Source organism: Pseudophryne corroboree, unplaced genomic scaffold (genome assembly GCF_028390025.1).
Source record: "Pseudophryne corroboree isolate aPseCor3 unplaced genomic scaffold, aPseCor3.hap2 scaffold_316, whole genome shotgun sequence".
NCBI classification, from domain to species: domain Eukaryota; kingdom Metazoa; phylum Chordata; class Amphibia; order Anura; family Myobatrachidae; genus Pseudophryne; species Pseudophryne corroboree.
The window spans coordinates 1-68,233 of record NW_026969839.1 but is presented as its reverse complement, the minus strand read 5'-3'; the positions used below and the strand labels follow the sequence as shown (position 1 = coordinate 68,233).

Genomic DNA, 68,233 nt, shown 5'->3' with positions numbered 1-68,233 from the left:
GCCATCATCTACACGACATAGCCCTGAATTTTCCAATGCGCAGCTCTTTGCAAAAGAGAGATATTGGCAAGGAAAAGCTGTCTTGTACCTTTGCATTTTTCTCCCAAACGAAGGTCACTAGAAAGAAAATTTTAAAGCCTCCTGTTAGGCCATCATCTACACGACATAGCCCTGAATTTTCCAATGCGCAGCTCTTGGCAAGGAAAAGCTGTCTTGTACCATTGCATTTTTCTCCCAAACGAAGGAAACTAGAAAGAAAATTTTAAAGCCTCCTGTTAGGCCATCATCTACACGACATAGCCCTGAATTTTCCAATCCGTAGCTCTTTGCAAAAGAGAGATATTGGCAAGGAAAAGCTGTCTTGTTCCTTTGCATTTTTCTCCCAAACGAAGGACACTAGAAAGAAAATTTTAAAGCCTCCTGTTAGGCCATCATCTACACGACATAGCCCTGAATTTTCCAATGCGCAGCTCTTTGCAAAAGAGAGATATTGGCAAAGAAAAGCTGTCTTGTACCATTGCATTTTTCTCCCAAACGAAGGACACTAGAAAGAAAATTTTAAAGCCTCCTGTTAGGCCATCATCTACACGACATAGCCCTGAATTTTCCAATGCGTAGCTCTTTGCAAAATAGAGATATTGGCAAGGAAAAGCTGTCTTGTACCTTTGCATTTTTCTCCCAAACGAAGGACACTAGAAAGAAAATTTTAAAGCCTCCTGTTAGGCCATCATCTACACGACATAGCCCTGAATTTTCCAATGCGCAGCTCTTTGCAAAAGAGAGATATTGGCAAGGAAAAGCTGTCTTGTACCATTGCATTTTTCTCCCAAACGAAGGACACTAGAAAGAACATTTTAAAGCCTCCTGTTAGGCCATCATCTACACGACATAGCCCTGAATTTTCCAATGCGCAGCTCTTTGCAAAAGAGAGATATTGGCAAGGAAAAGCTGTCTTGTACCTTTGCATTTTTCTCCCAAACGAAGGTCACTAGAAAGAAAATTTTAAAGCCTCCTGTTAGGCCATCATCTACACGACATAGCCCTGAATTTTCCAATGCGTAGCTCTTTGCATAAGAGAGATATTGGCAAGGAAAAGCTGTCTTGTACCTTTGCATTTTTCTCCCAAACGAAGGACACTAGAAAGAAAATTTTAAAGCCTCCTGTTAGGCCATCATCTACACGACATAGCCCTGAATTTTCCAATGCGCAGCTCTTTGCAAAAGAGAGATATTGGCAAGGAAAAGCTGTCTTGTACCTTTGCATTTTTCTCCCAAACGAAGGACACTAGAAAGAAAATTTTAAAGCCTCCTGTTAGGCCATCATCTACACGACATAGCCCTGAATTTTCCAATGCGCAGCTCTTTGCAAAAGAGAGATATTGGCAAGGAAAAGCTGTCTTGTACCATTGCATTTTTCTCCCAAACGAAGGACACTAGAAAGAAAATTTTAAAGCCTCCTGTTAGGCCATCATCTACACGACATAGCCCTGAATTTTCCAATGCGTAGCTCTTTGCAAAAGAGAGATATTGGCAAGGAAAAGCTGTCTTGTACCTTTGCATTTTTCTCCCAAACGAAGGACACTAGAAAGAAAATTTTAAAGCCTCCTGTTAGGCCATCATCTACACGACATAGCCCTGAATTTTCCAATCCGTAGCTCTTTGCAAAAGAGAGATATTGGCAAGGAAAAGCTGTCTTGTACCTTTGCATTTTTCTCCCAAACGAAGGACACTAGAAAGAAAATTTTAAAGCCTCCTGTTAGGCCATCATCTACACGACATAGCCCTGAATTTTCCAATGCGCAGCTCTTTGCAAAAGAGAGATATTGGCAAAGAAAAGCTGTCTTGTACCATTGCATTTTTCTCCCAAACGAAGGACACTAGAAAGAAAATTTTAAAGCCTCCTGTTAGGCCATCATCTACACGACATAGCCCTGAATTTTCCAATGCGTAGCTCTTTGCAAAAGAGAGATATTGGCAAGGAAAAGCTGTCTTGTACCTTTGCATTTTTCTCCCAAACGAAGGACACTAGAAAGAAAATTTTAAAGCCTCCTGTTAGGCCATCATCTACACGACATAGCCCTGAATTTTCCAATGCGCAGCTCTTTGCAAAAGAGAGATATTGGCAAGGAAAAGCTGTCTTGTACCTTTGCATTTTTCTCCCAAACGAAGGTCACTAGAAAGAAAATTTTAAAGCCTCCTGTTAGGCCATCATCTACACGACATAGCCCTGAATTTTCCAATGCGTAGCTCTTTGCAAAATAGAGATATTGGCAAGGAAAAGCTGTCTTGTACCTTTGCATTTTTCTCCCAAACGAAGGACACTAGAAAGAAAATTTTAAAGCCTCCTGTTAGGCCATCATCTACACGACATAGCCCTGAATTTTCCAATGCGCAGCTCTTTGCAAAAGAGAGATATTGGCAAGGAAAAGCTGTCTTGTACCATTGCATTTTTCTCCCAAACGAAGGACACTAGAAAGAAAATTTGAAAGCCTCCTTTTAGGCCATCATCTACACGACATAGCCCTGAATTTTCCAATGCGCAGCTCTTTGCAAAAGAGAGATATTGGCAAGGAAAAGCTGTCTTGTACCATTGCATTTTTCTCCCAAACGAAGGACACTAGAAAGAAAATTTTAAAGCCTCCTGTTAGGCCATCATCTACACGACATAGCCCTGAATTTTCCAATGCGCAGCTCTTTGCAAAAGAGAGATATTAGCAAGGAAAAGCTGTCTTGTACCATTGCATTTTTCTCCCAAACGAAGGACACTAGAAAGAACATTTTAAAGCCTCCTGTTAGGCCATCATCTACACGACATAGCCCTGAATTTTCCAATGCGCAGCTCTTTGCAAAAGAGAGATATTGGCAAGGAAAAGCTGTCTTGTACCTTTGCATTTTTCTCCCAAACGAAGGACACTAGAATGAAAATTTTAAAGCCTCCTGTTAGTGCTTCATCTACACGTTATAGTCCTGAATTTTCCAATGCCTATCTCTTTGCAAAAGAGAGATATCGGCAAGGAAAAGCTGTATTGTAACTTTGCATTTTTCTCCCAAACGAAAGACACTAGAATGAAAATTTTAAAGCCTCCTGTTAGTGCTTCATCTACACGTTATAGCCCTGAATTTTCCAATGCCTATCTCTTTGCAAAAGAGAGATATCGGCAAGGAAAAGCTGTATTGTACCTTTGCATTTTTCTCCCAAACGAAGGACACTAGAATGAAAATTTTAAAGCCTCCTGTTAGTGCTTCATCTACACGTTATAGCCCTGAATTTTCCAATGCCTATCTCTTTGCAAAAGAGAGATATCGGCAAGGAAAAGCTGTATTGTACCTTTGCATTTTTCTCCCAAACGAAAGACACTAGAATTAAAATTTTAAAGCCTCCTGTTAGTGCTTCATCTACACGTTATAGCCCTGAATTTTCCAATGCCTATCTCTTTGCAAAAGAGAGATATCGGCAAGGAAAAACTGTATTGTACCTTTGCATTTTTCTCCCAAACGAAAGACACTAGAATGAAAATTATAAAGCCTCCTGTTAGTGCTTCATCTACACGTTATAGCCCTGAATTTTCCAATGCCTAGCTCTTTGCAAAAGAGAGATATTGGCAAGGAAAAGCTGTATTGTACCTTTGCATTTTTCTCCCAAACGAAGGACACTAGAATGAAAATTTTAAAGCCTACTGTTAGTGCTTCATCTACACGTTATAGCCCTGAATTTTCCAATGCCTAGCTCTTTGCAAAAGAGAGATATCGGCAAGGAAAAGCTGTATTGTACCTTTGCATTTTTCTCCCAAACGAAAGACACTAGAATGAAAATTTTAAAGCCTCCTGTTAGTGCTTCATCTACACGTTATAGCCCTGAATTTTCCAATGCCTATCTCTTTGCAAAAGAGAGATATCGGCAAGGAAAAGCTGTATTGAACCTTTGCATTTTTCTCCCAAACGAAGGACACTAGAATGAAAATTTTAAAGCCTCCTGTTAGTGCTTCATCTACACGTTATAGCCCTGAATTTTCCAATGCCTATCTCTTTGCAAAAGAGAGATATCGGCAAGGAAAAGCTGTATTGTACCTTTGCATTTTTCTCCCAAACGAAAGACACTAGAATGAACATTTTAAAGCCTCCTGTTAGTGCTTCATCTACACGTTATAGCCCTGAATTTTCCAATGCCTAGCTCTTTGCAAAAGAGAGATATCGGCAAGGAAAAGCTGTATTGTACCTTTGCATTTTTCTCCCAAACGAAAGACACTAGAATGAAAATTTTAAAGCCTCCTGTTAGTGCTTCATCTACACGGTATAGCCCTGAATTTTCCAATACCTAGCTCTTTGCAAAAGAGAGATATCGGCAAGGAAAAGCAGCATTGTACCTTTGCATTTTTCTCCCAAACGAAAGACACTAGAATGAAAATTGTAAAGCCTCCTGTTAGTGCTTCATCTACACGTTATAGCCCTGCATTTTCCAATGCCTAGCTCTTTGCAAAAGAGAGATATTGGCAAGGAAAAGCTGTATTGTACCTTTGCATTTTTCTCCCAAACGAAAGACACTAGAATGAAAATTTTAAAGCCTCCTGTTAGTGCTTCATCTACACATTATATCCCTGAATTTTCCAATGCCTAGCTCTTTGCAAAAGAGAGATATTGGCAAGGAAAAGCTGTATTGTACCTTTGCATTTTTCTCCCAAACGAAGGACACTAGAATGAAAATTTTAAAGCCTACTGTTAGTGCTTCATCTACACGTTATAGCCCTGAATTTTCCAATGCCTAGCTCTTTGCAAAAGAGAGATATCGGCAAGGAAAAGCTGTATTGTACCTTTGCATTTTTCTCCAAAACGAAAGACACTAGAATGAAAATTTTAAAGCCTCCTGTTAGTGCTTCATCTACACGTTATAGCCCTGAATTTTCCAATGCCTATCTCTTTGCAAAAGAGAGATATCGGCAAGGAAAAGCTGTATTGAACCTTTGCATTTTTCTCCCAAACGAAGGACACTAGAATGAAAATTTTAAAGCCTCCTATTAGTGCTTCATCTACACGTTATAGCCCTGAATTTTCCAATGCCTATCTCTTTGCAAAAGAGAGATATCGGCAAGGAAAAGCTGTATTGTACCTTTGCATTTTTCTCCCAAACGAAGGACACTAGAATGAAAATTTTAAAGCCTCCTGTTAGTGCTTCATCTACACGTTATAGCCCTGAATTTTCCAATGCCTATCTCTTTGCAAAAGAGAGATATCGGCAAGGAAAAGCTGTATTGTACCTTTGCATTTTTCTCCCAAACGAAAGACACTAGAATGAACATTTTAAAGCCTCCTGTTAGTGCTTCATCTACACGTTATAGCCCTGAATTTTCCAATGCCTATCTCTTTGCAAAAGAGAGATATCGGCAAGGAAAAGCTGTATTGTACCTTTGCATTTTTCTCCCAAACGAAAGACACTAGAATTAAAATTTTAAAGCCTCCTGTTAGTGCTTCATCTACACGTTATAGCCCTGAATTTTCCAATGCCTATCTCTTTGCAAAAGAGAGATATCGGCAAGGAAAAACTGTATTGTACCTTTGCATTTTTCTCCCAAACGAAAGACACTAGAATGAAAATTATAAAGCCTCCTGTTAGTGCTTCATCTACACGTTATAGCCCTGAATTTTCCAATGCCTAGCTCTTTGCAAAAGAGAGATATTGGCAAGGAAAAGCTGTATTGTACCTTTGCATTTTTCTCCCAAACGAAGGACACTAGAATGAAAATTTTAAAGCCTACTGTTAGTGCTTCATCTACACGTTATAGCCCTGAATTTTCCAATGCCTAGCTCTTTGCAAAAGAGAGATATCGGCAAGGAAAAGCTGTATTGTACCTTTGCATTTTTCTCCCAAACGAAAGACACTAGAATGAAAATTTTAAAGCCTCCTGTTAGTGCTTCATCTACACGTTATAGCCCTGAATTTTCCAATGCCTATCTCTTTGCAAAAGAGAGATATCGGCAAGGAAAAGCTGTATTGAACCTTTGCATTTTTCTCCCAAACGAAGGACACTAGAATGAAAATTTTAAAGCCTCCTGTTAGTGCTTCATCTACACGTTATAGCCCTGAATTTTCCAATGCCTATCTCTTTGCAAAAGAGAGATATCGGCAAGGAAAAGCTGTATTGTACCTTTGCATTTTTCTCCCAAACGAAAGACACTAGAATGAACATTTTAAAGCCTCCTGTTAGTGCTTCATCTACACGTTATAGCCCTGAATTTTCCAATGCCTAGCTCTTTGCAAAAGAGAGATATCGGCAAGGAAAAGCTGTATTGTACCTTTGCATTTTTCTCCCAAACGAAAGACACTAGAATGAAAATTTTAAAGCCTCCTGTTAGTGCTTCATCTACACGGTATAGCCCTGAATTTTCCAATACCTAGCTCTTTGCAAAAGAGAGATATCGGCAAGGAAAAGCAGCATTGTACCTTTGCATTTTTCTCCCAAACGAAAGACACTAGAATGAAAATTGTAAAGCCTCCTGTTAGTGCTTCATCTACACGTTATAGCCCTGCATTTTCCAATGCCTAGCTCTTTGCAAAAGAGAGATATTGGCAAGGAAAAGCTGTATTGTACCTTTGCATTTTTCTCCCAAACGAAAGACACTAGAATGAAAATTTTAAAGCCTCCTGTTAGTGCTTCATCTACACATTATATCCCTGAATTTTCCAATGCCTAGCTCTTTGCAAAAGAGAGATATTGGCAAGGAAAAGCTGTATTGTACCTTTGCATTTTTCTCCCAAACGAAGGACACTAGAATGAAAATTTTAAAGCCTACTGTTAGTGCTTCATCTACACGTTATAGCCCTGAATTTTCCAATGCCTAGCTCTTTGCAAAAGAGAGATATCGGCAAGGAAAAGCTGTATTGTACCTTTGCATTTTTCTCCAAAACGAAAGACACTAGAATGAAAATTTTAAAGCCTCCTGTTAGTGCTTCATCTACACGTTATAGCCCTGAATTTTCCAATGCCTATCTCTTTGCAAAAGAGAGATATCGGCAAGGAAAAGCTGTATTGAACCTTTGCATTTTTCTCCCAAACGAAGGACACTAGAATGAAAATTTTAAAGCCTCCTATTAGTGCTTCATCTACACGTTATAGCCCTGAATTTTCCAATGCCTATCTCTTTGCAAAAGAGAGATATCGGCAAGGAAAAGCTGTATTGTACCTTTGCATTTTTCTCCCAAACGAAGGACACTAGAATGAAAATTTTAAAGCCTCCTGTTAGTGCTTCATCTACACGTTATAGCCCTGAATTTTCCAATGCCTATCTCTTTGCAAAAGAGAGATATCGGCAAGGAAAAGCTGTATTGTACCTTTGCATTTTTCTCCCAAACGAAAGACACTAGAATGAACATTTTAAAGCCTCCTGTTAGTGCTTCATCTACACGTTATAGCCCTGAATTTTCCAATGCCTATCTCTTTGCAAAAGAGAGATATCGGCAAGGAAATGCTGTATTGTACCTTTGCATTTTTCTCCCAAACGAAAGACACTAGAATGAAAATTTTAAAGCCTCCTGTTAGTGCTTCATCTACACGGTATAGCCCTGAATTTTCCAATGCCTAGCTCTTTGCAAAAGAGAGATATTGGCAAGGAAAAGCTGTATTGTACCTTTGCATTTTTCTCCCAAACGAAGGACACTAGATTGAAAATTTTAAAGCCTCCTATTAGTGCTTCATCTACACGTTATAGCCCTGAATTTTCCAATGCTTATCTCTTTGCAAAAGAGAGATATCGGCAAGGAAAAGCTGTATTGTACCTTTGCATTTTTCTCCCAAACGAAGGACACTAGAATTAAAATTTTAAAGCCTCCTGTTAGTGCTTCATCTACACGTTATAGCCCTGAATTTTCCAATGCCTATCTCTTTGCAAAAGAGAGATATCGGCAAGGAAAAGCTGTATTGTACCTTTGCATTTTTCTCCCAAACGAAGGACACTAGAATGAAAATTTAAAAGCCTCCTGTTAGTGCTTCATCTACACGTTATAGCCCTGAATTTTCCAATGCCTATCTCTTTGCAAAAGAGAGATATCGGCAAGGAAAAGCTGTATTGTACCTTTGCATTTTTCTCCCAAACGAAGGACACTAGAATGAAAATTTAAAAGCCTCCTGTTAGTGCTTCATCTACACGTTATAGCCCTGAATTTTCCAATGCCTATCTCTTTGCAAAAGAGAGATATCGGCAAGGAAAAACTGTATTGTACCTTTGCATTTTTCTCCCAAACGAAAGACACTAGAATGAAAATTTTAAAGCCTCCTGTTAGTGCTTCATCTACACGTTATAGCCCTGAATTTTCCAATGCCTAGCTCTTTGCAAAAGAGAGATATTGGCAAGGAAATGCTGTATTGTACCTTTGCATTTTTCTCTCAAACGAAGGACACTAGAATGAAAATTTTAAAGCCTACTGTTAGTGCTTCATCTACACGTTATAGCCCTGAATTTTCCAATGCCTAGCTCTTTGCAAAAGAGAGATATCGGCAAGGAAAAGCTGTATTGTACCTTTGCATTTTTCTCCCAAACGAAAGACGCTAGAATGAAAATTTTAAAGCCTCCTGTTAGTGCTTCATCTACAATTTATAGCCCTGAATTTTCCAATGCCTATCTCTTTGCAAAAGAGAGATATCGGCAAGGAAAAGCTGTATTGAACCTTTGCATTTTTCTCCCAAACGAAGGACACTAGAATGAAAATTTTAAAGCCTCCTGTTAGTGCTTCATCTACACGTTATAGCCCTGAATTTTCCAATGCCTATCTCTTTGCAAAAGAGAGATATCGGCAAGGAAAAGCTGTATTGTACCTTTGCATTTTTCTCCCAAACGAAAGACACTAGAATGAACATTTTAAAGCCTCCTGTTAGTGCTTCATCTACACGTTATAGCCCTGAATTTTCCAATGCCTATCTCTTTGCAAAAGAGAGATATCGGCAAGGAAATGCTGTATTGTACCTTTGCATTTTTCTCCCAAACGAAAGACACTAGAATGAAAATTTTAAAGCCTCCTGTTAGTGCTTCATCTACACGGTATAGCCCTGAATTTTCCAATGCCTAGCTCTTTGCAAAAGAGAGATATCGGCAAGGAAAAGCAGCATTGTACCTTTGCATTTTTCTCCCAAACGAAAGACACTAGAATGAAAATTGTAAAGCCTCCTGTTAGTGCTTCATCTACACGTTATAGCCCTGCATTTTCCAATGCCTAGCTCTTTGCAAAAGAGAGATATTGGCAAGGAAAAGCTGTATTGTACCTTTGCATTTTTCTCCCAAACGAAAGACACTAGAATGAAAATTTTAAAGCCTCCTGTTAGTGCTTCATCTACACGTTATAGCCCTGAATTTTCCAATGCCTAGCTCTTTGCAAAAGAGAGATATTGGCAAGGAAAAGCTGTATTGTACCTTTGCATTTTTCTCCCAAACGAAGGACACTAGAATGAAAATTTTAAAGCCTACTGTTAGTGCTTCATCTACACGTTATAGCCCTGAATTTTCCAATGCCTAGCTCTTTGCAAAAGAGAGATATCGGCAAGGAAAAGCTGTATTGTACCTTTGCATTTTTCTCCCAAACGAAAGACACTAGAATGAAAATTTTAAAGCCTCCTGTTAGTGCTTCATCTACACGTTATAGCCCTGCATTTTCCAATGCCTAGCTCTTTGCAAAAGAGAGATATTGGCAAGGAAAAGCTGTATTGTACCTTTGCATTTTTCTCCCAAACGAAAGACACTAGAATGAAAATTTTAAAGCCTCCTGTTAGTGCTTCATCTACGCGTTATAGCCCTGAATTTTCCAATGCCTATCTCTTTGCCAAAGAGAGATATCGGCAAGGAAAAACTGTATTGTACCTTTGCATTTTTCTCCCAAACGAAAGACACTAGAATGAAAATTTTAAAGCCTCCTGTTAGTGCTTCATCTACACGTTATAGCCCTGAATTTTCCAATGCCTATCTCTTTGCCAAAGAGAGATATCGGCAAGGAAAAACTGTATTGTACCTTTGCATTTTTCTCCCAAACGAAGGACACTAGAATGAAAATTTAAAAGCCTCCTGTTAGTGCTTCATCTACACGGTATAGCCCTGAATTTTCCAATGCCTAGCTCTTTGCAAAAGAGAGATATTGGCAAGGAAAAGCTGTATTGTACCTTTGCATTTTTTCTCTCAAACGAAAGACACTAGAATGAAAATTTTAAAGCCTCCTGTTAGTGCTTCATCTTCACGTTATAGCCCTGCATTTTCAAATGCCTATCTCTTTGCAAAAGAGAGATATCGGCAAGGAAAAGCAGCATTGTACTTTTGCATTTTTCTCCCAAACGAAGGACACTAGAATGAAAATTTAAAAGCCTCCTGTTAGTGCTTCATCTACACGGTATAGCCCTGAATTTTCCAATGCCTAGCTCTTTGCAAAAGAGAGATATTGGCAAGGAAAAGCTGTATTGTACCTTTGCATTTTTCTCCCAAACGAAGGACACTAGAATGAAAATTTTAAAGCCTCCTGTTAGTGCTTCATCTGCACGTTATAGCCCTGAATTTTCCAATGCCTATCTCTTTGCAAAAGAGATATATTGGCAAGGAAAAGCTGTATTGTACCTTTGCATTTTTTCTCTCAAACGAAAGACACTAGAATGAAAATTTTAAAGCCTCCTGTTAGTGCTTCATCTACACGTTATAGCCCTGAATTTTCCAATGCCTATCTCTTTGCAAAAGAGAGATATCGGCAAGGAAAAGCTGTATTGTACCTTTGCATTTTTCTCCCAAACGAAGGACACTAGAATGAAAATTTAAAAGCCTCCTGTTAGTGCTTCATCTATACGGTATAGCCCTGAATTTTCCAATGCCTAGCCCTTTGCAAAAGAGAGATATTGGCAAGGAAAAGCTGTATTGTACCTTTGCATTTTTCTCCCAAACGAAGGACACTAGAATGAAAATTTTAAAGCCTCCTGTTAGTGCTTCATCTGCACGTTATAGCCCTGAATTTTCCAATTCCTATCTCTTTGCAAAAGAGAGATATCGGCAAGGAAAAGCTGTATTGTACCTTTGCATTTTTCTCCCAAACGAAGGACACTAGAATAAAAATTTTAAAGCCTCCTGTTAGTGCTTCATCTACACGTTATAGCCCTGAATTTTCCAATGCCTATCTCTTTGCAAAAGAGAGATATCGGCAAGGAAAAGCTGTATTGTACCTTTGCATTTTTCTCCCAAACGAAAGACACTAGAATGAAAATGTTAAAGCCTCCTGTTAGTGCTTCATCTACACGTTATAGCCCTGAATTTTCCAATGCCTATCTCTTTGCAAAAGAGAGATATCGGCAAGGAAATGCTGTATTGTACCTTTGCATTTTTCTCCCAAACGAAAGACACTAGAATGAAAATTTTAAAGCCTCCTGTTAGTGCTTCATCTACACGTTATAGCCCTGCATTTTCCAATGCCTATCTCTTTGCAAAAGAGAGATATCGGCAAGGAAAAGCTGCATTGTACTTTTGCATTTTTCTCCCAAACGAAAGACACTAGAATGAAAATTTTAAAGCCTCCTGTTAGTGCTTCATCTACACGTTATAGCCCTGCATTTTCCAATGCCTAGCTCTTTGCAAAAGAGAGATATTGGCAAGGAAAAGCTGTATTGTACCTTTGCATTTTTCTCCCAAACGAAAGACACTAGAATGAAAATTTTAAAGCCTCCTGTTAGTGCTTCATCTACGCGTTATAGCCCTGAATTTTCCAATGCCTATCTCTTTGCCAAATAGAGATATCGGCAAGGAAAAACTGTATTGTACCTTTGCATTTTTCTCCCAAACGAAAGACACTAGAATGAAAATTTTAAAGCCTCCTGTTAGTGCTTCATCTACACGTTATAGCCCTGAATTTTCCAATGCCTATCTCTTTGCCAAAGAGAGATATCGGCAAGGAAAAACTGTATTGTACCTTTGCATTTTTCTCCCAAACGAAAGACACTAGAATTAAAATTTTAAAGCCTCCTGTTAGTGCTTCATCTACACGTTATAGCCCTGAATTTTCCAATGCCTATCTCTTTGCAAAAGAAAGATATCGGCAAGGAAAAGCTGTATTGTACCTTTGCATTTTTCTCCCAAACGAAGGACACTAGAATGAAAATTTAAAAGCCTCCTGTTAGTGCTTCATCTACACGGTATAGCCCTGAATTTTCCAATGCCTAGCTCTTTGCAAAAGAGAGATATTGGCAAGGAAAAGCTGTATTGTACCTTTGCATTTTTCTCCCAAACGAAAGACACTAGAATTAAAATTTTAAAGCCTACTGTTAGTGCTTCATCTACACGTTATAGCCCTGAATTTTCCAATGCCTAGCTCTTTGCAAAAGAGAGATATCGGCAAGGAAAAGCTGTATTGTACCTTTGCATTTTTCTCCCAAACGAAAGACACTAGAATGAAAATTTTAAAGCCTCCTGTTAGTGCTTCATCTACACGTTATAGCCCTGAATTTTCCAATGCCTATCTCTTTGCAAAAGAGAGATATCGGCAAGGAAAAGCTGTATTGTACCTTTGCATTTTTCTCCCAAACGAAGGACACTAGAATGAAAATTTAAAAGCCTCCTATTAGTGCTTCATCTACACGGTATAGCCCTGAATTTTCCAATGCCTAGCTCTTTGCAAAAGAGAGATATTGGCAAGGAAAAGCTGTATTGTACCTTTGCATTTTTCTCCCAAACGAAGGACACTAGAATGAAAATTTTAAAGCCTCCTGTTAGTGCTTCATCTACACGTTATAGCCCTGAATTTTCCAATGCCTAGCTCTTTGCAAAAGAGAGATATCGGCAAGGAAAATCTGTATTGTACCTTTGCATTTTTCTCCCAAACGAAAGACACTAGAATGAAAATTTTAAAGCCTCCTGTTAGTGCTTCATCTACACGTTATAGCCCTGCATTTTCCAATTGCTATCTCTTTGCAAAAGAGAGATATCGGCAAGGAAAAGCTGCATTGTACTTTTGCATTTTTCTCCCAAACGAAAGACACTAGAATGAAAATTTTAAAGCCTCCTGTTAGTGCTTCATCTACGCGTTATAGCCCTGAATTTTCCAATGCCTATCTCTTTGCCAAAGAGAGATATCGGCAAGGAAAAATTGTATTGTACCTTTGCATTTTTCTCCCAAAAGAAAGACACTAGAATGAAAATTTTAAAGCCTCCTGTTAGTGCTTCATCTACACGTTATAGCCCTACATTTTCCAATGCCTAGCTCTTTGCAAAAGAGAGATATTGGCAAGGAAAAGCTGTATTGTACCTTTGCATTTTTCTCCCAAACGAAAGACACTAGAATGAAAATTTTAAAGCCTCCTGTTAGTGCTTCATCTACGCGTTATAGCCCTGAATTTTCCAATGCCTATCTCTTTGCCAAAGAGAGATATCGGCAAGGAAAAACTGTATTGTACCTTTGCATTTTTCTCCCAAACGAAAGACACTAGTTTGAAAATTTTAAAGCCTCCTGTTAGTGCTTCATCTACACGTTATAGCCCTTAATTTTCCAATGCCTATCTCTTTGCCAAAGAGAGATATCGGCAAGGAAAAACTGTATTGTACCTTTGCATTTTTCTCCCAAACGAAGGACACTAGAATGAAAATTTAAAAGCCTCCTGTTAGTGCTTCATCTACACGGTATAGCCCTGAATTTTCCAATGCCTAGCTCTTTGCAAAAGAGAGATATTGGCAAGGAAAAGCTGTATTGTACCTTTGCATTTTTTCTCTCAAACGAAAGACACTAGAATGAAAATTTTAAAGCCTCCTGTTAGTGCTTCATCTACACGTTATAGCCCTGCATTTTCAAATGCCTATCTCTTTGCAAAAGAGAGATATCGGCAAGGAAAAGCAGCATTGTACTTTTGCATTTTTCTCCCAAACGAAAGACACTAGAATGAAAATTTTAAAGCCTCCTGTTAGTGCTTCATCTACACGTTATAGCCCTGAATTTTCCAATGCCTATCTCTTTGCAAAAGAGAGATATCGGCAAGGAAAAGCTGTATTGTACCTTTGCATTTTTCTCCCAAACGAAAGACACTAGAATGAAAATTTTAAAGCCTCCTGTTAGTGCTTCATCTACACGTTATAGCCCTGAATTTTCCAATGCCTATCTCTTTGCAAAAGAGAGATATCGGCAAGGAAAAGCTGTATTGTACCTTTGCATTTTTCTCCCAAACGAAAGACACTAGAATGAAAATTTTAAAGCCTCCTGTTAGGGCTTCATCTACACGTTATAGCCCTGAATTTTCCAATGCCTATCTCTTTGCAAAAGAGAGATATCGGCAAGGAAAAGCTGTATTGTACCTTTGCATTTTTCTCCCAAACGAAGGACACTAGAATGAAAATTTAAAAGCCTCCTGTTAGTGCTTCATCTACACGGTATAGCCCTGAATTTTCCAATGCCTAGCTCTTTGCAAAAGAGAGATATTGGCAAGGAAAAGCTGTATTGTACCTTTGCATTTTTCTCCCAAACGAAGGACACTAGAATGAAAATTTTAAAGCCTCCTGTTAGTGCTTCATCTGCACGTTATAGCCCTGAATTTTCCAATGCCTATCTCTTTGCAAAAGAGATATATTGGCAAGGAAAAACTGTATTGTACCTTTGCATTTTTCTCCTAAACGAAAGACACTAGAATGAAAATTTTAAAGCCTCCTGTTAGTGCTTCATCTACACGTTATAGCCCTGAATTTTCCAATGCCTAGCTCTTTGCAAAAGAGAGATATTGGCAAGGAAAAGCTGTATTGTACCTTTGCATTTTTCTCCCAAACGAAAGACACTAGAATGAAAATGTTAAAGCCTACTGTTAATGCTTCATCTACACGTTATAGCCCTGAATTTTCCAATGCCTATCTCTTTGCAAAAGAGAGATATCGGCAAGGAAAAGCTGTATTGTACCTTTGCATTTTTCTCCCAAACGAAGGACACTAGAATGAAAATTTTAAAGCCTCCTGTTAGTGCTTCATCTACACGTTATAGCCCTGAATTTTCCAATTCCTATCTCTTTGCAAAAGAGAGATATCGGCAAGGAAAAGCTGTATTGTACCTTTGCATTTTTCTCCCAAACGAAAGACACTAGAATGAAAATTTTAAAGCCTCCTGTTAGTGCTTCATCTACACGTTATAGCCCTGAATTTTCCAATGCCTATCTCTTTGCAAAAGAGAGATATCGGCAAGGAAATGCTGTATTATACCTTTGCATTTTTCTCCCAAACGAAAGACACTAGAATGAAAATTTTAAAGCCTCCTGTTAGTGCTTCATCTACACGTTATAGCCCTGCATTTTCCAATGCCTATCTCTTTGCAAAAGAGAGATATCGGCAAGGAAAAGCTGCATTGTACTTTTGCATTTTTCTCCCAAACGAAAGACACTAGAATGAAAATTTTAAAGCCTCCTGTTAGTGCTTCATCTACACGTAATAGCCCTGAATTTTCCAATGCCTATCTCTTTACAAAAGAGAGATATCGGCAAGGAAATGCTGTATTGTACCTTTGCATTTTTCTCCCAAACGAAAGACACTAGAATGAAAATTTTAAAGCCTCCTGTTAGTGCTTCATCTACACGTTATAGCCCTGAATTTTCCAATGCCTATCTCTTTGCAAAAGAGAGATATCGGCAAGGAAAAGCTGTACTGTACCTTTGCATTTTTCTCCCAAACGAAAGACACTAGAATGAAAATTTTAAAGCCTCCTGTTAGTGCTTCATCTACACGTTATAGCCCTGAATTTTCCAATGCCTATCTCTTTGCCAAAGAGAGATATCGGCAAGGAAAAACTGTATTGTACCTTTGCATTTTTCTCCCAAACGAAAGACACTAGAATTAAAATTTTAAAGCCTCCTGTTAGTGCTTCATCTACACGTAATAGCCCTGAATTTTCCAATGCCTATCTCTTTACAAAAGAGAGATATCGGCAAGGAAATGCTGTATTGTACCTTTGCATTTTTCTCCCAAACGAAAGACACTAGAATGAAAATTATAAAGCCTCCTGTTAGTGCTTCATCTACACGTTATAGCCCTGCATTTTCCAATGCCTATCTCTTTGCAAAAGAGAGATATCGGCAAGGAAAAGCTGCATTGTACTTTTGCATTTTTCTCCCAAACGAAAGACACTAGAATGAAAATTTTAAAGCCTCCTGTTAGTGCTTCATCTACACGTTATAGCCCTGAATTTTCCAATGCCTATCTCTTTGCCAAAGAGAGATATCGGCAAGGAAAAACTGTATTGTACCTTTGCATTTTTCTCCCAAACGAAAGACACTAGAATTAAAATTTTAAAGCCTCCTGTTAGTGCTTCATCTACACGTTATAGCCCTGAATTTTCCAATGCCTATCTCTTTGCAAAAGAGAGATATCGGCAAGGAAAAGCTGTATTGTACCTTTGCATTTTTCTCCCAAACGAAGGACACTAGAATGAAAATTTAAAAGCCTCCTGTTAGTGCTTCATCTACACGGTATAGCCCTGAATTTTCCAATGCCTAGCTCTTTGCAAAAGAGAGATATTGGCAAGGAAAAGCTGTATTGTACCTTTGCATTTTTCTCCCAAACGAAAGACACTAGAATGAAAATTTTAAAGCCTACTGTTAGTGCTTCATCTACACGTTATAGCCCTGAATTTTCCAATGCCTAGCTCTTTGCAAAAGAGAGATATCGGCAAGGAAAAGCTGTATTGTACCTTTGCCATTTTTCTCCCAAACGAAAGACACTAGAATGAAAATTTTAAAGCCTCCTGTCAGTGCTTCATCTACACGTTATAGCCCTGAATTTTCCAATGCCTATCTCTTTGCAAAAGAGAGATATCGGCAAGGAAAAGCTTTATTGTACCTTTGCATTTTTCTCCCAAACGAAGGACACTAGAATGAAAATTTAAAAGCCTCCTGTTAGTGCTTCAACTACACGGTATAGCCCTGAATTTTCCATGCCTAGCTCTTTGCAAAAGAGAGATATTGGCAAGGAAAAGCTGTATTGTACCTTTGCATTTTTCTCCCAAACGAAGGACACTAGAATGAAAATTTTAAAGCCTCCTGTTAGTGCTTCATCTACACGTTATAGCCCTGAATTTTCCAATGCCTAGCTCTTTGCAAAAGAGAGATATCGGCAAGGAAAATCTGTATTGTACCTTTGCATTTTTCTCCCAAACGAAAGACACTAGAATGAAAATTTTAAAGCCTCCTGTTAGTGCTTCATCTACACGTTATAGCCCTGCATTTTCCAATGCCTATCTCTTTGCAAAAGAGAGATATTGGCAAGGAAAAGCTGTATTGTACCTTTGCATTTTTCTCCCAAACGAAAGACACTAGAATGAAAATTTTAAAGCCTACTGTTAGTGCTTCATCTACACGTTATAGCTCTGAATTTTCCAATGCCTAGCTCTTTGCAAAAGAGAGATATCGGCAAGGAAAAGCTGTATTGTACCTTTGCATTTTTCTCCCAAACGAAAGACACTAGAATGAAAATTTTAAAGCCTCCTGTTAGTGCTTCGTCTACACGTTATAGCCCTGAATTTTCCAATGCCTATCTCTTTGCAAAAGAGAGATATCGGCAAGGAAAAGCTGTATTGTACCTTTGCATTTTTCTCCCAAACGAAAGACACTAGAATGAAAATTTTAAAGCCTCCTGTTAGTGCTTCATCTACACGTTATAGCGCTGCATTTTCCAATGCCTATCTCTTTGCAAAAGAGAGATATCGGCAAGGAAAAGCTGCATTGTACTTTTGCATTTTTCTCCCAAACGAAAGACACTAGAATGAAAAATTTAAAGCCTCCTGTTAGTGCTTCATGTACACGTAATAGCCCTGAATTTTCCAATGCCTATCTCTTTGCAAAAGAGAGATATCGGCAAGGAAATGCTGTATTGTACCTTTGCATTTTTCTCCCAAACGAAAGACACTAGAATGAAAATTTTAAAGCCTCCTGTTAGTGCTTCATCTACGCGTTATAGCCCTGAATTTTCCAATGCCTATCTCTTTGCCAAAGAGAGATATCGGCAAGGAAAAACTGTATTGTACCTTTGCATTTTTCTCCCAAACGAAAGACACTAGAATGAAAATTTTAAAGCCTCCTGTTAGTGCTTCATCTACACGTTATAGCCCTGAATTTTCCAATGCCTATCTCTTTGCCAAAGAGAGATATCGGCAAGGAAAAACTGTATTGTACCTTTGCATTTTTCTCCCAAACGAAGGACACTAGAATGAAAATTTAAAAGCCTCCTGTTAGTGCTTCATCTACACGGTATAGCCCTGAATTTTCCAATGCCTAGCTCTTTGCAAAAGAGAGATATTGGCAAGGAAAAGCTGTATTGTACCTTTGCATTTTTTCTCTCAAACGAAAGACACTAGAATGAAAATTTTAAAGCCTCCTGTTAGTGCTTCATCTTCACGTTATAGCCCTGCATTTTCAAATGCCTATCTCTTTGCAAAAGAGAGATATCGGCAAGGAAAAGCAGCATTGTACTTTTGCATTTTTCTCCCAAACGAAGGACACTAGAATGAAAATTTAAAAGCCTCCTGTTAGTGCTTCATCTACACGGTATAGCCCTGAATTTTCCAATGCCTAGCTCTTTGCAAAAGAGAGATATTGGCAAGGAAAAGCTGTATTGTACCTTTGCATTTTTCTCCCAAACGAAGGACACTAGAATGAAAATTTTAAAGCCTCCTGTTAGTGCTTCATCTGCACGTTATAGCCCTGAATTTTCCAATGCCTATCTCTTTGCAAAAGAGATATATTGGCAAGGAAAAGCTGTATTGTACCTTTGCATTTTTTCTCTCAAACGAAAGACACTAGAATGAAAATTTTAAAGCCTCCTGTTAGTGCTTCATCTACACGTTATAGCCCTGAATTTTCCAATGCCTATCTCTTTGCAAAAGAGAGATATCGGCAAGGAAAAGCTGTATTGTACCTTTGCATTTTTCTCCCAAACGAAGGACACTAGAATGAAAATTTAAAAGCCTCCTGTTAGTGCTTCATCTATACGGTATAGCCCTGAATTTTCCAATGCCTAGCCCTTTGCAAAAGAGAGATATTGGCAAGGAAAAGCTGTATTGTACCTTTGCATTTTTCTCCCAAACGAAGGACACTAGAATGAAAATTTTAAAGCCTCCTGTTAGTGCTTCATCTGCACGTTATAGCCCTGAATTTTCCAATGCCTATCTCTTTGCAAAAGAGATATATTGGCAAGGAAAAACTGTATTGTACCTTTGCATTTTTCTCCTAAACGAAAGACACTAGAATGAAAATTTTAAAGCCTCCTGTTAGTGCTTCATCTACACGTTATAGCCCTGAATTTTCCAATGCCTAGCTCTTTGCAAAAGAGAGATATTGGCAAGGAAAAGCTGTATTGTACCTTTGCATTTTTCTCCCAAACGAAAGACACTAGAATGAAAATTTTAAAGCCTACTGTTAATGCTTCATCTACACGTTATAGCCCTGAATTTTCCAATGCCTAGCTCTTTGCAAAAGAGAGATATCGGCAAGGAAAAGCTGTATTGTACCTTTGCATTTTTCTCCCAAACGAAAGACACTAGAATGAAAATTTTAAAGCCTCCTGTTAGTGCTTCATCTACACGTTATAGCCCTGAATTTTCCAATGCCTATCTCTTTGCAAAAGAGAGATATCGGCAAGGAAAAGCTGTATTGTACCTTTGCATTTTTCTCCCAAACGAAGGACACTAGAATGAAAATTTTAAAGCCTCCTATTAGTGCTTCATCTACACGTTATAGCCCTGAATTTTCCAATTCCTATCTCTTTGCAAAAGAGAGATATCGGCAAGGAAAAGCTGTATTGTACCTTTGCATTTTTCTCCCAAACGAAGGACACTAGAATAAAAATTTTAAAGCCTCCTGTTAGTGCTTCATCTACACGTTATAGCCCTGAATTTTCCAATGCCTATCTCTTTGCAAAAGAGAGATATCGGCAAGGAAAAGCTGTATTGTACCTTTGCATTTTTCTCCCAAACGAAAGACACTAGAATGAAAATGTTAAAGCCTCCTGTTAGTGCTTCATCTACACGTTATAGCCCTGAATTTTCCAATGCCTATCTCTTTGCAAAAGAGAGATATCGGCAAGGAAATGCTGTATTGTACCTTTGCATTTTTCTCCCAAACGAAAGACACTAGAATGAAAATTTTAAAGCCTCCTGTTAGTGCTTCATCTACACGTTATAGCCCTGCATTTTCCAATGCCTATCTCTTTGCAAAAGAGAGATATCGGCAAGGAAAAGCTGCATTGTACTTTTGCATTTTTCTCCCAAACGAAAGACACTAGAATGAAAATTTTAAAGCCTCCTGTTAGTGCTTCATCTACACGTTATAGCCCTGCATTTTCCAATGCCTAGCTCTTTGCAAAAGAGAGATATTGGCAAGGAAAAGCTGTATTGTACCTTTGCATTTTTCTCCCAAACGAAAGACACTAGAATGAAAATTTTAAAGCCTCCTGTTAGTGCTTCATCTACGCGTTATAGCCCTGAATTTTCCAATGCCTATCTCTTTGCCAAATAGAGATATCGGCAAGGAAAAACTGTATTGTACCTTTGCATTTTTCTCCCAAACGAAAGACACTAGAATGAAAATTTTAAAGCCTCCTGTTAGTGCTTCATCTACACGTTATAGCCCTGAATTTTCCAATGCCTATCTCTTTGCCAAAGAGAGATATCGGCAAGGAAAAACTGTATTGTACCTTTGCATTTTTCTCCCAAACGAAAGACACTAGAATTAAAATTTTAAAGCCTCCTGTTAGTGCTTCATCTACACGTTATAGCCCTGAATTTTCCAATGCCTATCTCTTTGCAAAAGAAAGATATCGGCAAGGAAAAGCTGTATTGTACCTTTGCATTTTTCTCCCAAACGAAGGACACTAGAATGAAAATTTAAAAGCCTCCTGTTAGTGCTTCATCTACACGGTATAGCCCTGAATTTTCCAATGCCTAGCTCTTTGCAAAAGAGAGATATTGGCAAGGAAAAGCTGTATTGTACCTTTGCATTTTTCTCCCAAACGAAAGACACTAGAATTAAAATTTTAAAGCCTACTGTTAGTGCTTCATCTACACGTTATAGCCCTGAATTTTCCAATGCCTAGCTCTTTGCAAAAGAGAGATATCGGCAAGGAAAAGCTGTATTGTACCTTTGCATTTTTCTCCCAAACGAAAGACACTAGAATGAAAATTTTAAAGCCTCCTGTTAGTGCTTCATCTACACGTTATAGCCCTGAATTTTCCAATGCCTATCTCTTTGCAAAAGAGAGATATCGGCAAGGAAAAGCTGTATTGTACCTTTGCATTTTTCTCCCAAACGAAGGACACTAGAATGAAAATTTAAAAGCCTCCTATTAGTGCTTCATCTACACGGTATAGCCCTGAATTTTCCAATGCCTAGCTCTTTGCAAAAGAGAGATATTGGCAAGGAAAAGCTGTATTGTACCTTTGCATTTTTCTCCCAAACGAAGGACACTAGAATGAAAATTTTAAAGCCTCCTGTTAGTGCTTCATCTACACGTTATAGCCCTGAATTTTCCAATGCCTAGCTCTTTGCAAAAGAGAGATATCGGCAAGGAAAATCTGTATTGTACCTTTGCATTTTTCTCCCAAACGAAAGACACTAGAATGAAAATTTTAAAGCCTCCTGTTAGTGCTTCATCTACACGTTATAGCCCTGCATTTTCCAATTGCTATCTCTTTGCAAAAGAGAGATATCGGCAAGGAAAAGCTGCATTGTACTTTTGCATTTTTCTCCCAAACGAAAGACACTAGAATGAAAATTTTAAAGCCTCCTGTTAGTGCTTCATCTACGCGTTATAGCCCTGAATTTTCCAATGCCTATCTCTTTGCCAAAGAGAGATATCGGCAAGGAAAAACTGTATTGTACCTTTGCATTTTTCTCCCAAACGAAAGACACTAGAATGAAAATTTTAAAGCCTCCTGTTAGTGCTTCATCTACGCGTTATAGCCCTGAATTTTCCAATGCCTATCTCTTTGCCAAAGAGAGATATCGGCAAGGAAAAACTGTATTGTACCTTTGCATTTTTCTCCCAAACGAAAGACACTAGTTTGAAAATTTTAAAGCCTCCTGTTAGTGCTTCATCTACACGTTATAGCCCTTAATTTTCCAATGCCTATCTCTTTGCCAAAGAGAGATATCGGCAAGGAAAAACTGTATTGTACCTTTGCATTTTTCTCCCAAACGAAGGACACTAGAATGAAAATTTAAAAGCCTCCTGTTAGTGCTTCATCTACACGGTATAGCCCTGAATTTTCCAATGCCTAGCTCTTTGCAAAAGAGAGATATTGGCAAGGAAAAGCTGTATTGTACCTTTGCATTTTTTCTCTCAAACGAAAGACACTAGAATGAAAATTTTAAAGCCTCCTGTTAGTGCTTCATCTACACGTTATAGCCCTGCATTTTCAAATGCCTATCTCTTTGCAAAAGAGAGATATCGGCAAGGAAAAGCAGCATTGTACTTTTGCATTTTTCTCCCAAACGAAAGACACTAGAATGAAAATTTTAAAGCCTCCTGTTAGTGCTTCATCTACACGTTATAGCCCTGAATTTTCCAATGCCTATCTCTTTGCAAAAGAGAGATATCGGCAAGGAAAAGCTGTATTGTACCTTTGCATTTTTCTCCCAAACGAAAGACACTAGAATGAAAATTTTAAAGCCTCCTGTTAGTGCTTCATCTACACGTTATAGCCCTACATTTTCCAATGCCTATCTCTTTGCAAAAGAGAGATATCGGCAAGGAAAAGCTGTATTGTACCTTTGCATTTTTCTCCCAAACGAAAGACACTAGAATGAAAATTTTAAAGCCTCCTGTTAGGGCTTCATCTACACGTTATAGCCCTGAATTTTCCAATGCCTATCTCTTTGCAAAAGAGAGATATCGGCAAGGAAAAGCTGTATTGTACCTTTGCATTTTTCTCCCAAACGAAGGACACTAGAATGAAAATTTAAAAGCCTCCTGTTAGTGCTTCATCTACACGGTATAGCCCTGAATTTTCCAATGCCTAGCTCTTTGCAAAAGAGAGATATTGGCAAGGAAAAGCTGTATTGTACCTTTGCATTTTTCTCCCAAACGAAGGACACTAGAATGAAAATTTTAAAGCCTCCTGTTAGTGCTTCATCTGCACGTTATAGCCCTGAATTTTCCAATGCCTATCTCTTTGCAAAAGAGATATATTGGCAAGGAAAAACTGTATTGTACCTTTGCATTTTTCTCCTAAACGAAAGACACTAGAATGAAAATTTTAAAGCCTCCTGTTAGTGCTTCATCTACACGTTATAGCCCTGAATTTTCCAATGCCTAGCTCTTTGCAAAAGAGAGATATTGGCAAGGAAAAGCTGTATTGTACCTTTGCATTTTTCTCCCAAACGAAAGACACTAGAATGAAAATGTTAAAGCCTACTGTTAATGCTTCATCTACACGTTATAGCCCTGAATTTTCCAATGCCTATCTCTTTGCAAAAGAGAGATATCGGCAAGGAAAAGCTGTATTGTACCTTTGCATTTTTCTCCCAAACGAAGGACACTAGAATGAAAATTTTAAAGCCTCCTGTTAGTGCTTCATCTACACGTTATAGCCCTGAATTTTCCAATTCCTATCTCTTTGCAAAAGAGAGATATCGGCAAGGAAAAGCTGTATTGTACCTTTGCATTTTTCTCCCAAACGAAAGACACTAGAATGAAAATTTTAAAGCCTCCTGTTAGTGCTTCATCTACACGTTATAGCCCTGAATTTTCCAATGCCTATCTCTTTGCAAAAGAGAGATATCGGCAAGGAAATGCTGTATTATACCTTTGCAATTTTCTCCCAAACGAAAGACACTAGAATGAAAATTTTAAAGCCTCCTGTTAGTGCTTCATCTACACGTTATAGCCCTGCATTTTCCAATGCCTATCTCTTTGCAAAAGAGAGATATCGGCAAGGAAAAGCTGCATTGTACTTTTGCATTTTTCTCCCAAACGAAAGACACTAGAATGAAAATTTTAAAGCCTCCTGTTAGTGCTTCATCTACACGTAATAGCCCTGAATTTTCCAATGCCTATCTCTTTACAAAAGAGAGATATCGGCAAGGAAATGCTGTATTGTACCTTTGCATTTTTCTCCCAAACGAAAGACACTAGAATGAAAATTTTAAAGCCTCCTGTTAGTGCTTCATCTACACGTTATAGCCCTGAATTTTCCAATGCCTATCTCTTTGCAAAAGAGAGATATCGGCAAGGAAAAGCTGTACTGTACCTTTGCATTTTTCTCCCAAACGAAAGACACTAGAATGAAAATTTTAAAGCCTCCTGTTAGTGCTTCATCTACACGTTATAGCCCTGAATTTTCCAATGCCTATCTCTTTGCCAAAGAGAGATATCGGCAAGGAAAAACTGTATTGTACCTTTGCATTTTTCTCCCAAACGAAAGACACTAGAATTAAAATTTTAAAGCCTCCTGTTAGTGCTTCATCTACACGTAATAGCCCTGAATTTTCCAATGCCTATCTCTTTACAAAAGAGAGATATCGGCAAGGAAATGCTGTATTGTACCTTTGCATTTTTCTCCCAAACGAAAGACACTAGAATGAAAATTATAAAGCCTCCTGTTAGTGCTTCATCTACACGTTATAGCCCTGCATTTTCCAATGCCTATCTCTTTGCAAAAGAGAGATATCGGCAAGGAAAAGCTGCATTGTACTTTTGCATTTTTCTCCCAAACGAAAGACACTAGAATGAAAATTTTAAAGCCTCCTGTTAGTGCTTCATCTACACGTTATAGCCCTGAATTTTCCAATGCCTATCTCTTTGCCAAAGAGAGATATCGGCAAGGAAAAACTGTATTGTACCTTTGCATTTTTCTCCCAAACGAAAGACACTAGAATTAAAATTTTAAAGCCTCCTGTTAGTGCTTCATCTACACGTTATAGCCCTGAATTTTCCAATGCCTATCTCTTTGCAAAAGAGAGATATCGGCAAGGAAAAGCTGTATTGTACCTTTGCATTTTTCTCCCAAACGAAGGACACTAGAATGAAAATTTAAAAGCCTCCTGTTAGTGCTTCATCTACACGGTATAGCCCTGAATTTTCCAATGCCTAGCTCTTTGCAAAAGAGAGATATTGGCAAGGAAAAGCTGTATTGTACCTTTGCATTTTTCTCCCAAACGAAAGACACTAGAATGAAAATTTTAAAGCCTACTGTTAGTGCTTCATCTACACGTTATAGCCCTGAATTTTCCAATGCCTAGCTCTTTGCAAAAGAGAGATATCGGCAAGGAAAAGCTGTATTGTACCTTTGCCATTTTTCTCCCAAACGAAAGACACTAGAATGAAAATTTTAAAGCCTCCTGTCAGTGCTTCATCTACACGTTATAGCCCTGAATTTTCCAATGCCTATCTCTTTGCAAAAGAGAGATATCGGCAAGGAAAAGCTTTATTGTACCTTTGCATTTTTCTCCCAAACGAAGGACACTAGAATGAAAATTTAAAAGCCTCCTGTTAGTGCTTCAACTACACGGTATAGCCCTGAATTTTCCATGCCTAGCTCTTTGCAAAAGAGAGATATTGGCAAGGAAAAGCTGTATTGTACCTTTGCATTTTTCTCCCAAACGAAGGACACTAGAATGAAAATTTTAAAGCCTCCTGTTAGTGCTTCATCTACACGTTATAGCCCTGAATTTTCCAATGCCTAGCTCTTTGCAAAAGAGAGATATCGGCAAGGAAAATCTGTATTGTACCTTTGCATTTTTCTCCCAAACGAAAGACACTAGAATGAAAATTTTAAAGCCTCCTGTTAGTGCTTCATCTACACGTTATAGCCCTGCATTTTCCAATGCCTATCTCTTTGCAAAAGAGAGATATTGGCAAGGAAAAGCTGTATTGTACCTTTGCATTTTTCTCCCAAACGAAAGACACTAGAATGAAAATTTTAAAGCCTACTGTTAGTGCTTCATCTACACGTTATAGCTCTGAATTTTCCAATGCCTAGCTCTTTGCAAAAGAGAGATATCGGCAAGGAAAAGCTGTATTGTACCTTTGCATTTTTCTCCCAAACGAAAGACACTAGAATGAAAATTTTAAAGCCTCCTGTTAGTGCTTCGTCAACACGTTATAGCCCTGAATTTTCCAATGCCTATCTCTTTGCAAAAGAGAGATATCGGCAAGGAAAAGCTGTATTGTACCTTTGCATTTTTCTCCCAAACGAAAGACACTAGAATGAAAATTTTAAAGCCTCCTGTTAGTGCTTCATCTACACGTTATAGCGCTGCATTTTCCAATGCCTATCTCTTTGCAAAAGAGAGATATCGGCAAGGAAAAGCTGCATTGTACTTTTGCATTTTTCTCCCAAACGAAAGACACTAGAATGAAAAATTTAAAGCCTCCTGTTAGTGCTTCATGTACACGTAATAGCCCTGAATTTTCCAATGCCTATCTCTTTGCAAAAGAGAGATATCGGCAAGGAAATGCTGTATTGTACCTTTGCATTTTTCTCCCAAACGAAAGACACTAGAATGAAAATTTTAAAGCCTCCTGTTAGTGCTTCATCTACACGTTATAGCCCTGCATTTTCCAATGCCTATCTCTTTGCAAAAGAGAGATATCGGCAAGGAAAAGCTGCATTGTACTTTTGCATTTTTCTCCCAAACGAAAGACACTAGAATGAAAATTTTAAAGCCTCCTGTTAGTGCTTCATCTACACGTTATAGCCCTGAATTTTCCAATTCCTATCTCTTTGCAAAAGAGAGATATCGGCAAGGAAAAGCTGTATTGTACCTTTGCATTTTTCTCCCAAACGAAGGACACTAGAATGAAAATTTTAAAGCCTCCTATTAGTGCTTCATCTACACGTTATAGCCCTGAATTTTCCAATGCCTATCTCTTTGCAAAAGAGAGATATCGGCAAGGAAAAGCTGTATTGTACCTTTGCATTTTTCTCCCAAACGAAGGACACTAGAATGAAAATTTTAAAGCCTCCTATTAGTGCTTCATCTACACGTTATAGCCCTGAATTTTCCAATGCCTATCTCTTTGCAAAAGAGAGATATCGGCAAGGAAAAGCTGTATTGCACCTTTGCATTTTTCTCCCAAACGAAGGACACTAGAATGAAAATTTTAAAGCCTCCTGTTAGTGCTTAATCTACACGTTATAGCCCTGAATTTTCCAATGCCTATCTCTTTGCAAAAGAGAGATATCGGCAAGGAAATGCTGTATTGTACCTTTGCATTTTTCTCCCAAACGAAAGACACTAGAATGAAAATTTTAAAGCCTCCTGTTAGTGCTTCATCTACACGTTATAGCCCTGCATTTTCCAATGCCTATCTCTTTGCAAAAGAGAGATATCGGCAAGGAAAAGCTGCATTGTACTTTTGCATTTTTCTCCCAAACGAAAGACACTAGAATGAAAATTTTAAAGCCTCCTGTTAGTGCTTCATCTACACGTAATAGCCCTGAATTTTCCAATGCCTATCTCTTTGCAAAAGAGAGATATCGGCAAGGAAATGCTGTATTGTACCTTTGCATTTTTCTCCCAAACGAAAGACACTAGAATGAAAATTTTAAAGCCTCCTGTTAGTGCTTCATCTACACGTTATAGCCCTGCATTTTCCAATGCCTATCTCTTTGCAAAAGAGAGATATCGGCAAGGAAAAGCTGCATTGTACTTTTGCATTTTTCTCCCAAACGAAAGACACTAGAATGAAAATTTTAAAGCCTCCTGTTAGTGCTTCATCTACACGTTATAGCCCTGAATTTTCCAATGCCTATCTCTTTGCAAAAGAGAGATATCGGCAAGGAAAAGCTGTATTGTACCTTTGCATTTTTCTCCCAAACGAAGGACACTAGAATAAAAATTTTAAAGCCTCCTGTTAGTGCTTCATCTACACGTTATAGCCCTGAATTTTCCAATGCCTATCTCTTTGCAAAAGAGAGATATCGGCAAGGAAAAGCTGTATAGTACCTTTGCATTTTTCTCCCAAACGAAGGACACTAGAATGAAAATTTTAAAGCCTCCTGTTAATGCTTCATCTACACGTTATAGCCCTGAATTTTCCAATGCCTATCTCTTTGCAAAAGAGAGATATCGGCAAGGAAAAGCTGTATTGCACCTTTGCATTTTTCTCCCAAACGAAGGACACTAGAATGAAAATTTTAAAGCCTCCTGTTAGTGCTTAATCTACACGTTATAGCCCTGAATTTTCCAATGCCTATCTCTTTGCAAAAGAGAGATATCGGCAAGGAAATGCTGTATTGTACCTTTGCATTTTTCTCCCAAACGAAAGACACTAGAATGAAAATTTTAAAGCCTCCTGTTAGTGCTTCATCTACACGTTATAGCCCTGCATTTTCCAATGCCTATCTCTTTGCAAAAGAGAGATATCGGCAAGGAAAAGCTGCATTGTACTTTTGCATTTTTCTCCCAAACGAAAGACACTAGAATGAAAATTTTAAAGCCTCCTGTTAGTGCTTCATCTACACGTAATAGCCCTGAATTTTCCAATGCCTATCTCTTTGCAAAAGAGAGATATCGGCAAGGAAATGCTGTATTGTACCTTTGCATTTTTCTCCCAAACGAAAGACACTAGAATGAAAATTTTAAAGCCTCCTGTTAGTGCTTCATCTACACGTTATAGCCCTGCATTTTCCAATGCCTATCTCTTTGCAAAAGAGAGATATCGGCAAGGAAAAGCTGCATTGTACTTTTGCATTTTTCTCCCAAACGAAAGACACTAGAATGAAAATTTTAAAGCCTCCTGTTAGTGCTTCATCTACACGTTATAGCCCTGAATTTTCCAATGCCTATCTCTTTGCAAAAGAGAGATATCGGCAAGGAAAAGCTGTATTGTACCTTTGCATTTTTCTCCCAAACGAAGGACACTAGAATAAAAATTTTAAAGCCTCCTGTTAGTGCTTCATCTACACGTTATAGCCCTGAATTTTCCAATGCCTATCTCTTTGCAAAAGAGAGATATCGGCAAGGAAAAGCTGTATAGTACCTTTGCATTTTTCTCCCAAACGAAGGACACTAGAATGAAAATTTTAAAGCCTCCTGTTAATGCTTCATCTACACGTTATAGCCCTGAATTTTCCAATGCCTATCTCTTTGCAAAAGAGAGATATCGGCAAGGAAAAGCTGTATTGTACCTTTGCATTTTTCTCCCAAACGAAAGACACTAGAATGAAAATTTTAAAGCCTCCTGTTAGTGCTTCATCTACTTGTTATAGCCCTGAATTTTCCAATGCCTATCTCTTTGTTATCATGCTGTTAACTGGGTTCAGATCACAAGTTGTACGGTGTGATTGGTGTGGCTGGTATGAGTCTTACCCGGGATTCAAAATCCTTCCTTATTGTGTACGCTCGTCCGGGCACAGTATCCTAACTGAGGCTTGGAGGAGGGTCATAGGGGGAGGAGCCAGTGCACACCAGCTAGTCCTAAAGCTTTTACTTTGTGCCCAGTCTCCTGCGGAGCCGCTATTCCCCATGGTCCTTTCGGAGTCCCCAGCATCCACTACGGACTATGAGAAATAGAATTATCGGTAAGTAAATTCTTATTTTCTGGACTGTGTCCAGGATCATCCTTAGGAATAGAAGACGTGTCGTCGGGATCAGCTGCGATTTTGGAATATTAAGAATCCAACCGTGCTGCCGCAACACTACCTGAGATAGTGCTACCCCGACTACCAACTGTTCCCTGGATCTTGCCCTTATCCGGAGATCGTCCAAGTAAGGGATAATTAAAACTCCCTTCCTTCGAAGGAGTATCATCATTTCGGCCATTACTTTGGTAAAGACCCGGGGTGCCGTGGACAAACCAAACGGCAGCGTCTGAAACTGATAGTGACAGTTCTGTACCACAAACCTGAGGTACCCTTGGTGAGAAGGGTAATTTGGGACATGGAGATAAGCATCCTTGATGTCCAGAGACACCATATAATCCCCTTCTTCCCGGTTTGCCATCACCGCTCTGAGTGACTCCATCTTGAATTTGAACCTTTGTATGTAAGTGTTCAAGGATTTCAGATTTAAATTAGGTCTCACCGAGCCGTCCGGCTTCGGTACCACAAACAGCGTGGAATAATACCCCTTTCCCTGTTGTAGGAGGGGTACCTTGATTATCACCTGCTGGGAATACAGCTTGTGAATGGCTTCCCATACCGCCTCCCTGTCGGAGGGAGACGTCGGTAAAGCAGACTTTAGGAAAACGGCGAAGGGGAGACGTCTCGAATTCCAATTTGTACCCCTGAGATACCACCTGAAGGATCCAGGGGTCCACCTGTGAGTGAGCCCACTGCACGCTGAAATTTATGAGACGGGCCCACACCGTTTCTGTTCCTGGGAACTGGCTGTTTGCTGCAGCCTTTTTCCTCTCCCTCTGCCACGGGGCAGAAATGAGGAGCCTTTTGCCCGCTTGCCCTTATGGGGCCCAAAGGACTGCGCCTGATAATACGGCGTCTTCTTATGTTGAGAGGCTACCTGGGGTAAAAATGTGGATTTCCCAGCCGTTGCCGTGGCCACCAGGTCTGTTAGACCTACCCCAAATAACTCCTCCCTTTTATAAGGCGATACTTCCATATGCCTTTTGGAATCAGCATCACCTGACCACTGTCTTGTCCATAACCCTCTTCTGGCAGAAATGGACAGCGCACTTACTCTTGATGCCAGTCGGCAAATATCCCTCTGTGCATCACGCATATATAGAAAGCATATTTTAAATGCTCTATAGTCAGTAATATACTGTCCCTATCTAGGGTATCAATATTGTCAGTCAGGGAATCCGACCAAGCCACCCCAGCACTGCACATCCAGGCTGAGGCGATTGCTGGTCGCAGTATCACACCCGTGTGAGTGTATATACATTTTAGGATATTTTACTGCTTTCTGTCAGCAGGTTCCTTAAGGGCGGCCGTATCCGGGGACGGTAGTGCCACCTGTTTAGACAAGCGTGTGAGCGCTTTATTCACCCTAGGGGGTGTTTCCCAATGTGCCCTATCCTCTGGCGGGAAGGGGTATGATGCTAATAACTTTTTAGGAATTAACAGTTTTTATCGGGGGAAACCCACGCATCATCACACACTTCATTTAATTCCTCAGATGCAGGAAAAACTACAGGCAGTTTTTTCTCACCCAACATAATACCCTTTTTAGTGGTACTGGTATTATCAGAAATGTGTAAAAACATTTTCCATAGCCTCAATCATGTAACGTGTGGCCCTACTGGAAGTCACATTCGTCTCTTAATCGTCGACACTGGAATCAGTATCCGTGTCGGCGTCTGTATCTGCCATCTGCGGTAACGGGCGTTTTAGAGCCCCTGATGGCTTTTGAGACACCTGGACAGGCACAGGCTGAGTAGCCGGCTGTCTCATGTCATCAATCTTTTGTAAAGAGCTGACACTGTCACGTAATTCCTTCCATAAGCTCAGCCACTCAGGTGTTGACTCCCTAGGGGGTGACAACTCCATTACAGGCAATTGCTCCGCCTCCACACCATTTTCCTCCTCATACATGTCGACACAATCGTACCGACACACAGCACACACACAGGGAATGCTCTGATAGAGGACAGGACCCCACTAGCCCTTTGGGGAGACAGAGGGAGAGTATGCCAGCACACACCAGAGCGCTAATAATATATATACAGGGATAACCTTATATAAGTGTTTTTCCCCTTATAGCTGCTGTATTGTTATACTACGCCTAATTAGTGCCCCCCTCTCTTTTTTAACCCCTTTCTGTAGTGTAGTAACTGCAGGGGAGAGCCAGGGAGCTTCCCTCCAACGGAGCTGTGAGAGAAAATGGCGCCAGTGTGCTGAGGAGATAGGCTCCGCCCCCTTCTCGGCGGCCTTTTCTCCCGTTTTTCTGTGGAATCTGGCAGGGGTTAAAATTCATCCATATAGCCCTGGGGGCTATATGTGATGTATTTTCGCCAGCCAAGGTGTTTCTATTGCTGCTCAGGGCGCCCCCCCCTAGCGCCCTGCACCCTCAGTGACCGAAGTGTGAAGTGTGCTGAGGAGCAATGGCGCACAGCTGCAGTGCTGTGCGCTACCTTGGTGAAGACAGGATGTCTTCTGCCGCCGATTTTCCGGACCTCTTCTTGCTTCTGGCTCTGTAAGGGGGCCGGCGGCGCGGCTCTGGGACCGAGCTCCGAGGCTGGGCCTGTGTTCGGTCCCTCTGGAGCTAATGGTGTCCAGTAGCCTAAGAAGCCCAATCCACTCTGCACGCAGGTGAGTTCGCTTCTTCTCCCCTTAGTCCCTCGATGCAGTGAGCCTGTTGCCAGCAGGTTTCACTGAAAATAAAAAACCTAAAACTAAACTTTCACTAAGAAGCTCAGGAGAGCCCCTAGTGTGCACCCTTCTCGGCCGGGCACAAAAATCTAACTGAGGCTTGGAGGATTGTCATAGGGGGAGGAGCCAGTGCACACCAGGTAGTCCTAAAGCTTTACTTTTGTGCCCAGTCTCCAGCGGAGCCGCTAATCCCCATGGTCCTTATGGAGTTCCCAGCATCCACTAGGACGTCAGAGAAACACTGATAGAGTACATTATATTTATGAATTAATTGCTTCCAGATTCTGCAGCAGCATCATCAGCACCACCAGTGTTACTCACAGTCACTTCACACTGACTGCTGCACAACACATCACTTAATTTCCGGGCCGCCCGCCACCTGGTGAAGAGACATGGGAGATGAAGGACCAGCAGTGCCACGTTGAGCGGAAGTATTGTGAATTAGTTACCCACACACTCCTTGTGACACCTGCTCCCCGTCTGCCCTCCCACCCGCCGCCTGCCGTCCGGAACCCGCACTGACAAGTAAGTCTCAGCAGAATGTGTCTGCCAGCAGCTCCCAGTCCCTCCTAGAGGAACACTGCCAGTGGTGTGGCGGCCGCGGCACACTAGGACTGAGAGACCGCAGCAGGAGGAAAGCACAGGTGGGCGGGAGGAGAGCATGGGCGGACATCACCATGTCACATTGCAAGGTGACGCCAGTCCCCCCAGTGAGGCCGCCGACGAATGCACTCAGCATAGTATTAGCAGCAGGCAGAGGGGGGTCGGGTGCAGCGGTGGTGGGAGGTACGGAAATGAGCTGCAGGCTAGGCTCCACCGATCACACACTCAGCGATCACTGTGCTACAGCAAGCGTGGCGTGCAGTGGTGCTGGACATTAGGGAGTGCCTGTGCGCACCAGGCACCCCCTGTACGCACGCCTATGCGCTACCACCACCCATATGCCACACTACATCACTATGCTACAGCCCTCCCATATGCTGCACTTCATAATTACACTATACCCCCCATACAACATACTACATCACCACACTACACTACTCACAATAAAATTAAAACATCCCAGTTCCTCATTCTTAATGAGCTCACGTGAGTTCTCTCCCCAACGGAGCTCCAGACCAAGTAACAATGAAGACACCAGCAGCGTGTAGGGGGCAGGCCTGGTCCACTTGTCAGGAGAGAGCAGTCACAGGAGGGTAAGAAGGGGGCGGGGCCTAGTCCTACAGACGGGAGAGAGCACAGACAGGAGAGAGCAAGGTACAGGGGTAGAAGGGGACGGAGCCTATTCTTACACGCTTTCAAAATTCGACTTTAAAATTCGACATTTGACAAATTCGACTTTTCTGCAATGGTACAAATGCGGCAATTCGACAAAAGTATATTCAATTGAAGTTTGTAAATTCGACAACAGTGCTTTTAAACAGTAAATTCGTCATTTTCAATCCGCCACACTTTGCTGGCGGAATCTAATAAAAAAAATTTAAAAACATGTTTTTTTTTTGCAGTTTTTTTTTTTTGGTAATAGCATATCTATTTATATTAGAAGGGATTTTTTGGAGGCACAAGTATTATTTATATATTTTTTAAAATATTATTTATTTTTTAAATGGAATGTGAAAAACCCGAAAAAAAATTGCGTGGGTCCCCCCTCCAAAGCATAACCAGCCTCGGGCTCTTCGAGCCGGTACTGGTTCTAAAAATCTGGGGGAAAAACGGACAGGGGATCCCCCGTATTTTTAAAACCAGCACCGGGCTCTGCGCCTGGTGCTGGTGCAAAAAATACGGGGAACAAAAAGAGTAGGGGTCCCCCGTATTTTTTACACCAGCATCGGGCTCCACTAGCTGGACAGATAATGCCACAGCCGGGGGTCACTTTTATACAGTGCCCTGCGGCCGTGGCATTAAATATCCAACTAGTCACCCCTGGCCGGGGTACCCTTGGGGAGTGGGGACCCCTTCAATCAAGGGGTCCCCCCCAGCCACCCAAGGGCCAGGGGTGAAGCCCGAGGCTGTCCCCCCCATCCAAGGGCTGCGGATGGGAGGCTGATAGCCTTGAGAAAATTTAAATAATATTGTTTTTTCTAGTAGTACTACAAGTCCCAGCAAGCCTCCCCCGCAAGCTGGTACTTGGAGAACCACAAGTACCAGCATGCAGGAGAAAAACGGGCCCGCTGGTACCTGTAGTTCTACTGGGGAAAAAATACCCAAATAAAAACAGGACACAGACACCGTAAAAATTTAACTTTATTTCCCACCTGCCGACACACCCATACTTACCTATGTTGACATGAAGCAGTCGGTCCTCTTCTCCAAGTAGAATCCACGGGTACCTGAAAATAAAAGATAATTATACTCACCTGATCCAGGTTCCAGATTAAATCCACGTACTTGGCAAAACAACAAACCGAACACCCGGACCAGACGGACTGAAAGGGGTCCCATGTTTACACATGGGATCCCTTTCCACGAATGCAGACATCCGAATCTCGCGAGAATCCGACAGCGGGATGATGACGTTCGTGCGCGCTCGGGCTAGCCGAGCAAGGCGGGAAGGTTCGAACCTGCCTCGGACCCGTGTAAAATGGGTGAAGTTCGGGGGGTTCGGATTCCGACGAACCGAACCCACTCATCACTAGTATGTACGTGAGTGTCAGGTGCCGTGCGCGTACATACGTGTCAGTGCCGTGCGTGTACGTACGTGTGTGTCAAGTGTCGTGCGTGTACGTGTGTGTGTGTGTGTGTCAGGTGGCGCGTACCTACATGTGTGTATGTCAGGTGCTGTGCATGTGTGTACGTACAGGCGTGTGTCAGGTGCCGCGCGTGTACGTACGTGTGTGTGTGTGCCAGGACCCGCGCGTGTACATGCGTGTGGGTGTCAGGAGCCGTGCGTATACGTACATACGTGTAGGTGTCAGGTGCCGTGCGTATACGTATATACGTGTGTGTGTCAGGAGCCGCGCGTGTTCGTACATGTGTGTGTGTGTGTCAGGAGCCACGCGTGTGTGTGTGTGTGTCAGGAGCCGCGCGTGTTCGTACATGTGTGTCAGGTGCCGCACGTGTATGTGTGTGTGTGTGTTAAATTCCGCGTGTGTACGTACGTATGTGTGTGCCTGGAGCCGCGCGTGTACATACATGTGTGTGTGTGTCAGGTGCTGTACGTGTATGTGTGTGTCTCAGGTGCTGCACGTGTATATGTGTGTATCTCAGGTGCTGCATTTGTATGCGTCAGCTGCCACGTGGGTGTCAGGTGTTGAGCGTGTATGTGTTTGTGTCGCATCTGTATGTGTGTGACTGTCAGGTGCTGCACGTGTATGTGTGTGTCAGGTGCTGCATGTATATATGTGTGTGTTAGGTGCTGTTCATGTATGTGGGAGTGGCAGGTGCTACATGTGTATATATGTGTGAGTGGCAGGTGCTGCGTGTGTATACGAGTGTGTGTGAGGTGCTGCGAGTGTATGTGTGTGTTAGGTGCTCTGAGTGTATATGATTGTGTGTCAGGTGCTGTGCGTGTGTGCGTTAAATGCCACATGTATGTATGTATGTGTGTCAGGTGCTGCGTGTGTGTGTGGGTGTGTCAGGTGCTGCATGTCTGTGTGTGTGGGTGTGTCAGGTGCTGCATGTGTGTGTGTGTGTGTGTGTGTGTCTGTCAGGTGCTGCATGTGTGTGTCAGGTGCTGCATGTCTGCGTGTGTGTCAGGCGCTGCATGTCTGTGTCAGGTGCTGCGTGTGTGTGTGTGTGTGTGTGTGTGTCAGGTGCTGTGTGTGTGTGTGTGTGTGTGTGTGTGTCAGGTGCTGCGTGTCTGCGTGTGTGTGTCAGGTGCTGCGTGTCTGCGTGTGTGTGTCAGGTGCTGCGTGTGTGTGTGTGTGTGTGTGTCAGGTGCTGCGTGTCTGCGTGTGTGTGTCAGGTGCTGCATGTCTGCGTGTGTGTGTCAGGCGCTGCATGTCTGTGTGTCAGGTGCTGCGTGTGTGTGTGTCAGGTGCTGTGTGTGTGTGTCAGGTGCTGCGTGCCGTGTGCGTGTGTCAGGTGCGTGAGTGTGCGTGTGTCAGGTGCGTGAGTGTGTGTGTGTCAGGTGCGTGAGTGTGTGTGTGTGTGTCAGGTGCGTGAGTGTGTGTGTCAGGTGCGTGAGTGTGTGTGTGTCAGGCGCTGCGTGTCTGTGTGTGTCAGGCGCTGCGTGTCTGTGTGTGTAAGGCGCTGCGTGTGAGTGTGTGCGTGTGTGTCAGGTCCGTGTGAGTGTCAGGTGCTGCGTCTGTGTGTGTGTGTCAGGTGCTGCGTGTGTGCGTGTGTGTCAGGCGCTGCGTGTGCGTGTGTCAGGCGCTGCAGGGAGGGCGGGGGGGACGGACAGCAGGGAGGGCGGGGGGGGGACGGACACACAGCAGGGAGGGCGGGGGGAGAACGGACACACAGCAGAGAGGAGGAGGGGGGGTGGCCGGACACAGCGGGAGGAGGGGGGGTGGCCGGACACAGCGGGAGGAGGGGGGTGGCCGGACACAGCGGGAGGAGGGGGGGTGGCCGGACACAGCGGGAGGAGAGGGGGTGGTCGGACACGGCGGGAGGGGGGGGTGGCCGGACACAGCGGGAGGGGGGGTGGCCGGACACAGCGGGAGGGGGGGTGGACGGACACAGCGGGAGGGGGGGGTGGCCGGACACAGCGGGAGGGGGGGGTGGCCGGACACAGCGGGAGGAGAGGAGGGTGGCCGGACACAGCGGGAGGGGGGGGTGGCCAGACACAGCGGGAGGGGGGGGTGGCCGGACACAGCGGGAGGGGGGGGTGGCCGGACACAGCGGGAGGGGGGGTGGACGGACACAGCGAGAGGGGGGGGTGGCCGGACACAGCGGGAGGGGGGGGTGGCCGGACACAGCGGGAGGAGGGGAGGGTGGCCGGACACAGCGGGAGGAGGGGAGGGTGGCCGGACACACAGCAGGGAGGGCGCGGGGGGGAACACACTGCAGGGAGGAGGGGGGGGGACACACAGCAGGGAGGGCAAGGGGGGGGCGACGGACACACAGCAGGGGGGGGAGGGAGACGGACACACAGCAGGGAGGGCGAGAGGGGGAGGGGGGGGTGACTGGTGACCATAGAGACCTTGATAAATACCGCATACTGCACGGAGGGAGGGCCGGACACAGCGGGAGGAGGAGGAGGGAGGAGTAGCCGGACACAGCTGCCCGAGGCGCCTCCTACTGCCAGCCGCACTACAGACGCGGGGAGGAGACGCAGGCAGCCACCAGGGAAGGTCCGGCGGGCGGCCGGGCACACAGCGGGCGAGCGGGCGGGCGAGCGGGCGGGCGGGCGGGCGGGAGGGGAGGGTGGCCGGGCGGGCGGGAGGGGAGGGTGGCCGGACACGCGGGGGAGAAGTGGAAGCTGGGTACACAGCGGTGGGCTGCCTGACAGAACTCACCCAGTGCTACGCAGCTCCGGCGATCTCCTCCCGCTTCATGGACCTCAATGAACTCACACGCCGGGAACCGCTGGCTGTCCTCCTGCAGCTCCACGTGACTCCTTCCCGCTCTGTCTCCTCGTGCCCAACTGCCAGAGCTACTCTCTGTACACCCCCTGCTGGCGGTCACTGCGCAGGCGCAACAAATTGAAATGCCCTATCTCTATAATGGGGCATATTTCTCTTAATTAAAAAAACCCTATAACTTTCTGAAAAACCACAACCCCAAAAGGCACTACACTGGGGCATACTCTATCTAGTAAAACAAACCCCAAGTCTTAATTCGTCCTCTATCCTGACTTATGCCTTCCCAAAAAAATCTTCATTCACTCTATGGGAAAACGTTGTCAAAAAGCCACAGAGGGAGTGGCAGAAAAAAACTGACAGTTGGAAATTTAGCTTACTCCCAATTCCTCATTTTTTATTATTTTGCCCTGAAATTTGTCCTGCAGCAGCGGGTGACGATTCTACGCGTCCATACCAAATTTCAGCTCAGTACGTCCAATCAGTTTTGAGGTGTAGCCCCTCAAACACCATGCCCCCATCTCAGAAGTTCCCTATGGGAGAATTCCGTTTGTTCGATTCAGCCTTAATATAAGGGCACGACCGTGCCCTTATAATTGACTGTATTGTTTTCTTTCAAAAATCCACTTAATTTTCTTTACCCGATTATTAAAATGGTAATTGACAAAAACAAACTACATTGTCACCAGAAGAGCAATACAAAATGTACAAGTGATATATTAAAATCATCTTTCCAGCTTGAATTTCAATGATGCATTGGGGCAACGATTTTGTGAGAAACATCTTCACCCTTAAATAAAGATTTTCTTAATTCCTTACCTGTGTGCTAATTAGATATCACCTTGTTTTCACATTAAACAGACTTCCACATGAGAAAACAGCAAAGATGCAGTGGCGTTAATGTTTCCTGGTGTCAACCTGTATTATTTCCGTAGATATTGAAATGAGGATGCATCTTGCTGCCTTTCCAATGAAGCAAGTTTAATTTAGTAATAGGTGAAAAACCATCCCTACAAAGATGTTAATCAGATACTTGGCTTTGTGGACACTTTTCAGAGAACAAATTTGTTATCATAAAAATAAAGCCAGAAAATGAAGAGCTGTTTAATCACTCAATTGGATTTTTCTGCCAGCATTTTTCTTTTTCTCTGCAACCCACTGCTAAATTGTGCTTCCTAGCTGTTTTTTTATAAAATCACTTAATCAAATCTAACTCTGATTACATCAGAGAAGGCCAGGTACCCTACACCATAAGAGGGGGTTTGCAATTTTGACTTGTCTACTTAAATATCACCAAAATCTGATCACAAGGTCAATTACGTCCCTGGGTGGGATTGAACCACCAACCTTTTGATTAATAGCTGAACACACTAACCGATTGCGCCACAGAGACACTTTGCAAAAACTATATACTGACAAAGACTAATAAGCATTCATCTAGAACGTTTCCTAGAAAAACTTTAAAAAGTCAATAATCTGGAGAGTTTTTGTAAGATGTTTCTTCCAGCAACCAATGAAGAAACACATTGGTACTTTCGCATGATGTGTGAGTGCTTCAGGATCTCTTGCACTTACATGTGCAGCAGAGTACTGCAATGGAAGCATGCTGGGCCCATAACCCAGAGGTAGGCAGATTGAAACTATCCTTTGCTATATGCATTTTTTTTTGTTCATTAAAGTAATCCAAAACTGGGATTGATATTTTAGCTTTTATTTTTACTTAAAGTACAATAACTTTTACCATTTTAATTTGTTTTAATAGTATATTGACAGTATTGTTTTCTTTCAAAAATCCACTTAATTTTCTTTACCCTATTATTAAAATGGTAATTGACAAAAACAAACTACATTGTCACCAGAAGAGCAATACAAAATGTACAAGTGATATATTAAAATCATCTTTCCAGCTTGAATTTCAATGATGCATTGGGGCAACGATTTTGTGAGAAACATCTTCACCCTTAAATAAAGATTTTCTTAATTCCTTACCTGTGTGCTAATTAGATATCACCTTGTTTTCACATTAAACAGACTTCCACATGAGAAAGCAGCAAGGATGCAGTGGCGTTAATGTTTCCTGGTGTCAACCTGTATTATTTCAGTAGATATTGAAATGAGGATGCATCTTGCTGCCTTTCCAATGAAGCAAGTTTAATTTAGTAATAGGTGAAAAACCATCCCTACAAATATGTTAATCAGATACTTGGCTTTGTGGACACTTTTCAGAGAACAAATTTGTTATCATAAAAATAAAGCCAGAAAATGAAGAGCTGTTTAATCACTCAATTGGATTTTTCTGCCAGCATTTTTCTTTTTCTCTGCAACCCACTGCTAAATTGTGCTTCCTAGCTGTTTTTTTATAAAATCACTTAATCAAATCTAACTCTGATTACATCAGAGAAGGCCAGGTACCCTACACCATAAGAGGGGGTTTGCAATTTTGACTTGTCTACTTAAATATCACCAAAATCTGATCACAAGGTCAATTACGTCCCTGGGTGGGATTGAACCACCAACCTTTTGATTAATAGCTGAACACACTAACCGATTGCGCCACAGAGACACTTTGCAAAAAGTACATACTGACAAAGACTAATAAGCATTCATCTAGAACGTTTCCTAGAAAAACTTTAAAAAGTCAATAATCTGGAGAGTTTTTGTAAGATGTTTCTTCCAGCAACCAATGAAGAAACACATTGGTACTTTCGCATGATGAGTGAGTGCTTCAGGATCTCTTGCACTTACATGTGTAGCAGAGTACTGCACTGGAAGCATGCTGGGCCCATAACCCAGAGGTAGGCAGATTGAAACTATCCTTTGCTATATGCATTTTTTTTTGTTCATTAAAGTAATCCAAAACTGGGATTGATATTTTAGCTTTTATTTTTACTTAAAGTACAATAACTTTTACCATTTTAATTTGTTTTAATAGTATATTGACAGTATTGTTTTCTTTCAAAAATCCAATTAATTTTCTTTACCCGATTATTAAAATGGTAATTGACAAAAACAAACTACATTGTCACCAGAAGAGCAATACAAAATGTACAAGTGATATATTAAAATCATCTTTCCAGCTTGAATTTCAATGATGCATTGGGGCAACGATTTTGTGAGAAACATCTTCACCCTTAAATAAAGATTTTCTTAATTCCTTACCTGTGTGCTAATTAGATATCACCTTGTTTTCACATTAAACAGACTTCCATATGAGAAAACAGCAAAGATGCAGTGGCTTGGATTTTTGAAAGAAAACAATACTGTCAATATACTATTAAAACAAATTAAAATGGTAAAAGTTATTGTACTTTAAGTAAAAATAAAAGCTAAAATATCAATCCCAGTTATGAATTACTTTAATGTACAAAAAAATAATGCATATAGCAAAGGATAGTTTCAATCTGCCTACCTCTGGGTTATGGGCCCAGCATGCTTCCATTGCAGTACTCTGCTGCACATGTAAGTGCAAGAGATCCTGAAGCACTCACTCATCATGCGAAAGTACCAATGTGTTTCTTCATTGGTTGCTGGAAGAAACATCTTACAAAAACTCTCCAGATTATTGACTTTTTAAAGTTTTTCTAGGAAACGTTCTAGATGAATGCTTATTAGTCTTTGTCAGTATGTATTTTCTGCAAAGTGTCTCTGTGGCGCAATCGGTTAGTGTGTTCAGCTATTTATCAAAAGGTTGGTGGTTCAATCCCACCCAGGGACGTAATTGACCTTGTGATCAGATTTTGGTGATATTTAAGTAGACAAGTCAAAATTGCAAACCCCCTCTTATGGTGTAGGGTACCTGGCCTTCTCTGATGTAATCAGAGTTAGATTTGATTAAGTGATTTTATAAAAAAAACAGGTAGGAAGCACAATTTAGCAGTGGGTTGCAGAGAAAAAGAAAAATGCTGGCAGAAAAATCCAATTGAGTGATTAAACATCTCTTCATTTTCTGGCTTTATTTTTATGATAACAAATTTGTTCTCAGAAAAGTGTCCACAAAGCCAAGTATCTGATTAACATCTTTGTAGGGATGGTTTTTCACCTATTACTAAATTAAACTTGCTTCATTGGAAAGGCAGCAAGATGCATCCTCATTTCAATATCTACGGAAATAATACAGGTTGACACCAGGAAACATTAACGCCACTGCATCTTTGCTGTTTTCTCATGTGGAAGTCTGTTTAATATGAAAACAAGGTGATATCTAATTAGCACACAGGTAAGGAATTAAGAAAATCTTTATTTAAGGGTGAAGATGTTTCTCACAAAATCGTTGCCCCAATGCATCATTGAAATTCAAGCTGGAAAGATGATTTTAATATATCACTTGTACATTTTGTATTGCTCTTCTGGTGACAATGTAGTTTGTTTTTGTCAATTACCATTTTAATAATCGGGTAAAGAAAATTAATTGGATTTTTGAAAGAAAACAATACTGTCAATATACTATTAAAACAAATTAAAATGGTAAAAGTTATTGTACTTTAAGTAAAAATAAAAGAGCAAAAATATCAATCCCAGTTTTGGATTACTTTAATTAACAAAAAAAAATGCATATAGCAGAGGATAGTTTCAATCTGCCTACCTCTGGGTTATGGACCCAGCACTTCCATTACAGTACTCTGCTGCACATGTAAGTGCAAAAGATCCTGAAGCACTCACTCATCATGGGAAAGTACCAATGTGTTTCTTCATTGGTTGATGGAAGAAACATCTTACAAAAACTCTCCACATTATTGACTTTTTAAAATGTTTCTAGGAATCGTTCTAGATGAATGCTTATTAGCCTTTGTCAGTATGGACTTTTGCAAAGTGTTGCTGTGGCGCAATCAGTTAGTGTGTAAGGCTATTAACCAAAAGGTTGGTGGTTCAATCCCACCCAGAGACTTAATTGACCTTGTTATCAGATTTTGGTGATCTTTAAGTAGACAAGTCAAAATTTCAAACCCCCTGTTATGGTGTAGGGTACCTGGCCTTCTCTGATGTAATCAGAGTTAGATTTGATTCAGTGATTTTATAAAAACAGCTAGGAAGCACAATTTAGCAGTGGGTTGCAGAGAAAAAGAAATATGCTGGCAGAAAAATCCAATTGAGTGATTAAACAGCTCTTCATTTTCTGGCTTTATTTTATGCTAACAAATTTGTGCTCTGAAAAGTGTCCACAAAGCCAAGTATCTGATTAACACCTTTGTAGGGATGGTTTTTCACCTATTATTAAATTAAACTTGCTTCATTGGAAAGGCAGCAAGTGATGTCATCCAAGCAGTGGGTCAAAGTTGGCTTCAAACCTCGTCTGCTTATGAAAAGAGAAAAGGGGTATGCAGGGCATGGCGGCCTTTTGCGGTGCTTGGATGACCCCTAGTTCGCATTAAATAATGCAGTCGAGTTTCCCACATTTGGGGAAATCACAGGGGTCAGCATACCCAGAATGCAATGAATGAACCGCTCCCTGGGAGAACAGTCTTCATGACCATGGTATCTCCTATGCAAAATAAGTATGATTTGGGATAGGGCTGGGGAGGGCCGCTGCTCAGGCACATCTCTGTCAAGTAAAGGAGATTCAACTGAGGCAGCACAAGGGAACTCTCATCTGGGGACAACAACTGCAGGGAGAACACATATTTTCAGATGAACATGGGAGGGCAGAAGGCTGCCTAATACTGAAGCACCCCCAAACAACAAACCAAATGCAACAACTAGTGCAAGCATTCCTGGGGGAAGGCCTGCAGCAGATGGATTTGCATATGGCGATGTCATCCAAGCAGTGGGTCAAAGTTGGCTTCAACCCTCGTCTGCATATGAAAAGAGAAAAGGGGCGTGCAGGGCATGGCGGCCTTTTGCGGCACTTGGATGACCCCTAGTTCACATTTCTTGCAGCAGCTGGGCACTGTAACAGCTCCAGAGCTGCTCTGTAAGGCAAGTAAAAGGGTGTGGGCCCTGCAGCACTACCTGTAGTTCGCATTGTGCGAGACCCCTAGTTCGCATTAAACACCCCCACCCTCCTTCGGTGTGGGGCTCATGTTGGCCATGCCCCAGCCCCTGAAGCATTCACGCTGATTTCTTGCAGCAGCTGGGCACTGTAACAGCTCAAGAGCTGCTCTGTAAGGCAAGTAAAAGGGTGTGGGCCCTGCAGCACTAACTGTAGTTTGCATTGTGCTTTGGAAGGCACAAAGTAAGCAGACGGGAAGAGAAGTCAGGATAGTGCACAAGGGTATAGACGGGAGGGGCTCAAGAAAAAAGAAGTGGAAACAGACAGCAAACTAGGCTTCCAATGCACAATGCAAACTACAGGTAGTGCTGCAGGGCCCACACCCTTTTACTTGCCTTACAGAGCAGCTCTGGAGCTGTTTAATCACTCAATTGGATTTTTCTGCCAGCATAATTTTTCTCTTACGTCCTAGAGGATGCTGGGGACTCCGTAAGGACCATGGGGGATAGACGGGCTCCGCAGGAGACATGGGCACTTTAAGAAAGACTTTAGATCTGGGTGTGCACTGGCTCCTCCCTCTATGCCCCTCCTCCAGACCTCAGTTTACTACTGTGCCCAGAGGAGACTGGGTGCTTTTCAGGGAGCTCTCCTGAGTTTCCTGACAGAAAGTATATTTGTTAGATTTTTTTATTTTCAGGGAGCCTGCTGGCAACAGACTCCCTGCATCGAGGGGCGGAGGGGAGAGATGCACACCTACTTCTGTGAGTTGATAGGCTCTGCTTCTTAGGCTACTGTACAGCATTAGCTCCAGAGGGATCGGTACGCAGGTCTCACCCTCGCCATCCGTCCCAGCGCCGCGCCGCCGTCCCCCTCGCAGAGCCGGAAGATAGAAGCCGGGTGAGTATGAGAAGAAAAGAAGACTTCAGAGGCGGCGGAAGACTTCATGATCTTCACTGAGGTAACGCACAGCAGTAAAGCTGTGCTCCATTGCTCCCATACACCTCTCACACGGCAGTCAGTGTAAGGGTGAAGGGCGCAGGGGGGACGCCCTGGGCAGCAATATAGACCTCTCTTTGGCAAAATAAATATATATGCAGCTAGGCACTGTATATATATATAAGAGCCCCCGCCTTTTTTTTACTATATTTGAGCGGGACAGAAGCCCGTCGCTGAGGGGGTGGGGCTTCTCCCTCAGCACTCACCAGCGCCATTTTCTCCACAGCACCGCTGAGGGGAAGCTCCACGGACTCTCCCCTGCTTATACCACGGTAGAAAGAGGGTCTTAAAGAAGAGGGGGGCACATAATTAGGCGCATATATATATGGAAATACAGCGCTACTGGGTAAACATAAAATTATTGTGTTTTTTTCCTGGGTCATATAGCGCTGGGGTGTGTGCTGGCATACTCTCTCTCTCTGTCTCTCCAAAGGGCCTTGTTGGGGAACTGTCCTCAGATAAGAGGATTCCCTGAGTGTATGGTGTGTCGGTACACGTGTGTCGACATGTCTGAGGTAGAAGGCTCTCCTAGAGAGGAGCAGGAGCAAATTAATGTGGTGTCTCCATCGACAACGCCGACACCTGACTGGATGGATATGTGGAATGTTTTAAGTGCTAATGTAAACTTATTACACAAGAGATTAGACAAAGCTGAAGCTAGGGAACAGTCAGGGAGTCAACCCATGCCTGTCCCTATGTCGCAGGGACCTTCGGGGTCTCAAAAGCGCCCACTATCCCAAATAGTTGACACAGATACCGACACGGATTCTGACTCCAGTGTCGACTACGATGATGCAAAGTTACAGCCAAAATTGGCTAAATGTATTCGATATATGATTATTGCACTAAAAGATGTTTTGCACATCACAGAGTCCCCTGTCCCTGACACGAGGGTACACATGTATAAGGGAAAGAAACCTGAGATAACCTTTCCCCCCTCACATGAGTTGAACGAATTATGTGAAAAAGCTTGGGAATCTCCAGACAAAAAGCTGCAGATTCCCAAAAGGATTCTTATGGCGTATCCTTTCCCGCCAATGGACAGGATACGGTGGGAATCCTCCCCTAGGGTGGATAAAGCATTGACACGCTTATCCAAAAAGGTAGCGCTGCCATCCCAGGATACGGCTACCATCAGGGACCCTGCTGACCGCAAGCAGGAGGTTACCCTAAAGTCCATTTACACACATTCTGGTACCTTACTCAGACCGGCAATTGCGTCGGCCGGGGTTGTAGCGCGGTGGCAGCGGAATTGCAGACCCGTCCTCAATTCCTGCTAAAAGTGGAATCATCCTTTCATATGAACCAACCTATTGTGATGCCTGTGGCTACGCGTGACTTGGAGGATTCCGAGTCCCTTGATGTGGTCAGGGCTTTGAAAATTTACGTGGCCAGAACGGCTAGAGTCAGAAAAACAGAAGCACTGTTTGTCCTGTATGCAGCCAACAAGATTGGCACCCCTGCTTCAAAGCAGACTATTGCTCTCTGGATCTGTAACACGATTCAGCAGGCGCATTCTATGGCGGCAAATCCATCTGCGAACTACAGGTAGTGCTGCAGGGCCCACACCCTTTTACTTGCCTTACAGAGCAGCTCTGGAGCTGTTACAGTGCCCAGCTGCTGCAAGAATTCAGCTTGAATGCTTCAGGGGCTGGGGCATAGCCAACATGAGCCCCACACCAAAGGAGGGTGGAGGTGTTTAATGCAAACTAGGGGTCAGCCAAGCGCCGCAAAAGGCCACCATGCCCTGCACGCCCCTTTTCTCTTTTCATATGCAGACGAGGGTTGAAGCCAACTTTGACCAACTGCTTGGATGACATCACCATATGCAAATCCATCTGCGGCAGGCCTTCCCCCAGGAATGCTTGCACTAGTTGTTGCATTTGGTTTGTTGTTTGGGGGTGCTTCAGTATTAGGCAGCCTTCTGCCCTCCCATGTTCATCTGAAAATATATGTTCTCCCTGCAGTTGTTGTCCCAAGATGAGAGTTCCCTTGTGCTGCCTCAGTTGAATCTGCTTTACTTGACAGAGATGTGCATGAGCAGCGGCCCTCCCCAGCCCTATTCCAAATCATACTTATTTTGCATAGGAGATACCATGGTCATGAAGATTTTTCTCCCAGGGTGAGGTTCATTCATTGCATTTTGGGTATGCTGACCCCTGTGATTTCCCCAAATGTGGGAAACTCGACTGCATTATTTGTGGTAGTGGGAGGCTGTGTTTGTGATTTCTTCTGGTCAGCTCTGGTAAAAGTCAGATTTCTTTGTTTCAGATTTTCCTTTAGCCTTGTTCTTCTTTCGAGAGTTCCCTTGTGCTGCCTCAGTTGGATCTCCTTCACTTAACAGGGGGGTGCCCGAGCAGCGACCCTCCCCAGCTCTAGCCCAACTCCTACTTACCTGCCAGGTGAGATACTATGATCATGAAGGTGCTTCTCCCAGGGCAAGGCTCACCCATTGCACTCTGGGTGTGCTGCCCCTGCGATTTCCCCAAATGTGGGAAACTTGACTGCATAATTTGTGTTTCCCCTGGTCGGCTCTCGTATAATTCAGATATCTTTGTCTCAGATCTCTCTCCAGCCTAGTTTGCTGTCTGTTTCCACTTCTCTTTTCTTCAGCCGCTCCCTTCTATACCCTTGTGCACTATCCTGACTTCTCCTCCCGTCTGCTTACTTTGTGCCTTCCAATGCACAATGCAAACTACAGGTAGTGCTGCAGGGCCCACACCCTTTTACTTGCCTTACAGAGCGTCTCTGGAGCTGTTACAGTGCCCAGCTGCTGCAAGAAATCTGCTTGAATGCTTCAGGGGATGGGACATGGCCAACATGAGCCCCACACCAAAGGAGGGTGGAGCAGAAGGCTGCCTAATACTGAAGCACCCCCAAACAACAAACCAAATGCAACAACTAGTGCAAGCATTCCTGGGGGAAGGCCTGCCGCAGATGGATTTGTGGTGATGTCATCCAAGCAGTTGGTCAAAGGTGGCTTCAACCCTCGTCTGCATATGAAAACAGAAAAGGGGCGTGCAGGGCATGGTGGCCTTTTGCGGCGCTTGACTGACCCCTAGTTTGCATTAAACACCTCCACCCTCCTTCGGTGTGGGGCTCATGTTGGCTATGCCCCAGCCCCTGAAGCATTCAAGCTGATTTCTTGCAGCAGCTGGCCACTGTAACAGCTCCAGAGCTGCTCTGTAAGGCAAGTAAAAGGGTGTGGGCCCTGCAGCACTACCTGTAGTTTGCATTGTGCATTGGAAGGCACAAAGTAAGCAGACGGGAGGAGAAGTCAGGATAGTGCACAAGGGTATAGAAGGGAGCGGCTGAAGAAAAGAGAAGTGGAAACAGACAGCAAACTAGGCTGGAGAGAGACCTGAGACAAAGAGATCTGAATTATACGAGAGCCGACCAGGGGAAACACAAATTATGCAGTCAAGTTTCCCACATTTGGGGAAATCGCAGGAGCAGCACACCCAGAGTACAATGGGTGAGCCTTGCCCTGGGAGAAGCACCTTCATGATCATAGTATCTCACCTGGCAGGTAAGTAGGAGTTGGGCTAGAGCTGGGGAGGGTCGCTGCTCGGGTACCCCCCTGTAAAGTGAAGGAGATCCAACTGAGGCAGCACAAGGGAACTCTCGAAAGAAGAACAAGGCTAAAGGAAAATCTGAGACAAAGAAATCTGACTTTTACCAGAGCTGACCAGAAGAAATCACAAACACAGCCTCCCACTACCACAAATAATGCAGTCAAGTTTCCCACATTTGGGGAAATCACAGGGGTCAGCATACCCAAAATGCAATGAATAAACCTCACCCTGGGAGAAAAATCTTCATGACCATGGTATCTCCTATGCAAAATAAGTATGATTTGGAATAGGGCTGGGGAGGGCCGCTGCTCATGCACATCTCTGTCAAGTAAAGGAGATTTAACTGAGGCAACACAAGGGAACTCTCATCTGGGGACAACAACTGCAGGGAGAACATATATTTTCAGATGAACATGGGAGGGCAGAAGGCTGCCTAATACTGAAGCACCCCCAAACAACAAACCAAATGCAACAACTAGTGCAAGCATTCCTGGGGGAAGGCCTGCCGCAGATGGATTTGCATATGGTGATGTCATCCAAGCAGTGGGTCAAAGTTGGCTTCAACCCTCGTCTGCATATGAAAAGAGAAAAGGGGCGTGCAGGGCATGGTGGCCTTTTGCGGCGCTTGGCTGACCCCTAGTTTGCATTAAACACCTCCACCCTCCTTTGGTGTGGGGCTCATGTTGGCTATGCCCCAGCCCCTGAAGCATTCAAGCTGATTTCTTGCAGCAGCTGGGCACTGTAACAGCTCCAGAGCTGCTCTGTAAGGCAAGTAAAAGGGTGTGGGCCCTGCAGCACTACCTGTAGTTCGCATTGTGCGTTGGAAGGCACAAAGTAAGCAGACAGGAGGAGAAGTCAGGATAGTGCGCAAGGGCATAGAAGGGAGCGGCTCAAGAAAAGAGAAGTGGAAACAGACAGCAAACTAGGCTGGAGAGAGACCTGAGACAAAGAGATCTGAATTATACGAGAGCCGACCAGGGGAAACACAAATTATGCAGTCAAGTTTCCCACATTTGGGGAAATCGCAGGAGCAGCACACCCAGAGCAATGGGTGAGCCTTGCCCTGGGAGAAGCACCTTCATGATCATAGTATCTCACCTGGCAGGTAAGTAGGAGTTGGGCTAGAGCTGGGGAGGGTCGCTGCTCGGGTACCCCCCTGTAAAGTGAAGGAGATCCAACTGAGGCAGCACAAGGGAACTCTCGAAAGAAGAACAAGGCTAGAGGAAAATCTGAGACAAAGAAATCTGACTTTTACCAGAGCTGACCAGAGGAAAGCACAAACACAGTCCCCCACTACCACAAATAATGCAGTCAAGTTTCCCACATTTGGGGAAATCACAAGGGTCAGCATACCCAAAATGCAATGAATGAACCTCACCCTGGGAGAACAATCTTCATGACCATGGTATCTCCTATGCAAAATAAGTATGATTTGGAATAGGGCTGGGGAGGGCCGCTGCTCATGCACATCTCTGTCAAGTAAAGGAGATTCAACTGAGGCAGCACAAGGGAACTCTCATCTGGGGACAACAACTGCAGGGAGAACACATATTTTCAGATGAACATGGGAGGGCAGAAGGCTGCCTAATACTGAAGCACCCCCAAACAACAAACCAAATGCAACAACTAGTGCAAGCATTCCTGGGGGAAGTTCTGCAGAAGATGGATTTGCATACGGTGATGTCATCCAAGCAGTGGGTCAAAGTTGGCTTCAACCCTCATCTGCATATGAAAAGAGAAAAGGGGCGTGCAGGGCATGGCGGCCTTTTGCGGTGCTTGGATGACCCCTAGTTCGCATTAAACACCTCCACCCTCCTTTGGTGTGGGGCTCATGTTGGCCATGCCCCATCCCCTGAAGCATTCAAGCAGATTTCTTGCAGCAGCTGGGCACTGTAACAGCTCCAGAGCTGCTCTGTAAGGCAAGTAAAAGGGTGTGGGCCCTGCAGCACTACCTGTAGTTTGCATTGTGCATTGGAAGGCACAAAGTAAGCAGACGGGAGGAGAAGTCAGGATAGTGCACAAGGGTATAGAAGGGAGCGGCTGAAGAAAAGAGAAGTGGAAACAGACAGCAAACTAGGCTGGAGAGAGACCTGAGACAAAGAGATCTGAATTATACGAGAGCCGACCAGGGGAAACACAAATTATGCAGTCAAGTTTCCCACATTTAGGGAAATCGCAGGGGCAGCACACCCAGAGTGCAATGGGTGAGCCTTGCCCTGGGAGAAGCACCATCATGATCATAGTATCTCACCTGGCAGGTAAGTAGGAGTTGGGCTAGAGCTGGGGAGGGTCTCTGCTCGGGCACCCCCCTGTCAAGTGAAGGAGATCCAACTGAGGCAGCACAAGGGAACTCTCAAAAGAAGAACAAGGCTAGAGGAAGATCTGAAACAAAGAAATCTGACTTTTACCAGAGCTGACCAGAGGAAAACACAAACACAGTCCCCCACTACCACAAATAAAGCAGTCGAGTTTCCCACATTTGGGGAAATCACAGGGGTCAGCATACCCAGAATGCAATGAATGAACCTCACCCTGGGAGAATAATCTTCATGACCATGGTATCTCCTATGCAAAATAAGTATGATTTGGGATAGAGCTGGGGTGGGCCGCTGCTCAGGCACATCTCTGTCAAGTTAAGGAGATTCAACTGAGGCAGCACAAGGGAACTCTCATCTGGGGACAACAACTGCAGGGAGAACACATATTTTCAGATGAACATGGGAGGGCAGAAGGCTGCCTAATACTGAAGCACCCCCAAACAACAAACCAAATGCAACAACTAGTGCAAGCATTCCTGGGGGAAGGCCTGCCGCAGATGGATTTGCATATGGTGATGTCATCCAAGCAGTGGGTCAAAGTTGGCTTCAACCCTCGTCTGCATATGAAAACAGAAAAGGGGCGTGCAGGGCATGGTGGCCTTTTGCGGCGCTTGTCTGACCCCTAGTTTGCATTAAACACCTCCACCCTCCTTCGGTGTGGGGCTCATGTTGGCTATGCCCCAGCCCCTGAAGCATTCAAGCTGATTTCTTGCAGCAGCTGGGCACTGTAACAGCTCCAGAGCTGCTCTGTAAGGCAAGTAAAAGGGTGTGGGCCCTGCAGCACTACCTGTAGTTTGCATTGTGCATTGGAAGGCACAAAGTAAGCAGACGGGAGGAGAAGTCAGGATAGTGCACAAGGGTATAGAAGGGAGCGGCTGAAGAAAAGAGAAGTGGAAACAGACAGCAAACTAGGCTGGAGAGAGACCTGAGACAGAGAGATCTGAATTATACGAGAGCCGACCAGGGGAAACACAAATTATGCAGTCAAGTTTCCCGCATTTGGGGAAATTGCAGGAGCAGCACACCCAGAGTACAATGGGTGAGCCTTGCCCAGGGAGAAGCACCTTCATGATCATAGTATCTCACCTGGCAGGTAAGTAGGAGTTGGGCTAGAGCTGGGGAGGGTCGCTGCTCGGGTACCCCCCTGTAAAGTGAAGGAGATCCAACTGAGGCAGCACAAGGGAACTCTCGAAAGAAGAACAAGGCTAAAGGAAAATGTGAGACAAAGAAATCTGACTTTTACCAGAGCTGACCAGAGGAAAGCACAAACACAGTCTCCCACTACCACAAATAATGCAGTCAAGTTTCCCACATTTGGGGAAATCACAGGGGTCAGCATACCCAAAATGCAATGAATGAACATCACCCTGGGAGAAAAATCTTCTTGACCATGGTATCTCCTATGCAAAATAAGCATGATTTGGAATAGGGCTGGGGAGGGCCGCTGCTCATGCCCATCTCTGTCAAGTAAAGGAGATTCAACTGAGGCAGCACAAGGGAACTCTCATCTTGGGTCAACAACTGCAGGGAGAACACATATTTTCAGATGAACATGGGAGGGCAGAAGGCTGCCTAATACTGAAGCACCCCCAAACAACAAACCAAATGCAACAACTAGTGCAAGCATTCCTGGGGGAAGTTCTGCAGAAGACGGATTTGCATACGGTGATGTCATCCAAGCAGTGGGTCAAAGTTGGCTTCAACCCTCATCTGCATATGAAAAGAGAAAAGGGGCGTGCAGGGCATGGCGGCCTTTTGCGGTGCTTGGATGACCCGTAGTTCGCATTAAACACCTCCACCCTCCTTTGGTGTGGGGCTCATGTTGGCCATGCCCCATCCCCTGAAGCATTCAAGCTGATTTCTTGCAGCAGCTGGGCACTGTAACAGCTCCAGAGCTGCTCTGTAAGGCAAGTAAAAGGGTGTGGGCCCTGCAGCACTACCTGTAGTTTGCATTGTGCATTGGAAGGCACAAAGTAAGCAGACGGGAGGAGAAGTCAGGATAGTGCACAAGGGTATAGAAGGGAGCGGCTGAAGAAAAGAGAAGTGGAAACAGACAGCAAACTAGGCTGGAGAGAGACCTGAGACAAAGAGATCTGAATTATACGAGAGCCGACCAGGGGAAACACAAATTATGCAGTCAAGTTTCCCACATTTGGGGAAATCGCAGGAGCAGCACACCCAGAGTACAATGGGTGAGCCTTGCCCTGGGAGAAGCACCTTCATGATCATAGTATCTCACCTGGCAGGTAAGTAGGAGTTGGGCTAGAGCTGGGGAGGGTCGCTGCTCGGGTACCCCCCTGTAAAGTGAAGGAGATCCAACTGAGGCAGCACAAGGGAACTCTCGAAAGAAGAACAAGGCTAAAGGAAAATCTGAGACAAAGAAATCTGACTTTTACCAGAGCTGACCAGAGGAAAGCACAAACACAGTCTCCCACTACCACAAATAATGCAGTCAAGTTTCCCACATTTGGGGAAATCACAGGGGTCAGCATACCCAAAATGCAATGAATGAACCTCACCCTGGGAGAAAAATCTTCATGACCATGGTATCTCCTATGCAAAATAAGTATGATTTGGAATAGGGCTGGGGAGGGCCGCTGCTCATGCACATCTCTGTCAAGTAAAGGAGATTCAACTGAGGCAGCAAAAGGGAACTCTCATCTTGGGACAACAACTGCAGGGAGAACACATATTTTCAGATGAACATGGGAGGGCAGAAGGCTGCCTAATACTGAAGCACCCCCAAACAACAAACCAAATGCAACAACTAGTGCAAGCATTCCTGGGGGAAGGCCTGCCGCAGATGGATTTGCATATGGTGATGTCATCCAAGCAGTGGGTCAAAGTTGGCTTCAACCCTCGTCTGCATATGAAAACAGAAAAGGGGCGTGCAGGGCATGGTGGCCTTTTGCGGCGCTTGTCTGACCCCTAGTTTGCATTAAACACCTCCACCCTCCTTCGGTGTGGGGCTCATGTTGGCTATGCCCCAGCCCCTGAAGCATTCAAGCTGATTTCTTGCAGCAGCTGGGCACTGTAACAGCTCCAGAGCTGCTCTGTAAGGCAAGTGAAAGGGTGTGGGCCCTGCAGCACTACCTGTAGTTTGCATTGTGCATTGGAAGGCACAAAGTAAGCAGACGGGAGGAGAAGTCAGGATAGTGCACAAGGGTATAGAAGGGAGCGGCTGAAGAAAAGAGAAGTGGAAACAGACAGCAAACTAGGCTGGAGAGAGACCTGAGACAAAGAGATCTGAATTATACGAGAGCCGACCAGGGGAAACACAAATTATGCAGTCAAGTTTCCCACATTTGGGGAAATTGCAGGAGCAGCACACCCAGAGTACAATGGGTGAGCCTTGCCCTGGGAGAAGCACCTTCATGATCATAGTATCTCACCTGGCAGGTAAGTAGGAGTTGGGCTAGAGCTGGGGAGGGTCGCTGCTCGGGTACCCCCCTGTAAAGTGAAGGAGATCCAACTGAGGCAGCACAAGGGAACTCTCGAAAGAAGAACAAGGCTAAAGGAAAATCTGAGACAAAGAAATCTGACTTTTACCAGAGCTGACCAGAGGAAAGCACAAACACAGTCTCCCACTACCACAAATAATGCAGTCAAGTTTCCCACATTTGGGGAAATCACAGGGGTCAGCATACCCAAAATGCAATGAATGAACCTCACCCTGGGAGAAAAATCTTCATGACCATGGTATCTCCAATGCAAAATAAGTATGATTTGGAATAGGGCTGGGGAGGGCCGCTGCTCATGCACATCTCTGTCAAGTAAAGGAGATTCAACTGAGGCAGCACAAGGGAACTCTCATCTTGGGACAACAACTGCAGGGAGAACACATATTTTCAGATGAACATGGGAGGGCAGAAGGCTGCCTAATACTGAAGCACCCCCAAACAACAAACCAAATGCAACAACTAGTGCAAGCATTCCTGGGGGAAGTTCTGCAGAAGACGGATTTGCATACGGTGATGTCATCCAAGCAGTGGGTCAAAGTTGGCTTCAACCCTCATCTGCATATGAAAAGAGAAAAGGGGCGTGCAGGGCATGGCGGCCTTTTGCGGTGCTTGGATGACCCCTAGTTCGCATTAAACACCTCCACCCTCCTTTGGTGTGGGGCTCATGTTGGCCATGCCCCATCCCCTGAAGCATTCAAGCTGATTTTTTGCAGCAGCTGGGCACTGTAACAGCTCCAGAGCTGCTCTGTAAGGCAAGTAAAAGGGTGTGGGCCCTGCAGCACTACCTGTAGTTTGCATTGTGCATTGGAAGGCACAAAGTAAGCAGACGGGAGGAGAAGTCAGGATAGTGCACAAGGGTATAGAAGGGAGCGGCTGAAGAAAAGAGAAGTGGAAACAGACAGCAAACTAGGCTGGAGAGAGACCTGTGACAAAGAGATCTGAATTATACGAGAGCCGACCAGGGGAAACACAAATTATGCAGTCAAGTTTCCCACATTTGGGGAAATCGCAGGAGCAGCACACCCAGAGTACAATGGGTGAGCCTTGCCCTGGGAGAAGCACCTTCATGATCATAGTATCTCACCTGGCAGGTAAGTAGGAGTTGGGCTAGAGCTGGGGAGGGTCGCTGCTCGGGTACCCCCCTGTAAAGTGAAGGAGATCCAACTGAGGCAGCACAAGGGAACTCTCGAAAGAAGAACAAGGCTAAAGGAAAATCTGAGACAAAGAAATCTGACTTTTACCAGAGCTGACCAGAGGAAAGCACAAACACAGTCTCCCACTACCACAAATAATGCAGTCAAGTTTCCCACATTTGGGGAAATCACAGGGGTCAGCATACCCAAAATGCAATGAATGAACCTCACCCTGGGAGAAAAATCTTCATGACCATGGTATCTCCTATGCAAAATAAGTATGATTTGGAATAGGGCTGGGGAGGGCCGCTGCTCATGCACATCTCTGTCAAGTAAAGGAGATTCAACTGAGGCAGCACAAGGGAACTTTCATCTGGGGACAACAACTGCAGGGAGAACACATATTTTCAGATGAACATGGGAGGGCAGAAGGCTGCCTAATAATGAAGCACCCCCAAACAACAAACCAAATGCAACAACTAGTCCTAGCATTCCTGGGGTAAGTTCTGCAGAAGACGGATTTGCATACGGTGATGTCATCCAAGCAGTGGGTCAAAGTTGGCTTCAACCCTCATCTGCATATGAAAAGAGAAAAGGGGCGTGCAGGGCATGGCGGCCTTTTGCGGTGCTTGGATGACCCCTAGTTCGCATTAAACACCTCCACCCTCCTTTGGTGTGGGGCTCATGTTGGCCATGCCCCATCCCCTGAAGCATTCAAGCTGATTTCTTGCAGCAGCTGGGCACTGTAACAGCTCCAGAGCTGCTCTGTAAGGCAAGTAAAAGGGTGTGGGCCCTGCAGCACTACCTGTAGTTTGCATTGTGCATTGGAAGGCACAAAGTAAGCAGATGGGAGGAGAAGTCAGGATAGTGCACAAGGGTATAGAAGGGAGCGGCTGAAGAAAAGAGAAGTGGAAACAGACAGCAAACTAGGCTGGAGAGAGACCTGAGACAAAGAGATCTGAATTATACGAGAGCCGACCAGGGGAAACACAAATTATGCAGTCAAGTTTCCCACATTTGGGGAAATCGCAGGGGCAGCACACCCAGAGTGCAATGGGTGAGCCTTGCCCTGGGAGAAGCACCTTCATGATCATAGTATCTCACCTGGCAGGTAAGTAGGAGTTGGGCTAGAGCTGGGGAAAGTCGCTGTTCGGGCACCCCCCTGTCAAGTGAAAGAGATCCAACTGAGGCAGCACAAGGGAACTCTCGAAAGAAGAACAAGGCTAGAGGAAGATCTGAGACAAAGAAATCTGACTTTTTCCAGAGCTGACCAGAGGAAAGCACAAACACAGTCCCCCACTACCACAAATAATGCAGTCGAGTTTCCCACATTTGGGGAAATCACAAGGGTCAGCATACCCAAAATGCAATGAATGAACCTCACCCTGGGAGAACAATCTTCATGACCATGGTATCTCCTATGCAAAATAAGTATGATTTGGGATAGGGCTGGGGAGGGCCGCTGCTCATGCACATCTCTGTCAAGTAAAGGAGATTCAACTGAGGCAGCACAAGGAAACTCTCATCTGGGGACAACAACTGCAGGGAGAACACATATTTTCAGATGAACATGGGAGGGCAGAAGGCTGCCTAATACTGAAGCACCCCCAAACAACAAACCAAATGCAACAACTAGTACAAGCATTCCTGGGGGAAGTTCTGCAGAAGACGGAATTGCATACGGTGATGTCATCCAAGCAGTGGGCCAAAGTTGGCTGGAACCCTCATCTGCATATGAAAAGAGAAAAGGGGTATGCAGGGCATGGCGGCCTTTTGCGGCGCTTGGATGACCCTTAGTTCGCATTAAACACCCCCACCCTCCTTCGGTGTGGGGCTCATGTTGGCCATGCCCCATCCCCTGAAGCATTCAAGCTGATTTCTTGCAGCAGCTTGGCACTGTAACAGCTCCAGAGCTGTTCTGTTAGGCAAGTAAAAGGGTGTGGGCCCTGCAGCACTACCTGTAGTTTGCATTGCGCATTGGAAGGCACAAAGTAAGCAGACAGGAGGAGAAGTCAGGATAGTGCACAAGGGTATAAAAGGGAGCGGCTCAAGAAAAGAGAAGTTGAAACAGACAGCAAACTAGGCTGGAGAGAGACCTGAGACAAAGAGATCTGAATTATACGAGACCTGACCAGGGGAAACACAAATTATGCAGTCAAGTTTCCCACATTTGGGGAAATCGCAGGGGCAGCACACCCAGAGTGCAATGGGTGAGCCTTGCCCTGGGAGAAGCACCTTCATGATCATAGTATCTCACCTGGCAGGTAAGTAGGAGTTGGGCTAGAGCTGGGGAGGGTCGCTGCTCGGGCACCCCCCTGTCAAGTGAAGGAGATCCAACTGAGGCAGCACAAGGAAACTCTCGAAAAAAGAACAAGGCTAGAGGAAGATCTGAGACAAAGAAATTTGACTTTTACCAGAGCTGACCAGAGGAAAACACAAACACAGTCCCCCACTACCAACAAATAAAGCAGTCGCGTTTCCCACATTTGGGGAAATCACAGGGGTCAGCATACCCAGAATGCAATGAATGAACCTCACCCTGGGAGAGTAATCTTCATGACCATGGTATCTCCTATGCAAAATAAGTATGATTTGGGATAGGGCTGGGGAGGGCCGCTGCTCATGCACATCTCTGTCAAGTAAAGGAGATTCAACTGAGGCAGCACAAGGGAACTCTCATCTGGGGACAACAACTGCAGGGAGAACACATATTTTCAGATGAACATGGGAGGGCAGAAGGCTGCCTAATACTGAAGCACCCCCAAACAACAAACCAAATGCAACAACTAGTGCAAGCATTCCTGGGGTAAGTTCTGCAGAAGACGGATTTGCATACGGTGATGTCATCCAAGCAGTGGGTCAAAGTTGGCTTCAACCCTCATCTGCATATGAAAAGAGAAAAGGGGCGTGCAGGGCATGGCGGCCTTTTGCGGTGCTTGGATGACCCCTAGTTCGCATTAAACACCCCCACCCTCCTTTGGTGTGGGGCTCATGTTGGCCATGCCCCATCCCCTGAAGCATTCAAGCTGATTTATTGCAGCAGCTGGGCACTGTAACAGCTCCAGAGCTGCTCTGAACGGCAAGTAAAAGGGTGTGGGCCCTGCAGCACTACCTGTAGTTTGCATTGTGCATTGGAAGGCACAAAGTAAGCAGACGGGAGAAGTCAGGATAGTGCGCAAGGGCATAGAAGGGAGCGGCTCAAGAAAAGAGAAGTTGAAACAGACAGCAAACTAGGCTGGAGAGAGACCTGAGACAAAGAGATCTGAATTATACGAGAGCCGACCAGGGGAAACACAAATTATGCAGTCAAGTTTCCCACATTTGGGGAAATCGCAGGAGCAGCACACCCAGAGTGCAATGGGTGAGCCTTGCCCTGGGAGAAGCACCTTCCTGATTATAGTATCTCACCTGGCAGGTAAGTAGGAGTTGGGCTAGAGCTTGGGAGGGTCGCTGCTCGGGCACCCCCCTGTCAAGTGAAGGAGATCCAACTGAGGCAGCACAAGGAAACTCTCGAAAGAAGAACAAGGCTAGAGGAAGATCTGAGACAAAGAAATCTGACTTTTACCAGAGCTGACCAGAGGAAAGCACAAACACAGTCCCCCACTACCACAAATAATGCAGTCGAGTTTCCCAAATTTGGGGAAATCACAGGGGTCAGCATACCCAGAATGCAATGAATGAACCTCACCCTGGGAGAACAATCTTCATGACCATGGTATCTCCTATGCAAAATAAGTATGATTTGGGATAGGGCTGGGGAGGGCCGCTGCTCAGGCACATCTCTGTCAAGTAAAGGAGATTCAACTGAGGCAGCACAAGGGAACTCTCATCTGGGGACAACAACTGCAGGGAGAACACATATTTTCAGATGAATATGGGAGGATAGAAGGCTGCCTAATACTGAAGCACCCCCAAACAACAAACCAAATGCAACAACTAGTAAAAGCATTCCTGGGTGAAGGTCTGCAGAAGACGGATTTGCATACGGTGATGTCATCCAAGCAGTGGGCCAAAGTTGGCTGGAACCCTCATCTGCATATGAAAAGAGAAAAGGGTTATGCCGGGCATGGCGGCCTTTTGCGGCGCTTGGATGACCCCTAGTTCGCATTAAACACCTCCACCCTCCTTCGGTGTGGGGCTCATGTTGGCTATGCCCCAGCCCCTGAAGCATTCAAGCTGATTTCTTGCAGCAGCTGGGCACTGTAACAGCTCCAGAGCTGCTCTGTAAGGCAACTAAAAGGGTGTGGGCCCTGCAGCACTACCTGTAGTTCGCATTGTGCGTAGGAAGGCACAAAGTAAGCAGACGGGAGAAGTCAGGATAGTGCGCAAGGGCATAGAAGGGAGCGGCTCAAGAAAAGAGAAGTGGAAACAGACAGCAAACTAGGCTGGAGAGAGACCTGAGACAAAGAGATCTGAATTATACGAGAGCCGACCAGGGGAAACACAAATTATGCAGTCAAGTTTCCCACATTTGGGGAAATCGCAGGGGCAGCACACCCAGAGTGCAATGGGTGAGCCTTGCCCTGGGAGAAGCACCTTCATGATCATAGTATCTCACCTGGCAGGTAAGTAGGAGTTGGGCAAGAACTGGGGAGGGTCGCTGCTCGGGCACCCCCCTGTCAAGTGAAGGAGATCCAACTGAGGCAGCACAAAGGAACTCTCGAAAGAAGAACAAGGCTAGAGGAAGATCTGAGACAAAGAAATCTGACTTTTACCAGAGCTGACCAGAAGAAAGCACAAACACAGTCCCCCCACTACCAACAAATAAAGCAGTCGCGTTTCCCACATTTGGGGAAATCACAGGGGTCAGCATACCCAGAATGCAATGAATGAACCTCACCCTGGGAGAGTAATCTTCATGACCATGGTATCTCCTATGCAAAATAAGTATGATTTGGGATAGGGCTGGGGAGGGCCGCTGCTCATGCACATCTCTGTCAAGTAAAGGAGATTCAACTGAGGCAGCACAAGGGAACTCTCATCTGGGGACAACAACTGCAGGGAGAACACATATTTTCAGATGAACATGGGAGGGCAGAAGGCTGCCTAATACTGAAGCACCCCCAAACAACAAACCAAATGCAACAACTAGTGCAAGCATTCCTGGGGGAAGGCCTGCAGCAGATGGATTTGCATACGGTGATGTCATCCAAGCAGTGGGTCAAAGTTGGCTTCAACCCTCGTCTGCATATGAAAAGAGAAAAGGGGCGTGCAGGGCATGGCGGCCTTTTGCGACGCTTGGATGACCCCTAGTTCGCATTAAACACCTCCACCCTCCTTCGGTGTGGGGCTCATGTTGGCTATGCCCCAGCCCCTGAAGCATTCAAGCTGATTTCTTGCAGCAGCTGGGCACTGTAACAGCTCCAGAGCTGCTCTGTACGGCAAGTAAAAGGGTGTGGGCCCTGCAGCACTACCTGTAGTTTGCATTGTGCATTGGAAGGCACAAAGAAAGCAGACAGGAGGAGAAGTCAGGATAGTGCACAAGGGTATAAAAGGGAGGGGCTCATGAAAAAAGAAGTGGAAACAGACAGCAAATTAGGCTGGAGAGAGACCTGAGACAAAGAGATCTGAATTATACGAGAGCCGACCAGGGGAAACACAAATTATGCAGTCAAGCTTCCCACATTTGGGGAAATCAGAGTGCAATGGGTGAGCCTTGCCCTGGGAGAAGCACCTTCATGATCATAGTATCTCACCTGGCAGGTAAGTAGGAGTTGGGCTAGAGCTGGGGAGGGTCGCTGCTCGGGCACCCCCCTGTCAAGTGAAAGAGATCCAACTGAGGCAGCACAAGGGAACTCTCGAAAGAAGAACAAGGCTAGAGGAAGATCTGAGACAAATAAATCTGACTTTTACCAGAGCTGACCAGAGGAAAGCACAAACACAGTCCCCCACTACCACAAATAATGCAGTCGAGTTTCCCACATTTGGGGAAATCACAGGGGTCAGCATACCCAGAATACAATGAATGAACCTCACCCTGGGAGAACAATCTTCATGACCATGGTATCTCCTATGCAAAATAAGTATGATTTGGGATAGGGCTGGGGAGGGCCGCTGCTCAGGCACATCTCTGTCAAGTAAAGGAGATTCAACTGAGGCAGCACAAGGGAACTCTCATCTGGGGACAACAACTGCAGGGAGAACACATATTTTCAGATGAACATGGGAGGGCAGAAGGCTGCTTAATACTGAAGCACCCCCAAACAACAAACCAAATGCAACAACTAGTGCAAGCATTCCTGGGGGAAGGCCTGCAGCAGATGGATTTGCATACGGTGATGTCATCCAAGCAGTGGGTCAAAGTTGGCTTCAACCCTCGTCTGCATATGAAAAGAGAAAAGGGGCGTGCAGGGCATGGCGGCCTTTTGCGGCGCTTGGATGACCCCTAGTTCACATTAAACACCTCCACCCTCCTTCGGTGTGGGGCTCATGTTGGCTATGCCCCAGCCCCTGAAGCATTCAAGCTGATTTCTTGCAGCAGCTGGGCACTGTAACAGCTCCAGAGCTGCTCTGTACGGCAAGTAAAAGGGTGTGGGCCCTGCAGCACTACCTGTAGTTTGCATTGTGCATTGGAAGGCACAAAGTAAGCAGACAGGAGGAGAAGTCAGGATAGTGCACAAGGGTATAAAAGGGAGGGGCTCATGAAAAAAGAAGTGGAAACAGACAGCAAACTAGGCTGGAGAGAGACCTGAGACAAAGAGATCTGAATTATACGAGAGCTGACCAGGGGAAACACAAATTATGCAGTCAAGCTTCCCACATTTGGGGAAATCGCAGGGGCACCACACCCAGAGTGCAATGGGTGAGCCTTGCCCTGGGAGAAGCACCTTCATGATCAAAGTATCTCACCTGGCAGGTAAGTAGGAGTTGGGCTAGAGCTGAGGAGGGTCGCTGCTCTGGCACCCCCCTGTCAAGTGAAAGAGATCCAACTGAGGCAGCACAAGGGAACTCTCGAAAGAAGAACAAGGCTAGAGGAAGATCTGAGACAAATAAATCTGACTTTTACCAGAGCTGTCCAGAGGAAAGCACAAACACAGTCCCCCACTACCACAAATAATGCAGTCGAGTTTCCCACATTTGGGGAAATCACAGGGGTCAGCATACCCAGAATGCAATGAATGAACCTCACCCTGGGAGAACAATCTTCATGACCATGGTATCGCCTATGCAAAATAAGTATGATTTTGTATAGGGCTGGGGAGGGCCGCTGCTCAGGCACATCTCTGTCAAGTAAAGGAGATTCAACTGAGGCAGCACAAGGGAACTCTCATCTGGGGACAACAACTGCAGGGAGAACACATATTTCCAGATAAACATGGGAGGGCAGAAGGCTGCCTAATACTGAAGCACCCCCAAACAACAAACCAAATGCAACAACTAGTACAAGCATTCCTGGGGGAAGGCCTGCAGCAGATGGATTTGCATATGGTGATGTCATCCAAGCAGTGGGTCAAAGTTGGCTTCAACCCTCGTCTGCATATGAAAAGAGAAAAGGGGCGTGCAGGGCATGGCGGCCTTTTGCGGCGCTTGGATGACCCCTAGTTCGCATTAAACACCTCCACCCTCCTTCGGTGTGGGGCTCATGTTGGCTATGCCCCAGCCCCTGAAGCATTCAAGCTGATTTCTTGCAGCAGCTGGGCACTGTAACAGCTCCAGAGCTGCTCTGAACGGCAAGTAAAAGGGTGTGGGCCCTGCAGCACTACCTGTAGTTTGCATTGTGCATTGGAAGGCACAAAGTAAGCAGACGGGAGAAGTCAGGATAGTGCGCAAGGGCATAGAAGGGAGCGGCTCAAGAAAAGAGAAGTTGAAACAGACAGCAAACTAGGCTGGAGAGAGACCTGAGACAAAGAGATCTGAATTATATGAGAGCCGACCAGGGGAAACACAAATTATGCAGTCAAGTTTCCCACATTTGGGGAAATCGCAGGAGCAGCACACCCAGAGTGCAATGGGTGAGCCTTGCCCTGGGAGAAGCACCTACATGATCATAGTATCTCACCTGCCAGGTAAGTAGAAGTTGGGCTAGAGCTGGGGAGGGTCGCTGCTCGGGTACCCCCCTGTCAAGTGAAGGAGATCCAACTGAGGCAGCACAAGGGAACTCTCGAAAGAAGAACAAGGCTAGAGGAAGATCTGAGACAAATAAATCTGACTTTTACCAGAGCTGACCAGAGGAAAGCACAAACACAGTCCCCCACTACCACAAATAATGCAGTCGAGTTTCCCACATTTGGGGAAATCACAGGGGTCAGCATACCCAGAATGCAATGAATGAACCTCACCCTGGGAGAACAATCTTCATGACCATGGTATCTCCTATGCAAAATAAGTATGATTTGGGATAGGGCTGGGGAGGGCCGCTGCTCAGGCACATCTCTGTCAAGTAAAGGAGATTCAACTGAGGCAGCACAAGGGAACTCTCATCTGGGGACAACAACTGCAGGGAGAACACAAATTTTCAGATGAACATGGGAGGGCAGAAGGCTGCCTAATAATGAAGCACCCCCAAACAACAAACCAAATGCAACAACTAGTGCAAGCATTCCTGGGGGAAGGCCTGCAGCAGATGGATTTGCATACGGTGATGTCATCCAAGCAGTGGGTCAAACAACAAACCAAATGCAACAACTAGTGCAAGCATTCCTGGGGGAAGGCCTGCAGCAGATGGATTTGCATACGGTGATGTCATCCAAGCAGTGGGTCAAAGTTGGCTTCAACCCTCGTCTGCATATGAAAAGAGAAAAGAGGCGTGTAGGGCATGGCGGCCTTTTGCGGCGCTTGGATGACCCCTAGTTCGCATTAAACACCTCCACCCTCCTTCGGTGTGGGGCTCATGTTGGCTATGCCCCAGCCCCTGAAGCATTCAAGCTGATTTCTTGCAGCAGCTGGGCACTGTAACAGCTCCAGAGCTGCTCTGTACGGCAAGTAAAAGGGTGTGGGCCCTGCAGCACTACCTGTAGTTTGCATTGTGCATTGGAAGGCACAAAGTAAGCAGGCAAGGTCCAGAGAACAGTTAGAGGTCGGAGTAGCACTATCTCAAGTAGTACTACGACAGCACGGATGGATTCTAAATATTCCAAAATCGCAGCTGATTCCGACGACACGTCTGCTGTTCCTAGGGATGATTCTGGACACAGTACAGAAAAAGGTGTTTCTCCCGGAGGAGAAAGCCAAGGAGTTATCCGACATAGTCAGGAACCTCCTAAGACCAGGCCAAGTGTCAGTACAATGCACAATGGTCCTGGGAAAGATGGTGGCTTCTTACGAAGCGATTCCATTCGGCAGATTCCATGCAAGAACTTTTCAGTGGGATCTGCTGGACAAATGGTCCGGATCGCATCTTCAAATGCATCAGCGGATAACCCTGTCTCCAAGGACAAGGATGTCTCTCCTGTGGTGGTTACAGAGTGCTCATCTCCTAGAGGGCCGCAGATTCGGCATTCAGGATTGGGTCCTGGTGACCACGGATGCCAGCCTGAGAGGCTGGGGAGCAGTCACACAGGGAAGAAATTTCCTGGGCTTGTGGTCAAGCATGGAAACGTCACTTCACATAAATATCCTGGAACTAAGGGCCATTTACAATGCCCTAAGTCAGGCAAGACCTCTGCTTCAGGGTCAGCCGGTGTTGATCCAGTCGGACAACATCACGGCAGTCGCCCACGTAAACAGACAGGGCGGCACAAGAAGCAGGAGGGCAATGATGGAAGTGGCAAGGATTCTTCGCTGGGCGGAGAATCATGTGATAGCACTGTCAGCAGTGTTCATTCCGGGAGTGGACAACTGGGAAGCAGACTTCCTCAGCAGACACGATCTTCACCCGGGGGAGTGGGGACTTCACCCAGAAGTCTTCCACATGATTGTGAACCGTTGGGAAAAACCAAAGGGTGGACATGATGGCGTCCCGCCTCAACAAAAAGCTGGACAGATATTGCGCCAGGTCAAGGGACCCTCAGGCAATAGCTGTGGACTCTCTGGTAACACCGTGGGTGTACCAGTCAGTGTATGTGTTCCCTCCTCTTCCTCTCATACCAAAAGTACTGAGAATCATAAGAAGGAGAGGAGTAAAGACTATACTCGTGGCTCCGGATTGGCCAAGAAGGACTTGGTACCCGGAAATTCAAGAGATGCTCACGGAAGACCCGTGGCCTCTACCTCTAAGAAAGGACCTGCTCCAGCAGGGACCATGTCTGTTCCAAGACTTACCGCGGCTGCGTTTGACGGCATGGCGGTTGAACGCCGGATCCTGAAGGAAAAAGGCATTCCGGATGAAGTCATCCCTACCCTGATCAAAGCCAGGAAGGATGTAACCATACAACATTATCACCGTATTTGGCGTAAATATGTTGCGTGGTGCGAGGCCAGGAAGGCCCCTACAGAGGAATTTCAACTGGGTCGTTTCCTGCATTTCCTGCAAACAGGACTGTCTATGGGCCTCAAATTAGGGTCCATTAAGGTTCAAATTTCGGCCCTGTCAATATTCTTCCAAAAAGAACTGGCTTCTGTTCCTGAAGTTCAGACGTTTGTCAAGGGAGTACTGCATATACAGCCTCCTTTTGTGCCTCCAGTGGCACCTTGGGATCTCAATGTAGTTTTGGGATTCCTAAAATCACATTGGTTTGAACCACTCACCACTGTGGACTTAAAATATCTCACATGGAAAGTGGTAATGCTGTTAGCCCTGGCTTCAGCCAGGCGTGTCTCAGAATTGACCAAAACAAAAAACTGCAACAAACGAGCGCCTAATCATCAAAATAAAAAGTGAAAACCAATACGTGTTTCATAGAATTAAATAATCACAATTTTATGTTCCTGATAGTCTGCGCTTGCCGGAATACTATGTGTAGTATTGTGGTGATAGCATAGAAAAAGAACAAACGGCTGCGCTGAATATCAGGAACGAAACATGATGTACAGAGAGCCAACGTAAAAAATAACAATGTTTATTAATAAAACATATAAAAAGATTAATTGTCAAATAACCGGTGAAAAATATATACAAATATATATAAGAACAGTCACTAGACGTGAACTAGTGGTATATTGTAATGACTCAGCTTATTGGGGTGAAAAGTTCCGTGATTCACTTGTTAGATAGTTGATAAATACCAGGTGTGTTGGTAGGATCCTAATGAATAAAAAAGTCCCTCAGTTGAAATTGATATTCAATACCTTTCCAAAATGGGCTGGTAAGAGCCGAGCGTCCTCGGCTTCAATGTCCTGCAATGCCCATATACGCTGTGCAGCGGAAAGGAATGGACCGTCTCTCTCACAACCCGGTCGTGGCGGCGTGTGCGCTGAAGCCGCTGATGTCGGATGCTGTAGAAGGAGGGTGCAGCGGGGACCAAGGAACACCTGGAAGATTTCACCTGAGCTGAGTGTGGATAGGGGCGGGTCCTGACGCGTTTCGTCACGTTCACGTGACTTTCTCAAAGGTAGAATGTTCTTATATATATTTATATATATTTTTCACCGGTTATTTGACAATTAATCTTTTTATATGTTTTATTAATAAACATTGTTATTTTTTACGTTGGCTCTCTGTACATCGCGTCTCAGAATTGGCGGCTTTATCCTATAAAAGCCCTTACCTAATTTTTCATATGTGGTGCCTGCGGCTACTAGGGACTTGGAGGATTCCAAGTTGCTGGACGTAGTCAGGGCCCTGAAAATATATGTTTCCAGGACGGCTGGAGTCAGAAAATCTGATTCGCTGTTTATCCTGTATGCACCCAGCAAGCTGGGTGCTCCTGCTTCTAAGCAGACGATTGCTCGTTGGATTTGTAGTACAATTCAGCTTGCACATTCTGTGGCAGGCCTGCCACAGCCAAAATCTGTAAAAGCCCATTCCACACGGAAAGTGGGCTCATCTTGGGCGGCTGCCCGAGGGGTCTCGGCTTTACAACTTTGCCGAGCAGCTACTTGGTCAGGGGAAAACATGTTTGCTAAATTCTACAAATTTGATACCCTGGCTGAGGAGGACCTGGAGTTCTCTCATTCGGTGCTGCAGAGTCATCCGCACTCTCCCACCCGGTTGGGAGCTTTGGTATAATCCCCATGGTCCTTTCGGAGTCCCCAGCATCCACTAGGACGTTAGAGAAAATAAGAATTTACTTACCGATAATTCTATTTCTCATAGTCCATAGTGGATGCTGGGCGCCCATCCCAAGTGCGGATTGTCTGCATTACTTGTACATAGTTATTGTTACAAAAATCGGGTTATTGTTGTTGTGAGCCATCTTTTCAGAGGCTCCTTCTGTTATCATGCTGTTAACTGGGTTCAGATAACAAGTTGTACGGTGTGATTGGTGTGGCTGGTATGAGTCTTACCCGGGATTCAAAATCCTTCCTTATTGTGTACGCTCGTCCGGGCACAGTATCCTAACTGAGGCTTGGAGGAGGGTCATAGGGGGAGGAGCCAGTGCACACCAGCTAGTCCTAAAGCTTTTACTTTGTGCCCAGTCTCCTGCGGAGCCGCTATTCCCCATGGTCCTTTCGGAGTCCCCAGCATCCACTACGGACTATGAGAAATAGAATTATCGGTAAGTAAATTCTTATTTTCTGGACTGTGTCCAGGATCATCCTTAGGAATAGAAGACGTGTCGTCGGAATCAGCTGCGATTTTGGAATATTAAGAATCCAACCGTGCTGCCGCAACACTACTTGAGATAGTGCTACCCCGACTACCAACTGTTCCCTGGATCTTGCCCTTATCCGGAGATCGTCCAAGTAAGGGATAATTAAAACTCCCTTCCTTCGAAGGAGTATCATCATTTCGGCCATTACTTTGGTAAAGACCCGGGGTGCCGTGGACAAACCAAACGGCAGCGTCTGAAACTGATAGTGACAGTTCTGTACCACAAACCTGAGGTACCCTTGGTGAGAAGGGTAATTTGGGACATGGAGATAAGCATCCTTGATGTCCAGAGACACCATATAATCCCCTTCTTCCCGGTTTGCCATCACCGCTCTGAGTGACTCCATCTTGAATTTGAACCTTTGTATGTAAGTGTTCAAGGATTTCAGATTTAAATTAGGTCTCACCGAGCCGTCCGGCTTCGGTACCACAAACAGCGTGGAATAATACCCCTTTCCCTGTTGTAGGAGGGGTACCTTGATTATCACCTGCTGGGAATACAGCT

General features: G+C 44.3%; 28 non-coding genes and 2 pseudogenes across 28 annotated transcripts; 2 read left to right on the top strand and 28 right to left on the bottom strand.

The window, feature by feature from the left end:
- Positions 1–43,005: 43,005 nt before the first annotated feature.
- On the bottom strand, positions 43,006–43,184 carry LOC135017546 (U1 spliceosomal RNA; annotated as a pseudogene).
- A 3,497-nt stretch (positions 43,185–46,681) lies between these two features.
- On the top strand, positions 46,682–46,845 carry LOC135017342 (U1 spliceosomal RNA). The gene has a single exon (XR_010215170.1). It is a non-coding gene; the product is annotated as a U1 spliceosomal RNA (small nuclear RNA).
- A 152-nt stretch (positions 46,846–46,997) lies between these two features.
- On the top strand, positions 46,998–47,160 carry LOC135017406 (U1 spliceosomal RNA). The gene has a single exon (XR_010215231.1). It is a non-coding gene; the product is annotated as a U1 spliceosomal RNA (small nuclear RNA).
- Positions 47,161–47,984: 824 nt separating this feature from the next.
- Positions 47,985–48,147, bottom strand: LOC135017452 (U1 spliceosomal RNA). The gene has a single exon (XR_010215273.1). It is a non-coding gene; the product is annotated as a U1 spliceosomal RNA (small nuclear RNA).
- A 152-nt stretch (positions 48,148–48,299) lies between these two features.
- On the bottom strand, positions 48,300–48,463 carry LOC135017336 (U1 spliceosomal RNA). The gene has a single exon (XR_010215164.1). It is a non-coding gene; the product is annotated as a U1 spliceosomal RNA (small nuclear RNA).
- A 674-nt stretch (positions 48,464–49,137) lies between these two features.
- Positions 49,138–49,298, bottom strand: LOC135017531 (U1 spliceosomal RNA). Its single transcript, XR_010215340.1, has one exon. It is a non-coding gene; the product is annotated as a U1 spliceosomal RNA (small nuclear RNA).
- A 152-nt stretch (positions 49,299–49,450) lies between these two features.
- LOC135017281 (U1 spliceosomal RNA) lies at positions 49,451–49,614 on the bottom strand. The gene has a single exon (XR_010215111.1). It is a non-coding gene; the product is annotated as a U1 spliceosomal RNA (small nuclear RNA).
- A 674-nt stretch (positions 49,615–50,288) lies between these two features.
- Positions 50,289–50,451, bottom strand: LOC135017482 (U1 spliceosomal RNA). Its single transcript, XR_010215302.1, has one exon. It is a non-coding gene; the product is annotated as a U1 spliceosomal RNA (small nuclear RNA).
- A 152-nt stretch (positions 50,452–50,603) lies between these two features.
- LOC135017306 (U1 spliceosomal RNA) lies at positions 50,604–50,767 on the bottom strand. Its single transcript, XR_010215135.1, has one exon. It is a non-coding gene; the product is annotated as a U1 spliceosomal RNA (small nuclear RNA).
- Positions 50,768–51,441: 674 nt separating this feature from the next.
- LOC135017447 (U1 spliceosomal RNA) lies at positions 51,442–51,604 on the bottom strand. The gene has a single exon (XR_010215268.1). It is a non-coding gene; the product is annotated as a U1 spliceosomal RNA (small nuclear RNA).
- A 152-nt stretch (positions 51,605–51,756) lies between these two features.
- Positions 51,757–51,920, bottom strand: LOC135017362 (U1 spliceosomal RNA). Its single transcript, XR_010215190.1, has one exon. It is a non-coding gene; the product is annotated as a U1 spliceosomal RNA (small nuclear RNA).
- Positions 51,921–52,594: 674 nt separating this feature from the next.
- Positions 52,595–52,757, bottom strand: LOC135017451 (U1 spliceosomal RNA). Its single transcript, XR_010215272.1, has one exon. It is a non-coding gene; the product is annotated as a U1 spliceosomal RNA (small nuclear RNA).
- A 152-nt stretch (positions 52,758–52,909) lies between these two features.
- LOC135017324 (U1 spliceosomal RNA) lies at positions 52,910–53,073 on the bottom strand. Its single transcript, XR_010215153.1, has one exon. It is a non-coding gene; the product is annotated as a U1 spliceosomal RNA (small nuclear RNA).
- Positions 53,074–53,747: 674 nt separating this feature from the next.
- Positions 53,748–53,910, bottom strand: LOC135017437 (U1 spliceosomal RNA). Its single transcript, XR_010215262.1, has one exon. It is a non-coding gene; the product is annotated as a U1 spliceosomal RNA (small nuclear RNA).
- Positions 53,911–54,062: 152 nt separating this feature from the next.
- Positions 54,063–54,226, bottom strand: LOC135017345 (U1 spliceosomal RNA). Its single transcript, XR_010215173.1, has one exon. It is a non-coding gene; the product is annotated as a U1 spliceosomal RNA (small nuclear RNA).
- A 674-nt stretch (positions 54,227–54,900) lies between these two features.
- On the bottom strand, positions 54,901–55,063 carry LOC135017450 (U1 spliceosomal RNA). Its single transcript, XR_010215271.1, has one exon. It is a non-coding gene; the product is annotated as a U1 spliceosomal RNA (small nuclear RNA).
- A 152-nt stretch (positions 55,064–55,215) lies between these two features.
- LOC135017323 (U1 spliceosomal RNA) lies at positions 55,216–55,379 on the bottom strand. Its single transcript, XR_010215152.1, has one exon. It is a non-coding gene; the product is annotated as a U1 spliceosomal RNA (small nuclear RNA).
- Positions 55,380–56,053: 674 nt separating this feature from the next.
- On the bottom strand, positions 56,054–56,216 carry LOC135017393 (U1 spliceosomal RNA). Its single transcript, XR_010215218.1, has one exon. It is a non-coding gene; the product is annotated as a U1 spliceosomal RNA (small nuclear RNA).
- Positions 56,217–56,368: 152 nt separating this feature from the next.
- Positions 56,369–56,532, bottom strand: LOC135017460 (U1 spliceosomal RNA). Its single transcript, XR_010215281.1, has one exon. It is a non-coding gene; the product is annotated as a U1 spliceosomal RNA (small nuclear RNA).
- A 674-nt stretch (positions 56,533–57,206) lies between these two features.
- Positions 57,207–57,369, bottom strand: LOC135017407 (U1 spliceosomal RNA). Its single transcript, XR_010215232.1, has one exon. It is a non-coding gene; the product is annotated as a U1 spliceosomal RNA (small nuclear RNA).
- Positions 57,370–57,521: 152 nt separating this feature from the next.
- On the bottom strand, positions 57,522–57,686 carry LOC135017425 (U1 spliceosomal RNA). Its single transcript, XR_010215250.1, has one exon. It is a non-coding gene; the product is annotated as a U1 spliceosomal RNA (small nuclear RNA).
- Positions 57,687–58,357: 671 nt separating this feature from the next.
- LOC135017488 (U1 spliceosomal RNA) lies at positions 58,358–58,520 on the bottom strand. Its single transcript, XR_010215308.1, has one exon. It is a non-coding gene; the product is annotated as a U1 spliceosomal RNA (small nuclear RNA).
- Positions 58,521–58,672: 152 nt separating this feature from the next.
- Positions 58,673–58,836, bottom strand: LOC135017587 (U1 spliceosomal RNA). Its single transcript, XR_010215384.1, has one exon. It is a non-coding gene; the product is annotated as a U1 spliceosomal RNA (small nuclear RNA).
- A 671-nt stretch (positions 58,837–59,507) lies between these two features.
- On the bottom strand, positions 59,508–59,670 carry LOC135017392 (U1 spliceosomal RNA). Its single transcript, XR_010215217.1, has one exon. It is a non-coding gene; the product is annotated as a U1 spliceosomal RNA (small nuclear RNA).
- Positions 59,671–59,822: 152 nt separating this feature from the next.
- LOC135017391 (U1 spliceosomal RNA) lies at positions 59,823–59,988 on the bottom strand. Its single transcript, XR_010215216.1, has one exon. It is a non-coding gene; the product is annotated as a U1 spliceosomal RNA (small nuclear RNA).
- A 972-nt stretch (positions 59,989–60,960) lies between these two features.
- On the bottom strand, positions 60,961–61,124 carry LOC135017600 (U1 spliceosomal RNA). The gene has a single exon (XR_010215397.1). It is a non-coding gene; the product is annotated as a U1 spliceosomal RNA (small nuclear RNA).
- Positions 61,125–61,798: 674 nt separating this feature from the next.
- On the bottom strand, positions 61,799–61,961 carry LOC135017532 (U1 spliceosomal RNA). Its single transcript, XR_010215341.1, has one exon. It is a non-coding gene; the product is annotated as a U1 spliceosomal RNA (small nuclear RNA).
- Positions 61,962–62,113: 152 nt separating this feature from the next.
- Positions 62,114–62,277, bottom strand: LOC135017275 (U1 spliceosomal RNA). The gene has a single exon (XR_010215105.1). It is a non-coding gene; the product is annotated as a U1 spliceosomal RNA (small nuclear RNA).
- A 692-nt stretch (positions 62,278–62,969) lies between these two features.
- Positions 62,970–63,111, bottom strand: LOC135017380 (U1 spliceosomal RNA; annotated as a pseudogene).
- A 152-nt stretch (positions 63,112–63,263) lies between these two features.
- Positions 63,264–63,427, bottom strand: LOC135017280 (U1 spliceosomal RNA). Its single transcript, XR_010215110.1, has one exon. It is a non-coding gene; the product is annotated as a U1 spliceosomal RNA (small nuclear RNA).
- Positions 63,428–68,233: the final 4,806 nt, after the last annotated feature.